This window comes from Pseudopipra pipra, chromosome 2, assembly GCF_036250125.1.
Source record: "Pseudopipra pipra isolate bDixPip1 chromosome 2, bDixPip1.hap1, whole genome shotgun sequence".
In the NCBI taxonomy this organism is placed as follows: domain Eukaryota; kingdom Metazoa; phylum Chordata; class Aves; order Passeriformes; family Pipridae; genus Pseudopipra; species Pseudopipra pipra.
The window spans coordinates 118,147,008-118,218,585 of record NC_087550.1 but is presented as its reverse complement, the minus strand read 5'-3'; the positions used below and the strand labels follow the sequence as shown (position 1 = coordinate 118,218,585).

General features: G+C 45.4%; 2 protein-coding genes across 5 annotated transcripts; both read right to left on the bottom strand.

Moving 5' to 3' along the window:
- Positions 1-4,708: 4,708 nt before the first annotated feature.
- Positions 4,709-12,550, bottom strand: KCNE1 (potassium voltage-gated channel subfamily E regulatory subunit 1). Its single transcript, XM_064647134.1, has 2 exons — positions 12,369-12,550; positions 4,709-7,594 (listed from the first exon to the last, which is right to left on the bottom strand). Exon 2 carries the CDS (start codon positions 7,545-7,547, stop codon positions 7,167-7,169), a length of 381 nt encoding a protein of 126 aa, XP_064503204.1. The 5' UTR covers positions 7,548-7,594; positions 12,369-12,550; the 3' UTR covers positions 4,709-7,166.
- Positions 12,551-26,894: 14,344 nt separating this feature from the next.
- On the bottom strand, positions 26,895-68,252 carry RCAN1 (regulator of calcineurin 1). Of its 4 annotated transcripts, none has more exons than XM_064647129.1 (4): positions 67,995-68,252; positions 35,323-35,961; positions 32,309-32,468; positions 26,895-29,230 (listed from the first exon to the last, which is right to left on the bottom strand). In XM_064647129.1, the coding sequence occupies exons 1-4, from the start codon at positions 68,196-68,198 to the stop codon at positions 29,064-29,066; spliced, it is 1,170 nt and encodes a 389-aa protein (XP_064503199.1). In that variant the 5' UTR covers positions 68,199-68,252; the 3' UTR covers positions 26,895-29,063. The 4 variants fall into 4 exon arrangements, with proteins under 4 accessions (XP_064503199.1, XP_064503202.1, XP_064503201.1 ...); XM_064647132.1 differs by lacking the exon at positions 67,995-68,252 and adding an exon at positions 42,844-43,054; XM_064647131.1 differs by lacking the exon at positions 67,995-68,252 and adding an exon at positions 42,114-42,265.
- Positions 68,253-71,578: the final 3,326 nt, after the last annotated feature.

Sequence of the window (71,578 nt, the reverse complement as noted above, 5' to 3'; positions counted from 1 at the left end):
CAGGCTGGTGAAGGTGCTGCTTTGTCCATTCTTGCATCACAACCCTTGCAAATCAAGGCGAAAAAATCAGACTTTGGTGTTTAATCCCTCCAGCTCCGATCCAGCCCTGGGATCCTCAGATCCAGAGGCCCCTGTGGAGTGAGCTGTGATTCCAGAGGTCCCTGTGGAGTGAGCTCTGGTTCCAGAGGCCCCTGTGGAGCGAGCTCTGCTCCAGCAGCCCAGGGCAGGACCCTCCCTGCAGGGGCAGGGCTGGGGGCAGGTGGTTGTTTGCACTCTTGTCCCAGCTGTGTTTTGCTTTGGGAAGTGGGAAGCTGATGATAAATCCTTGAGGAAACGCCACCAGGACAAAAGTTCCCATGGGATTGGGGGTTCCTAAAGCTGCTGCTGCCTCGGGGCTGAGGAAAGAGCACAAGTTTGAGGTTGGTGTGCAGGGAACTGAAGCAGAACAGCTGCTGGATCGAGGGATCCTCTGGCAGGTTGTGCTGCCACTCCAGGCTGGAGGCTGCAAGGAAAGAGGAAATGGGAGCTCAGGCTTTGGGAAGAAGGGGTGGGATCCAGGCTGATCTCACCTGGAGGGGGGACTGAGGGCCAGAGGGAGTGGTTTGGGGGGAAAAACTGGTGAAGGATGAGCACTGAAGTGAGGGAGCAGTGCTGGTGGGGCTGGGCCAGCATTGCCTTCCACATCCCAGCTCTGGATCAATCCCTGGTCCTCAGGGTTAAATCATGGATTCATGGAACGGTTTGGGGTGGGAGGGACCTTAAAGATCATCCCATTCCACCCCCTGCCATGGGCAGGGACACCTTCCCCTAGCCCAGGTTGCTCCAAGCCCCGTCCAACCTGGCCTTGGACACTTCAAATCAGGATGGATGCTCAGAGCTGAGATAAGGAGCTTTTCTTGTGTAACAGTATAAAAAGTGCACCTAGAGACAAAATCAGGAGTGTTCCTTACTGAGAATCCATTTACTGGATGTCAGGAAAAGCTGGGAGAGCTGGGATTGTTCAGCCTGGAGAGGAGAAGCTTTGGGGTGACCTGACTGTGGCCTTGCAGGGCCTGAAGGAGCTCCAAGAAAGATGGAGAGAGACTATTTCCAAGGGCTGGAGGGACAGGACAAGGAGGAATGGCTTCAAACTGGCAGAGGGCAGGGTTAGATGGGATATTGAGAAGGAATTCTTGGCTGTGAGGGTGGCACCAGCACCCCCAAGTCCTTCTCCATCTCTTCATCCCCAGCCTGGATTGATCCCAGGGGCTGCCCCCACCCTGGTGCAGCACCAGCACTTGTTAAACCTCATGAGATTCCCACTGAGATTCCCTCTGGATGGCTCCCTCCCACATCCCCTGACCTCCCCCAGCCTCCTCTGCCCTGCCTGGAGCAGGTTCCTGGGAAAGGCTCCCTGGAGGTGGATTGGGAGATTAGGGAGGGAGTTCTGGGGTGGTGATAACGACGTGTAAAAATGAAACAGGATGCCAGAGCAGTATTATGTGAGATAACCCCAGTTATCAGCTGTAAAAGAATGTTCTGCCTGCTCCTGATTGCCCCTATCTTCTATTTTTATCTGTTTCCTCCTGCTTGTCTCTGGCCATGTTTCCAGGTTTGGCAGGTCTGACCCAGCCAGCTGCAAATCAAGATAACGCTGATAATTATAAAGTGAGATGGGGGAACTCACTTTAAACTCACCCACTCCAGCTGGGCTCTTGAATCCCAGGGGTTTGACCTCCTGTCCCTGCAGCTCTGAGGGGTTTTGGGGGGTACAATGAAGAGCCACCTGCTGCAGGTTCTCCATGAGATGGGAAATAAGAGCTTGGAGCTCTCCAGGGTGGTGAGAAGAGAGGGGAGGTTCTGCACTGAAGGCAAAGGATGAGCCCTCAGTTTGGGCACATCCTGGTTTCCTGGGTATAAACCACTTGGAGTCACTGCTTGGGCATGTTGGTCTCCATTCCAGGACATGAAGGAGCTCCAAGAAGGATGGAGAGAGACTATTTCCAAGGATGGAGGGGCAGGACAAGGGGGAATGGCTTCAAACTGCCAGAGGGCAGGGTTAGATGGGATATTGGGAAGGAATTCCTGGCTGGGAGGATGGGGAAACCCTGGCTCAGGTTGCCCAGAGAAGCTGTGGCTGCCCCTGGATCCCTGGAGCTTCTTCCCCCCAAGGCACGAGGACTAAATTTCCCCTCCAAGAAGTGCAGCACAGAACCTTTCTGTCCTCCTTTCTGCTGCTATTCATAAATGTTTTAGTGGTGGGGTTTTGTCCCACACAACTTCCAGGTTAATCTGCAGCTGGACAAAGCAGAACCTCCCAAACACCCCCAGGGGAGAAGCTGCTCCCCTGGGCTTTGGTTTTGCTCAAAGTCTGGGTGTGTTCCCATCACGTCGCTGTAACAATGCAGGGTGGAAATTCAAAATGTTATTTCTGTGTAATCCCAGGATCCCTGGGGCTGGAAAAGCCCTCCCAGCCCATGGATCCCCCCTGTGCCCCATCCCCACCTTGTCCCCCAGCCCAGAGCACTGAGTGCCACGGCCAGGCCTTCCTGGGACACCTCCAGGGCTGGGCACTCCAAACCTCCCTGGGCAGCCCCTGCCAAGGCCTGACCACCCTTTCCAGCAGGAAATTCCTCCTCCTGTCCCACCTGAGCCTCCCCTGGCACAGCTGGAGGTCATTCCCTCTCCTCTTGTCCCTTGTCCCCTGGGAGAAAAGGCCAGCTGGAGAAAAATAACTCTCTGAGTCTCCTTGGTCATTTTATGTCTCCTGAGTAAAAGACTTTTAAAATTTGGGCCAAAGAAAATGCAAGACTTGCTTAAGGGGTTTAAAATTCTTCAACCTCCCCAACAAGCAGGAGATCAGGAAACATGAGCTCTGCTTGATGGGCAGTTTGTTGGTGGCCTTTGGTCTGTGGCAAAGATGAGGAGCAAGTGAAGGAATCCCACATTTCTGGGCACTCCTTGGGCACTGGATCCTGTTTCTGACGTTACCTGAAGTCAGAGATGGGTCCTGTGTCAGCCCAGTGTGGACACTTCCAGGGATCCAGGGGCAGCCACAGCTTCTCTGGGAAACCTGGGCCAGGGCCTCCCCACCCTCCCAGCCAGGAATTCCTTCCCAATATCCCATCTAACCCTTCCCTCTGGCAGTGGGAAGCCATTCCCTGTGTCCTGTCCCTCCAGCCCTTGGAAATAGTCTCTCTCCATCTTTCCTGGAGCCCCTTTAGGCCCTGGAAGGGGCTCTCAGGTCTCCCTGGAGCTTCTCTTCTCCAGGGGAACCCCCCCAGCTCTCTCGTAGCAGAGCCCTGGGATCAACTCCGTGTCCTCAGGACTCATTCCAGCAGTTCCTTGTCATTTTGGGGGGTCACAAAGCCAGGGGTCCCCTCAGGCAGGTGCTGCTGGGGCTGCAGGGGGGAAAACTGTGCAATTCCTGCTCGATGGCTGCCCCGGGATCGGGATCGCTGCCCCGGACACGGAGCCAAACTGACCCCAGGGGGGGTTGAAACCCTGGGAGTTCCTGGAGGTGAGGAATTTGTTCCTGACCTTCTGATATTTGGCCAGATCTGGGTGCCCTGGGAGATCTCCCAGCACCTGGCCCTGGTTAATAGGGTGTAGAGGGGACGGGTGAGTGGGTGCCCGTGGGTGGGAGCTGCACCTTCCCCCGAGCTCGTGGAACAGGTTGGGAGGAAAAACCAGCAGCTGAGGCCACAAAGTGTGTTTGGAATTCGTATTTTATTGCTTTGTACGAGTGAAAAAAGCAGGGGGTGGAGAGAAGAACTACAAGGTAATGTGAAAACCACAGTGGGAGTCCAGATCTGCCCCCGAAGGGTGACCCAGGAAAAGCCACGTTGAGTCCTGGTGGTTCCTCTCTCGTTTAAATCAATCAAAAGGCAGGACTGGTAAAATTAAAATATGGGAATCAAGAAAGGCTGACATGATATTGTCACAAATAACCACCCTGGAGGTCCTGAAATAAAGTGAGAAGCCAGGGCTTAGACCCAAAACACCTGAAAACACCCGAGGTGGAGGGAGAGCTGCAGGAGGGAGCCCTCGGAGGAACTTCTTGTTCAAAGTGTTTGATGTAACTACAGGTTTTAATTAATGAAAAGCCACTTTTGAGGCGAGTTCAAACAAAGTTTTTGCAGGGAGAAACCCACCCAGGGGGGAGGGATGAGGGAGCCATGAACAGAGTGCACGGGGAGATCCCAAAAGAGCTGAGAAACCAACATTTCCCCCAAGCTGGGCTTGGCTTTACGTCCCTCCAGGGGAAAAAGTGCCCTGGGTAATGAAGCTGATGGAGATTTTCCAAGCTGAAAACATGGATCTTGCCCTCAGCTTGATGGTAGGAGCTGGATAAATAGCTTTAAAAGAAACCAAGCTTGCATTCTGAAGGGTTTGAAGAGTTCTGGGAGGACAAACTGGGCTGGAATGTTTCTGAAATGGAAGTGCAGGGCTACAGAAGTGCCTGGAAAAGGGATGTGCTGGCACTGGCACTGCTGCCCATCCAGACTGCTGCCTTTGGAGCAGCTGATCTGCACAACAGTCAGGCCTTTCCCACTCCTCCTTCCTCTCCAGGAGCTCAAAATGGGATGTGTGTCTGCAGAGCAGGAATGATAAAAATTATTATTTTTAATAATTTTAAAATTATTAAATTTAAATTTAAATTAATTAATTTAAATTACAGGCTGTGGTTTCTTTCATCACAAACAAACAAACAAAAAAACAAACAGGCTTCAAGCTGGTAAAGTTGTTATTCTGAGTATTGCAGTGTCCAGGGGGGATGTTCCTCCTCTTTATGGAGAGAGGTGGAAGCTGAGTTTGGCTGCCTGTGCCCCCCTCAGCTCAGCAGCCACAGCCCAGGAAGGAGGGAGAAGAAAGCCAAGGGCTTGAAAACCTTCCTGGCCTGGATTTTGGGTTGGATGCTGCCAGAGGTGACAGGGGGCTGCTCCTGGGAGCTCGGAGTGAAGCACAGACATCACTCATGTCACTGATTAAACACCAGGAACTTGGGGGAATTGCTCTTCCCAGGGTGGAAGTTCCCTTCCCCACCACGGGGCAATAATTGGGATTGAAACCCTGGAAATGTCACACCCTTGGGCTGCTCAACCTCTGGGCACGGATCCTGCCCCCAGGATCAACTCCCATCCATGAGGAGAACCAAAAATAACCAGCAAGCCCAGGCTGGGGAACCTGCAGTGAATTAGGATCATTTAGGTTGGAAAAGCCCTCTAAGATCTCCAAGTCCAACCCTGAGCCCAGCAGTGCCAAGCCCATCCCTAACCTGTGTCCCCAAGGGCCACATCTACAACAGTTATTTCAAAATTCCCTCAAAGTCTTTATTTTCCCACAGAAATAGTTGCCAGAAACAAAAAATGCATTTTTTTCCTGAAATTTTATCCCAGAGAAGTGGATGATTCCGAAAGAAAAAGGCAATCCACAGCATTGTGCAGGTCATGGAATTATTCCGGATAAAAAGCACAAATGGAAGATTTCAGCTGCTTTTCCTTGGAAGAAATTGGTCTCACTTGGAAATGGTTGTCTAAGACATGCTTGGAAACTAAAAAAAAACCCCTAAACTAATTAAAACCCTAAGCCATGCTTGGGTCCAATTTGGTTCTAATTAAGTTCTAATTTCCCACTGGCAACACCAGCTTTTGCCTTTTTATGGAATCATAAAACCACGGGACGGGTTTGGGTTGGGAGGGATTTGAAGGATCATCTCCTTCCACCCCCTGCCACGGGCAGGGACACCTTCCACTATCCCAGGTGGCTCCAACCCGGCCTTGGACGCTTCCAGGGATGGAATTTCTTCCTAATATCCCACCTAACCCTGCCTTCCTTCAGCTCAGGGCTGTTTTCCAGTAGGTGAAGCTGCTGAGTCCGTGATATTCCCTCCGTGTGTCCCCTCCTTGACCTCACAGCGATTCCAAGGAGCTTCTGCCTCCCCAGGCACCACAGACCTCTCAGCTTCACCAGCACTCCTGATTATTCAGAGAATCACAGAATCAGCTGGGTTGGAAGGGACCTCCAAGATCAAGTCCAACCCTTGATCCAACCCCGCCGTGGTTCCCAGCCCATGGCACTGATGCCACATCCAGTCTGTCCTTAAACACCTCCAGGGATGGAGAATCCACCCCCTCCCTGGGCAGCCCATTCCAATGGCTGAGCACCCTCTCTGCAAAGAAATTCTTTCTGATATCCAACCTAACCCTCTCCTGGCACAGCTGAAGACCCAGCCCTCTTGTCTTGCTGATGGTTCCCTGGGAAAAGAGACCAACCCCCCCTGGCTCCCCCCTCCTGTCAGGGAGTTGCAGAGAGTGAGGAGGTCTCCCCTGAGCCTCCTCTTCTCCAGGCTGAACAGCCCCAGCTCCCTCAGCCTCTCCTCACAGCACTTGTGCTCCAGTCCCTTCCCCAGCCTCGTTGCCCATCTCTGCACCTGCTCCAGCCCCTCCATGTCCTTCCTGAGCTGAGGGCCCAGAACTGGACACAGCACTCCAGGGGTGGCCTCACCAGCGCTGAGTCCAGGCCAAGAATCACTTCCCTGGCCCTGTTGGCCACCCTGTTCCTGAGCCAGGCCAGGATCCATTGGCCCTCTTGTCCTCCTGGGCACACTCTGGCTCCTGTTCAGCTCCCTGTCCATCCCCACTCCCAGCTCCCTTCCTTCCTGGCTGCTCTCCAGCCCCTCTGGCCCAGCCTGGAGCTGCCGGGGGTTGTTGTGGCCAAAGGTCCGGACCCGGCCCTTGGCCTGGTGGAACCTCATCCCCTTGGAATCAGCCCAACCCTCCAACCCATCCAGGTCCCTCTGCAGAGCCCTCCTGCCTTCCAGCTGATCAACACTCCCCCCCAGCTTGGTGTCATCTGCAAATTTGCTGACGATGGACTCAATCCCCTCATCCAGATCATCAATAAAGATATTAAACAGAATCATCAATAAAGATATTAAACAGAATATGAGGACAGGAGCACCCTCCTATCTCACAGGCCTCTTAACACCCAGTTTATAGCCTGAGGAGTCAGGGGTGCTCTGGGCAGAGGGTGTAAATGTTCCATTGACAACAGTTCCTGGGCAATGGCATGGAAGGCTATGGAATACCCAGTTTTGGGTTACACCCATCCAGTGATGAACTGGTCCCAGCTGTTCTAACCAGGACAACCTCCCGAGTCCCCGCTCCCGTCGTCCCTCCCGATCCTCAGGAACGCTTCTCCTCGGGGATCTGCGCCGCCGGCCGCTCCGGGGCCAGCCGGTTCTCCAGGACGCAGCACAGCTTGTAGCTCTCCAGCACCTTGGCCTGGAGGAGCTCCCTGTCCTTCCTGCCCCACAGGTCCGAGGCGATGTAGGTGTCGAAGGGGTCGGGGGCGCCGGCGGGGCCGCGCGAGCGCAGGTTGGTCACCAGCACCCCCACGGTGAAGAAGCCGAAGAGCCCCAGCATGAGCAGCACGTAGAGGATCTCCAGGCTGCTGCCCACAGCCCTCACCGGGGCGGGGGAAGAGCTGTTGCCCCGCTCCAGGTAGCCCTGGAGCAGCTTGGAGAGGAGCAGCTCCAGGGCCGTGGCGTTGGACGGCGCCAGCATCTCGTCCTCCTGCTGCCCTTCCCTCTTCTTCGTCACCGGGGGTTTGTCTGGAAAAGGGTGAAAATCAGGGAGATGGCAGGGAGAAACCCACCCAGGGGGAGGGAGGAGCAAGCCAGGAACAGAGTGCACGGGGAGATCCCAAAAGAGCAGAGCCCGAGCTGAGAAACCAACATTTCCCCCAAGCTGGGCTTTGCTTTACGTTCCAGAGGGTGTTATTACATTACATACATTCTATACATCATGTATTACATATAATACACTATACAGAGTGTATTATATACATCCCAGAGGGTGTTATTACATTACATATGTTATATACATTATGTATTACATATAATACATTATACAGAGTGTATTATATACATCCCAGAGGGTGTTATTACATTACATACGTTATATACATCATGTATTACATATAATACATTATACAGAGTGTATTATATACATCCCAGAGGGTGATATACATTACATACGTTATATACATCATGTATTACATATAATACATTATACAGAGTGTATTATATACATCCCAGAGGGTGTTATTATATTACACACGTTATATACATTATGTATTACATGTAATACATTCTGTGTAACTCAGTTAGTCAGAGGAATCCTGTCAGCACTGCATTCCCAGGTCCTCAGCAGCCAGGGAACAGAAAATCATGGAATCGTGGAATGGTTTGGGTTGGAAGGGACCTCAAAGATCATCCCATTCCCACCCCCTGCCATGGGCAGGGACACCTTCCACCAGCCCAGGGTGCTCCAAGCCCTGTCCAACCTGGCCTTGGGCACTTCCAGGGATCCAGGGGCAGCCACAGCTTCTCTGGGAATTCTATCCCATCCCCTCCCCACCCTCCCAGGGAAGAACTGTTTTCCAGTATCCCATCTATCCCTGCCCTCTGGCAGTGGGAAGCCATTCCCTTTGTCCTGTCCCTCCATCCCTTGTCCCCAGTCCCTCTCCAGCTCTCCTGGAGCCACTTTAGGCCCTGGAAGGGTTCTCAGATCTCTCTGGATCCTTCTCTTCTCCAGGTGAGCACCTCCAGCTCTCCCAGCCTGGCTCCAGAGCAGAGGAATTCCATGGATAAAGCCCCATTCTCCTCCCCACAGAGCCCTAGGGGACACGAGTGGCACCAGCCCAGGTGACATCAACCTGCTCCCCTTGGCCCCTGGGTGACTGAGGAGTTAAAATCTATCCCCATTTCCCAGCTGTTTGCAGATCCCTTGGAAGGGAAATGAAGGGAAGGAGGAGTTTCAACCTTTCTCTGAGGTTCCTCCTCCCGAGATGCTGCAAAATATAGACCTGCTGACAAATCACTGCAGGAACTTCAAAATGAGGGAGAATTTCCCTGGATTCTCAATATTTTCTCACCATAAAGACAGGCAATGTTTTCTCATAGCAATTGTCAACAGCAGGGGATAATTACCAAATAATTATACAATTATTTGATATCAATTATCAATAATTATCAGAGGCACTTGAGGTGCTGATGAATTGGCATTTTGAGGCTGGATGTCCTCACCCAGCTCACTGTATAATCTGGGAGGTTTCTGGGTTGTGAGGTATCCCCTAATCCAGGGTTCTCCTGGAAGCTGGTGGGAGCTGAGGGGTCTCCACCTCCATGTCCACATCAGGTGGCAAAACCAGGAGAGGGACGCCCAGGAAACCTCCTCCCAAAATCTCAAGGAGCCCAAAGCCTTCAGCTGTGCAGCTCCAGTGTGGAATCCACACTGGGACTGGTTTGGAGTGGGACTGCCCAGGGCTGGGAAGAGCCAGAGGTGTCAGGGAGCTGCTCCATGATGGGTTCCCATCTCACTGTCCCAAAAGCTCAGGTTTGGGGCCAGAACCAGAGGGGCTTTGTGCTCCTCACTCCTCTCCCCAGGCAGCTGCTGAGGGATTGTGCCCAGCTCAAATCAGCATCCTGGTTTAGCCAGGTTGCATCCTGCTGAGCCAGGACCTCACCTGGGGTGGTGACTCCCATCCCACCCCATCCCACCTCATCCCACCTCATCCCACTCCATCCCACCCCATCCCAACGTATCCCACCCCATCCCAACGTATCCCACCCCATCCTACCCCATCCACCTCATCCCACTCCATCCCACCCCATCCCACCCCATCCCACCACATTCACCTCATCCCACCCCATCCCATCCCACCCCATCCCACCTCATGCCACTCCATCCCACCTCATCCCACCCCATCCCATCCCACCCCATCCCACCTCATCCCACTCCATCCCACCTCATCCCACCCCATCCACCTGATCCCACCTGATGCCACCTGATCCCACTCCATCCCACCCCATCCACCTCATCCCACCTCATCCCACCCCATCCCACTCCATCCCACCTCATCCCACCCCATCCACCTCATCCCACCTCATCCCACCTCATCCCACCCCATCCCACTCCATCCCACCTCATCCCACCCCATCCACCTCATCCCACCCCATCCACCTCATCCCACCCCATCCCACCTCATCCCACCTGATCCCACCCCATCCCACAGGAGGTTTTGGGGGGGTCACCCCTCCTCCCTCTCTTGGGAGGGGCGATCCCTGAGCAGTGACTGTCCCTGTCCAGAATGACCTGGGGCAAAACTGAACAGTCCAGCAGCTCTTCCCGAGGGATTCAGTGGGAATTCCCTGCAGTTGGCAGCAACCTGGGCCACAGGAATTGCTGTTTATCCACCTGTTACAGTCAAGGCAGGTGCCAGATCTACACCATAAATCATGGAATGGCAGGAGGTTTGGGTTGGAAGGGATTTTAAGGATCATCCAGTGCCACTCCCTGCCATGGACAGAGACAACTTCCACCAGCCCAGGTGGCTCCAAGTTTATCCAACCTGGCCTTGGACACTTCCAGGGATCCAGGGGCAGCCACAGCTTCTCTGGGAATTCTATCCCAGCCCCTCCCCACCCTCCCAGGGAAGGATTTTTCCCCAATATCCCAATATCAAGGCCCTTTTTCAGTAGGTGAAGGTGAATCCACGATATCCCTTCATGGCCAGGTTGGAAGGGGCTTGGAGCAACCTGGGACAGTGGAAGGTGTCCCTGCCCATGGCAGGGGGTTGGAATGGGGTGATCTTTAAGGTCCCTTCTCCCAAACCAGGCTGGGATTCTCTAATTCCATGGCCTGCTCTGAATCTCTTCAACATCCAGATCCTCACAGCTCCGGAGTGTCAGAGCTGCCAAAGGCAAGTCCAGGAGACACTTCCCGTGTGCTGTGGGATCTGAGCCCGGCTGGGGCAGGAGAGAGACCAGTCTGGACCTCTGGAAAGCCCCTGGTGCCTGTCCAGGTGCTGAGGCCGTGGGGAATATCCCAAGAGAGCCATAAATTGCCATTTTGAGTCCAAATGCAGCTGCAGAGCTTTGGCACCAAATGTAACCTCTGTGTGCAGTTCACATGTCAGAAATGCCTCAGTCCTGGCTGGTTCCCAACCCAGGCAGAGCAGGATGGGCCTGGCTGCCCAAAAAGCTGCTCCCTGAGCCTGGAGGCTGCTCCCACTGGAGCTGGAACGGGACGGGGCTTGGAGCAACCTGGGCTAGTGGAAGGTGTCCCTGCCCGTGGCAGGGGCTGGAGCTGGATGGGCTTTAAAGTCCTTCCAAGCCAACCCTTCCAGCTATAATTCCATGATCCTGATTCTTTGGCTGTATTTCTCTTCCCTTTGGAGGTGGAACTGCTCTATTTCTCCTGTAACAGGGGTGGGTGTTAAATGACAGATCCTCGTCCTCTGGACACAATCCTCTCACCTCTCCCAAATCAAAGGACACTTATTCTAATTGCTGCTAATGAGCAAACATTTCCAACACTTTCTCTCTCCCTCCAATTGCTGCCAGAAACATCAGGAACCCAGCACCAGAAAGTGAGGGGGACAAGAGGAACACTCACCTTTGGAAAACACAGCTCCCTAGAAACTTCTCATGCTCCCATGACCCACAAAAAGCCTGAGCCACGCTCGGAGCAAAAGCCAGCCCAGCACATCCCCTATTCCCGACATTTTCTGCCAGCAACAAGCTTCTCCACCACCCTAAAGGATCCACTGACCTCCCTGGCTCGTTTCCCTGCAGGGATGAGGAGGTCAGACAACGTTCTGGAGGATTGCACAAGACAGACCCATTTCCTCCGGGAAATTTTGCAACAGTGCAGCATCCAGGACGCTACTCCTGTCTGGGATGGGCCAGCAGCACATCCCAGGGGGAAGCAGTGCCATATGGACACAGAGCTGGAGTTCTACACCGAGTGGAAGCACCTCCTGCAGCCCCACCTGTCTCTGGAAAATCCGTAATCTCTCCCTGCCTGTCCCAGGGTCATCCAGGGCCTGGGCAACACTTCAGATCCTTGTGTGGCCTCAAAAAGAAGCATTTAAGCAGAGGGGACACTTAATTCTCCTCCAAAATATCAGCTTTGTCTGATCACAAAACGTTAAAGCAGTTCTCTGACACGCTGGGTAGGGATCACATTATTTTGAAGAAGAATCCCAGAATCCCAGGATGTGCTGAGCTGGGAGGGATCCACGAGGATCATCAAGTCCAGCTCTTAACTCTGCCCAGCACCATCTCCAAGAAAGCCCAGAAACTCTCCCAAAAAACCACCCACCCGAGTTTATCCCCGTGGATGCAGCTGCCTCGGGTTCACATCCAGCCCGAAGGAGCAGGAAAACCCTGGCACTGCTGGAACAGCAAACAAACCCTGGCGGGCAGAGCCCCGGCTCCCTCTTTTCCATCAGTTCGGCTCCGCTGCCCGGCAGCTCCCGGGCTCCTGGAGCTTCCCGGTTCTCCACCACCCCCTGCTCCCGTTCCCGGGGTCGGCACAGACCTGGCGGGCGCGGGGCTCCGGCGATTCCCGGCGAGGAGGAGCAGGGAGATGCCAGCCTGGAACCCCCCCCGGGGCTGGCTCGGGGCTCCTGCAGGGCCAGCAGCCCGGCTGTCACTGTGCCCGGCTGTCACTGTGCCCGGGGTGTCACTGTGCCCTGTCTGTCACTGTGCCCGGCTGTCACTGTGCCCGGCTGTCACCGTGCCCCGGCTCCCGGCTCGGTGCAAAAGGTAAGAGGCAAACAGGGAAACACCTGGAAATCCCTGGGATGGGGCAGGGCAGGAGCGGCAGCTCCCGTGTCCGGCTGCAGGGGGAGGTGCTGGGGGGGCACAGGGTGGCACAGGGGGGTGCCACGGGCTCTGCCAGGCAGGAGAGTTACCACAGAATCACAGAATATCCTGAGCTGGAAGGACCCCCAAGGATCACCCAGTCCAAGCCCTGCCCTGCCCAGGACACCCCAACACTCCCCCCTGTCCCTCAGAGCGTTGTCCAAACCCTCCTGGAGCTCTGGCAGCCTTGGGGCCGTGCCCACTGCCCTGGGGAGCCTGGGCAGTGCCCACCACCCTCTGGGGGAAGAACCTTGTCCTGAGATCCCCCCTGAGCCTGCCCTGTCCCAGCTCCAGCCCTGCCCTGGGTCCTGTCCCTGCTCCCAGAAGTCGGAGCTGCCCCTCGGGAGGAGCTGCAGCCCCCAGTGAATCTCCCCTCAGTCCCAGGGACATTTTGGGGTGTTGGGATGTCTCCAGTGCTGCTGCCCTTGCTCCCTGACACATCTCCCCTCCCGTCCCTGCTCCCTCACACACACAAACCCCCCGTGCCCTGCGTGGCTTTGGGTCTGCACAGGGGATGAACCTGTGCAGGAGGCCTTTCTAGAAACAGAAATTGTGGGGTTTAGAATCAGAAATAGCATTTTATTAGAAACAGAAATAGTGCCAGCGAAGTCCCCTGGGAACAGGAGGTCCATCTTCCCAGGATATTGCACATTTGGGCACGGCCCCAAGGCTGCCAGAGCTCCAGGAGGGTTTGGACAACGCTCTGAGGGACAGGGGGGAGTGTTGGGGTGTCCTGGGCAGGGCCAGGGCTTGGACTGGGTGATCCCTGGGGGTCCCTCCCAGCTCAGGATGTTCTGTGATTCCCTGATTTTGGGGTGCAAGGAGGAAGGAGGAGCCATTCCCAGGTCTGCTCTCAAACCCAACACAAACCCCTCACTGACTGCCCTTCCTTACAGCAAATTCAGTTTTCTGGAAGCATCTGGGTGACTTCTGTTTGACTTTGGTGGGACCTGAGGGCTCCTGTGACAGGGCCATTGTTGTTTTATATAATATTTATATAACTCTGACTCCAGGCACGGGTTTTCTTTGCCCTCCTGGATCTGTCAGCAGCCAAAGATTTCCTCTCCTTCCATTCCAATACAACCTGGAGAGTGATGGGATCCCTCAGAAAGCCAAGGCAGCTTTTCTCAGGAAGGTGATCAAGGACATTTCCCAGCACAGGAGCTTGAAGATCTCTTGGAACCACATTCCTGGAAGCCTTTTGGTTTTAAATTGGGCCCTGTTGTTGTTTTGAGGAAAGAAACACTGAAATAAGGACGGGGGTTAGAAAACATACTTTGCTTTTTCAGTGAATTGTTGCTCTTCCTTGGAAAAGCTGCTGCTGTGGCCCTTGAAAGGAAACAGAGGAAGTTTGGCAAGTCCAGATCTTTGTCTCTGGCACTTTCCCATGTTAATCCTTCAAAATTAGGGGGAATCATCAAAGCAAACCCTCCCTGGCTGAGTTTTTTGGGCTCCTGAGGGGGTTTTCCAAGTCATCCTACAAAGGATGGGCTCTCAGGAGAACCCCAAAACAGGATTGGGATTATCCAGGTGATTTTACAAAGGATGGGCTTCCAGGAGAACCCCAGCACAGGATTGGGATTATCCAGGTGATTTTACAAAGATAGGCTTGCAGGAGAACCCCAGCACAGGATTGGGATTATCCAGGTGATTTTACAAAGATAGGCTTGCAGGAGAACCCCAGCACAGGACTGGCATTATCCAAGTGATTTTATAAAGGATGGGTTTCCAGGAGAACCTTAATACAGGATTGGGATTATCCAAGTGATTTTACAGAGGATGGGCTCTCAGGAGAACCCCAGCACAGGATTGGGATTATCCAAGTCATCCTACAAAGGATGGGCTCTCAGGAGAACCCCAAAACAGGATGGGGATTATCCAAGTGATTTTAGAGAGGATGGGCTCTCAGGAGAACCCCAGCACAGGACTGGGATTATTCAGGTCATTTTACAGAGGATGGGCTCTCAGGAGAACCCCAGGTCAGCAAATCTGACCAAAAGGGGACATTTATTCACTTCCTGACATCCCAGGTTCTGAAAACAAGGCTTTGGACAACCTGTTCCCCCCTATTTGTGCAATATTTGCTGTTATCCAGCTGCAAAATAAAGGTGCCCTTGGCTGCAGCAGCAGCAGGAATTCCCCAGGGAAGGGAAGCAGTGAAGTCAACTGTGGGGATTTACACTGAAATGCAGCTTAGATTGAAAAAAAATACCCCAAAGTTAAATTAAAAATGTGCAATTTTGGGAGAGGTGGAGGATGGAGGCACTTCCAACCCACAGAACGAGGTTAAATTCAATTCCCTTCATGCAGAGGAGTTCAGGGATGACAGGACAGGGAAGGAGAGAATGGAAGAAAGAAAGGAAGAAGGAAATAGAGAAAGAAGGAAAGAGGGAAGGAAGGAAGGAAGGAAGGAAGGAGGGAGAGAGGGAAGGGAGGAAGAAAGGAAGGAGAGAAAGAAAAAGAAAGAGAGAAAGTAAGAAAGAAAGAAAGGAAGAAAAAAGGAAGAAAAGAAAGAAAAAAGGAAGGAAGGAAAGAAGGAAGGAAGGAAGGAAAGAGAGAAAGAGAGAAAGAAAGGAGGGAAGAAAGGAAAGAAGAAAAGAAAGAAAGGAAAGAAAGAAAAGAAAGAAAAAAGAAGGAAAGGAAGAAAGAAAGAAAAATGAAGGATGGAAGAAAGGAGGGATGGAAGAAGGAAGGAAAGAGAGAAAGAGAGAATGAAAGGAAGAATGAGAGAAAGGAAGAAAGAAGGAAGAAAAGAATGAAAGAAGAAAAGAAGGAAAGAAGAAAAAAAGGAAAGAAGGAAGAAAAGAGAGAAAGAGAGAGAGAAAGAAAGAAAGGAAGAAAGAAAGAAAGAAAAGAAAGAAAGAAAAGAAAGAAAGAAAAGAAAGAAAAAATGAAAGAAAGAATGAAAATTGCTGGGTAAGGATGGGAGAGGAGGAACCTCCATTGACAAGCAGTGACCCCCAAATCACACCCAGCTGGGAGCAGAGCCAGAGCAGGGGGAAGGGAAAGTTTGTACCCTGAGAAGGTAAAATTACAACCACCTTTGTGTGCTGGAACTGAGGCAGTGCCAGCTCTGTGCCCGTGCTCTGCCCACACAGCCACAGCTTCCTGGGCTGCCCAGCACGGAAGCACCAGCCCTGAGTGGGTTTTTTAATCTCTTTTCCTCTCCTTTAGAAGCTGCTGGTTTGTGGGGTGAGCCCAGATAAGGTGGTTGTGTTTTTTTTTCCAGAAGCAGCCACGTGGATCTTCCTACTGGTTTTCCCCCTGGAGCAGAGACCAGAGGGGAGCAGCAGGAGGAGATTCCACCCTGCAGGAACCTCTGGGGGCTTCTGTGCTCATGGTGCAGGGATTCCCTGTGGGGTGAGAGGGTCAGCAGTGCCCTGGATGTGCAGTTGTGCCCCTGCAGCCTTCGCTGGAGAACTTGGATTTGCAGCATCCTGAGCATCTCATCCCTCCTGCCCTCAGTTTGCAGGGGTTTAACCACGTCAGTGGGAGGGAATTCATCCCAAATTTGCTATGAGCAAGGTCAGACCTCAAGCATGGCCTCGAGGCAGGGCCAGAACTTTTGTGGGTGCTCCCAGAGCAGCAGCAGAGGAGCCAGGCCATGGAATCACAGAATCAGGGAATGCTTTGGGTTGGAAGGGACCTCAAAGATCCTCCAGCTCCATCCCCTGCCATAAAGGTCAGGCTGGACGGGGCTTGGAGCAACCTGGGCTGGTGGAAGGTGTCCCTGCCCATGGCAGGGGGTGGCACTGGGTGGGCTTTGAGGTCCCTCCCAACCCATTCCATGACTCCACATTCATTCCTTGGCTGGCACACAGAGTTTCTGTTTCTTCTCTGGTCCCAGCCAAGCAGCTCAGGGTCAGAAGACACAGAGAAGTCAGCCCAGGAGGGGTTTTCCTCCCCCTGGAACCAGTGCTTTCTGTCACCTCCCTCTGCTTTAACACAGGAGAAAAAGCCAAAGGGGTGGGGGGGGATTTGGGATACTCAGATGCCTGGAGCACGTGGGATCCAGTGCTCCCACCATCCCATCCAACTGGGAACAAGCCAGACTGACCCAAGCAGGGAAAAATGTTCCTGAGCTGCCTCCCAGGATGAGAACCAGGAGGCAAAACACCTCGAGGGGGTGATGGAGCCTCAGGCACCCCTGCTGAGGGTGACAGAGCACAGGGATGGGCTGCCCAAAGGGGTTGTGGAGATCCCCAAAACCTGCCAGGACACAGTGCTGGGAACCTGCTTTAGGAGAAGCTTGGCCTGGGTGATCCCAAGATCCAACCCCGACCGTCCTGATCCCGAAGAAAAGGCACGACCTGTGCTGTGTTTCCTCTGGGAAACCTCGACCAGCTCCTACAGCCAGTCACTGCTGGCTGAATCCAGCTCACCCAACATCCTGAGTGAGGGAAAACTGGTCACAAACCAGTGTCAAACTGGGTAGAAACCAGTGTCAAACTGGGTAGAAACCAGTGTCAAACTGGGCAGCCATGGGCACTCCTGGCACAGCCCCACACGTGCTGATGGTTCCTCAAGTCTTGCTGGAATTAGGCCCCCAGGAAGCAGGAACACTCTGAAGCAATCCAGGCATTCTTCTGGGGGTGTTTTTCACAAAGGAAGCCCAAAAGCAGAGGTGGAATTGAGGCAGAATAGTCCAGGTTAGAAATCTTTGCTCCTTTAGGATCGTGGGCTGAAAATGCCTTGGAAAGGAGAAAACTGGGGCCACAGATTTTCCTGGCCTGGAGCTGGGTTTGGATCCACCATGGGCAGCACCTCTGCCCATCCCTGCCCCAGCTGAGCACTGTCCAACACCCCTGACACCCACTTTGTCCTCCAGGCTGGAGGAGAAACACTTGCTGCAGATGCTCCACTGGTGGACCAGAAACCCCAGTTTCACCCAAAAAATCACCAATTCTCCTCCATTTCCAATAAAATCAGCTCTTGTTTCAGACCTACCTGCAGTTGGTGTCCCAAGGTCCCTGCAGGGGGTTCAGAGCTGGTTTTGGTGGGATCAACCTGGGAGTGCAGACCAGGTTTAACCAGCCTTGCCTTGAGCTGAGGTGGGGCAGGTTCAGTTAGTCAGAGCTTAAATCCTGCCCTCTGACAGCACCAGGGAGAGGAGGAGAGGAGAGAAACAAAGCTCAGCACAGGTCCAGGGCCGGGCTGGGGGGTTTGAGGAAGTCCTTCCCCTCTGTATCTCCACCAGCATCACGTGTTCAGCAGAACCTCACGGAGCCCCAGAGCCACTGGGGTGGGAAAAGACCTCCAGGATCATCACCCAGCCCAACCTGTGAGGGAGAGTTGGCTTCCTTGTCTCCTGCTGACCTAAAAATCCTCTCACAGACCTAAAAATCCTCTCACAGAGCGTGGGGTGACACAATCAGCGGTGACAGTGATGACAGTGAGTTGATTTTGAGGTTCTCATCTGCCTTCAGTGCCTGCTGGGTGGCAGATAAAGAGCCTCCCAGAAGGGCCAGGGGCTGGAAGGGAACCTCCAGGAGATGATTGGGGGGGACTCACACCCCAAGGGTTGGTTTGGGATGGAGGTGGGAGGCCAAGGAATTCCTTGGGAAAGGGATGAATTCGTCAGCTGGGAGCTCCCCTGGGGAGGAGGCAAAGCTGGGGAGGGGCAGAAGGAGCCCAAGTGGAGCCCAAGGGGTTTGTAGCAGTCCACTGAAAAGAAATGCCTGGATCATGGAATCATGGAATGGGGTGGGTTGGAAGGGATCTGAAAGATCATCCAGTGCCACCCCCTGGGACACCTCCCACCAGCCCAGGTTGCTCCAAGCCCCGTCCAACCTGGCCTGGGACACTTCCAGGGATCCAGGGGCAGCCACAGCTTCTCTGGGAATTCCATCCCAGTCTCTCCCCACCCTCCCAGGGAAGAATTCCTCCCCAATATCCCATCTAACCCCTCCCTTAAACAATTCCCTGTGTCCTGTCCCTCCAGCCCTTGTCCCCAGTCCCTCTCCAGCTCTCCTGGAGCCCCTTCAGGCCCTGGAAGGGGCTCTGAGGTGCCCCCAGAGCCTTGGTGATTCCCAGTATCCATAACACCAGTCTCAAAACCCAGTCCCTCCCTCCCCTACTGTCCTATTTTTTGGGTGCAGGCAGGAAGGAAAGGAAGGGAGATGGTTTTCCCAGGATCTCCAGGCTGTGCCAGCTCTGCAGGAAGCTCAGGAGAAGGAGAAGGAGCTCTCTGAGAGCTGAGGTGGTGACAGGCCCACCTGCACCATCCCATGGCTTCCTGAGAGCCAGGAAACCTTTTCCTTCCACTCCGTGGTCCAGGGAGGGAGAACCTTCCTGGGCAACCACCCCTGGGGAGGGAACTGCTGCCCAGCCAAAGCTCTGCCCTGCTCCCCCCACCTGGGACAGTCCCAGCTGGGAGACATCCTGGAAAATGGACTGGGGAGTGCACTGGGGAGGGATTTTGTAGGGATAGGACGAGGGGGAATGGCCTCGGGCTGAAGGAGGGCAGGGTGAGGGGATGTTGGGAAGGAATCCTTGGCTGTGAGGGGGGTGGGGAGGGGCTGGCACGGGGTGATTGATCCCTGTGGGTCCCTCCCAGCTCGGGGTATTCCCTGATCCTGCGGTTCTGGCTGTGCCAGGGGGGTGTTTTCTCCCCACACCACATATTTGCATTTCTTCAGGCCTTTCTTTCCCTCCTCAGCAAACGAGTCCTCCCAGTTCTTTTGAATTCCCTCCCACTCCAAACAACGGGCTGGCTGAGGAGTGGAACTGTCCCTCCTTCTGTCGGGCTGCCTCACATTCCCCTTGCTTTCCATCGGGGACTCTTGGCTAAACTCATCCTTCCCCTTCTCCCCCAGTCACCAGGAAAGGCTGGGAAAGGAAAGGCTGGGAAAGGAAAGGCTGGGAAAGGAAAGGCTGGGAAAGGAAAGGCTGGGAAAGGAAAGGCTGGGAAAGGAAAGGCTGGAAAAGGAAAGGCTGGGAAAGGAAAGGCTGGTTCTCTGTAGGGCTGGAAAAGCACCTGGATCAGGAGTTCTGCAACTCAGTCACAACACAATGTTTGTGAAAGGGTTGGGATTCATTACTGAGGTGTTTCAATTTTCCTGTTTTTCCCTACTTTGAAAAATTCCCGGAGTTCTGCTGAATGACAAACGGCCTCAGCAAACAGGCTGCAGGGAAATGGAAGCTGAAAATGAGGTTTCAGATGCACACAAAGACACTCTGGGAGAGCCAGACTTAACTGGGGGAGAGCAGCCCTTCCATGGAAATCCCAGATTGCTACAAAACCCGTGGGATTTCACAGAATCACGGAATCATGGAGGCTTTAATTTTAATTTTAATTTTAATTTTAAGCCTCCTTTGTTGAATGTGAATTCAGCCCTCGCACCAGATATAGAATATTATTCCTCTTGTTTGGAAAGTTCAGTTTCCAAGCACCACCCATTAATCCAAGTGCATTAATGCCATGGATTCACCCTCCAAACAGTTTCCAGGAGATCCCACCAGGAGGATGTTTTTTACCCAACCAGCCACGCTCACATCACAAAGCCCTTTTAAATTAACCTAAATTTCAAAGAAATAAGTGGGATTCTTGCCCATTTAGGGTTTGAACCACCTGAGACCCTCCCAGGAGTGCTGGTGTGTTTGGAATTCTCCTCCCCTCAGCCCTGTCCCAGCCAAGCTGAGCTTTGCCACCTTTAGTGCTTATCAACCTTCACAAAATGTAATAATGCTGCTGATGGCAAACTAATTAAACACGTTGACAGCCACGATTTAATTGCTGGGGATGAAGGAACCTCTTGGAAAGAGTCAAAGGGAGGAGTGGACCCTGAAGTGAAGCTTTCCAGGGCAAAGCACCAGCCTGAAAACTGGTTTTGTTTGCTCTGTTTGCATCTTGTTGCTACATCTCAAGGTCGAGTTTAACCCCTGATGGTCCCACAGAGCAGAAAAATGGGATTTTTTTCCTTTGAAGCTCAGCCAAAATGTCATGAATATGATTTTATCAATAGAATCATGGAATGGTTTGGGTGGGAAGGGACCTTAAAGCCCATCCAGTGCCACCCCTGCCATGGGCAGGGACACCTTCCACCAGCCCAGGGTGCTCCAAGTTTATCCAGCCTGGCCTTGCAGAGGTGTCCATGACTTGGGTGCTGCTCCTCACACCAGTGAATAAACCAGGGCAGCAAAGTTGCTTAAAATCATCAAGAGACAAAACTGGAACAACCAAGAATTCCACCCTTCCCTTGTTTTAATTAAAGCTGCAACATCCAAACCCTCGGGTGGGATCGGGGTCTCCTTTGGCCTCGGGAATCACAATCACAGAACGGGGTTTGGGGTTGGGTTTGGGGTTGGGTTTGGGGTTGGGTTTGGGGGTTTGTTTTCTCTTTAAACTGAGATCAGTGTTAAATCACCTTGCAAATGTGGATTTTATAGAATCCCAGAGTCATCAAGGCTGGGAGAGACCTCCAGGATCATCCAGTCATAGAAGCACCACCAGGATCACCCCTAATCCACGTCCCCAAGGGCCACATCCAGACACCTCTGGGACACTCCCAGACACGGGGATTCCACCACCTCCCTGGGACACTGATTCCAGGGCTCAGGAGGGCCCAGCAGCCCCCAGCACCGAGGTGGAACCAAAGCAAACTGCACTCAGGGCACGGGCAGGGCAAATAACGGGGGTGGGTTTTTTCCCCAGTCAAAAAGGAGGAAGAGGGACGAGGCTCCCTCCCTGACTCCACCCAGAGCAAACCCCACACAAAAGGCCTCTGTTGTGTCTTCACAGGCAAAAAAAATCCCCTGGGTTCCACTTGGATTGATAACCTGCCAGAAACTGGGGGGGAAAGAATGTAAATGAAAGGTTGGTTTGGAGAATGAGGGCTCCAAGGGTGTGTGTCTGTCACTGTTTGGGGGGTTGCACATTCCCAGGGACTCTGGGGAACAGCACAGGGAGGACATGGAGCTGCTGGAGAGAGGCCAGAGCAGGAACCAAGAGGATCCCAGGGCTGGAGCAGCTCTGCTGGGAGGAAAGGCTGGGAGAGCTGGGATTGTTCAGCCTGGAGAGGAGAAGCTTTGGGGTGACCTGTGGCCTTCCAGGACCTGAAGGAGCTCCAGGAAAGATGGAGAGAGACTATTTCCAAGGGTGACAGGACAAGGGGAATGGCTTCAAAGTGACAAAAAGCAGGGTTAGATGGGATATTGGGAAGGAATTCCTGGCTGGGAGGGTGGGGAGGCCCTGGCCCAGGTTGCCCAGAGAAGCTGTGGCTGCCCCTGGATCCCTGGAAGTGTCCAAGGCCAGGTTGGACGGGGCTTGGAGCACCCTGGGCTGGTGGAAGGTGTCCCTGCCCATGGCAGGAGGTGGCACTGGATGAGCTTTAAGTTCCCTTCCAACCCAAACCATTCCATGATTCCATGAAATATCCAACCTTTCCTCCCCACAGACCAGGGCAAGGAATGAACCCATCCCTCCCTTCTCCCAGGTAACAAGTGACAGGACAAGAGGAAATGGCCTCAAGTTGCTCCAGGGAGGTTTAGATTGGATATTAAAGGAAATTCTCCACAGAAAGGGTTGTAAAGCCTTGGAATGGGCTGTCCAGGGAAGTGGTGGAGTCATCATCCCTGGAATTGTCCAAAAAACGTGGATATGGCAGTTATGGACACACTGACCATGGTGGGGCTGGGTTGACAGTTGGCCTTGATGACCTTCAGGCCTTTTCCAACCTTAATGATTCTGTGATTCCCGTAACTTCCCTCCGTTCCCAGAGGTTCCCAAAATGCATCTGGCACTTGATCTCCCTGCCCTTGGCTCCCTCACAGACCTGACCCACTGTCAGAGCCATTCTGGGGCTCCTTCCATCCACAGCCCAGTTCCCATGTCCGAGGGGGTTGACAGGGAAACAAGGTCTGGGGGCTCCTGGGCAGATCCCAGGTGAGGGCTGGGAGGAGGGAAGGACTAATCAAACACTGGGATTAATCAAACACTGGGATTAATCAAACACTGGGATTAATCCTCCAAAGCCCACACTGGGGCTTGTCCTCGGCAAACATCAGGCTCCAGGAAGCCTCTGCCTCCAGCCACAGGCTGAGCAGAGACACTCAGAGGTGAGAGAAGGCTCTGGAAAGGCCAGGAAGAAATCCCTGAGCGCGAGCGGGGCATCCTAAAACAGCCCCGAGCCAGGGCTGAGCTCCCGGCTCGGGAAGTCCCAGGGAGCTCTCAGAGCTCTTTCCCGGAACACTTCATGAATTAAATCCTCCTGGAAATCGATATTTTATACCCCAGGGCAGCCAGGGATCGATCTGGGTTCTGGGAATTGTCCTTCCTGCAGGCTGGACTCAGGGGGTGGTGAGCGGGAAGGGGGCTGGCGCGGGCGGGCGGCGCTGGCACCGCTCCTCTCCTTGGCACCAAACGCCATCCTCTGTCCTGCTGAGTCACCCAGAGCTGCTCCAGCGCTGGAGATGCTCCTTTATGCAAGGATAACTCCCTGGACCCCAAGAGCTGTCCCCTCCTGCCCAGGGGGAGGGGGAAGCAGAAGGGGCCGTTTCGCTCCCGTGACTCAACTCGCCACCGAGACGAGTTTCAGCTGCTTCGGCTGATGCTGCAAAATCCCAGCTGGGATAGGACAGGGATAGATGGGATATTGGGAAGGAATTCCTGGCTGGGAGAGTGGGGAGGCCCTGGCCCAGGTTGCCCAGAGAAGCTGTGGCTGCCCCTGGATCCCTGGAAGTGTCCAAGGCCAGGTTGGACGGGGCTTGGAGCAACCTGGGCTGGTGGAAGGTGTCCCTGCCCATGGCAGGGGTGGCACTGGATGAGCTTTAAGGTCCCTTCCAGCCCAAACCATTCCAAGATTCCATAATTCATTCTATCATTCTATGATCAAGAGTTTCCAGTGTTCCCAAATTATTCCTAATTCCAAGTGAAGGTTGGATGACGGATCTGAGTGGGATGTTACACGGGGGTGGAATTTCTCAGGTGTCACAAAATCCCAGGATGGTTTGGGTTGGAAGGGACCTTAAATCCCATCCAGTGCCACCCCTGCCATGGGCAGGGACACCTTCCACCAGCCCAGGTTGCTCCAAGTTCCATTCAACCTGGCCTTGGACACTTCCAGGGATACAGGGGCAACCTCTGCCAGGGTCTCCCCACCCTCCCAGCCAGGAATTCCTTCCCAATATCCCATCTATCCCTGCCCTCTGGCAGTGGGAGCCATTCCCCTTGTCCTGTCCCTCCAGCCCTTGTCCAACATCCCTCTCCAGTGATGCTCAACTGAAATGAAAGGTATGGAAGTGTTTTGCTTTCCTGCTCTCTGATCCATCTATCCAACCTAAATTTCCCCTCTGGCAGTTTGAAGCCATTCCCCCTTGTCCTGTCCCTCCAGCCCTTGGAAATAGTCTCTCTCCATCTTTCCTGGAGCCCCTTCAGGTCCTGGAGGGCCACAATCAGTTCCCCCCAAAGCTTCTCCTCTCCAGGCTGAAGAATCCCAGCTCTCCCAGCCTGTCTCCCCGGGGAAGCTGCTCCAGCCCCTGCTGATTTTCCCCTGCCCAGCACGACCCTGGAAGGCTCTGGAACCCCCTGGATGCTGCCAAGGATGGGAAGTTCCTGCTGCAGCCTCTCCCACCCGGCCCAGTTTGCCAGAGGGATTTCCAGAGCCGAGGGAAATTCCACCTGCTTTTTAATCCCACCCATTCCAGCTGCTAAACCACCCTCCTGGTTTAAACCACCCTCCTCAGCCAGGACCTGCTGGAACCCCCAGGAATCCTGCCCTGCCTTCTTCAGGAGCTGCTTTACAGCTGGAATTAAAGCTGGAATCAAAGTTTCCATTCCCTAATGGCAAGGAGGCAGCTCCCAGAGCTGAAGGGACCTGGAGAAGTTCTTGGTTACTCAGCAAATTGCTTCGGGGCTTTTGTTGAGCGATTTAGGAATCTCATTTTAGTGGTTTAGCACTGTCAGAGTGAATAAACCCAACAATCCCAGGCTTTGCTGGGATTTGTTGGGATTTACAACCTGAAAGATTCCCTCAGAGTGCTCACAAATCCTGACAGTGGAAAACAAGAGGAGGAAAAACCTGCTTTTTGCTGAGTTGTGTGTTTTCCCAACTCGAAGAACACCAGTAAGTGGATCATTAATTTAATCACCACGAGGCTCAATCCTGCCCAGTTCAGCTCCAATCCTGGAAAAAGTCCCTCTCCTTCCTTTTTACAACCCCTTTTAGGCTCTGGAAGGGGCTCTAAGGTCTCCCTGGAGCTTTCCCTTCTCCAGGGTGAACACTGTAGCCGGTTCTCTTCACAATAAATCAAATTAAGGCATCATTTGGGATGATTTTATCCATAAATTAATACACCCTGGGAATTAGCATCACTTTATCCAGAGGCTACAGGGAGCTGAGCACCTGAACTTCCCCTTTTCCAGCTGGAACCAGCCAGTTTTCCCTCGGTGTGGCCCAGGGGGCTCCTTTAAAATCAGAAGAATTAAGAAGAAAACAGAGTTTGCAAAGGTACGATCAGAAAATCATGGAATGGTTTGGGTTGGAAGGGACCCGAGGGATCTTTTCCACCCCTGGGTGGGAGCCTGAGGTTTGAGTTGTGAGGCTCCAGGTTGTTGTTGGTGGATATTTAGCTCCACCTATGGGCACCTCCACGGAGCTCCGGGAATCCTCGGAATTAAAGCATTTAGTAAAAGTTCGGAGGCTCTGATTCCAGAATGGAGGTTGGAGGAGACCTTCAGGATCAGCCATGGAAGCACCACCAGGGTCACCCCCAATCCATGTCCCCAGGGGCCACATCCAGACACAGCCCGGGGTGCTCGGGGAGTTTTGGGACTTCCAAAATATGGACAAAAAGATGATTCCATGAAGTGTCTGCCCAGAGGGGTTGAGGACTCACCATCCCTGGAAGTGTCCAAGGCCAGGTTGGAGCAATCTGGGATAGTGGGAGGTGTCCCTGCCCATGGCAGGGGGTGGCACTGGATGGGCTTTGAGGTCCCTCCCAACCCAAACCAGTCTGGGATTCTGAGGATGAGGAGATCGTACAGAAAAAAATAAATCAGATGCAACCTCATATTTCTGATCCCTTCTTTCTCTCTGTTGGTTTGTGTCTGTCTGGAACAGGACTTGGACTGTCAGTTCTCTGAATCCCAGAATCCCCAGGGTTGGGAGAGACCTCCAGGATCATCCAGTGCCACCCCAGCACCACCAGGATCACCCCCAATCCACGTCCCCAAGGGCCACATCCAGACACCTCTGGGACACTCCCAGACACAGGGACTCCACCACCTCCCTGGGACACTCATTCCAAGGCCTGACCCCTCCTGCAGGGAAAAAGTGTTCCTAATTTCTCATCTGAACCTGTTCTGGGGCAATTCAAGGCCATTCCCTCTCATCCCTTAAATATCTTATATCTATTAAATACATTCTACTATATCCATCAAATACATTCTATTATATCCATTAAATACATTCTATTATATCCATTAAATACATTCTATTATAGCCATTAAATATATTATATCTCTTTAATATCTCATATTACATTGCTTAAATATATTCCATTATATCCATTAAATATCTTATGTCCCTTAAATATCCCAGTCACCTCTGGGGCCTTGCTTTGACTGGAAATATTGAAAATTTGATGTGATTTGAAAGCTCAGTGTCAAAATGTTAAGAGTATCTCGGGGAAGGTCTTTAACAGTGGTTGGTTTGTTGTTTTTTTTTTAGCCAGTTCGTGAATTAAAAATTAAAAAAAATTTTTAAAAAAGCATTTAAAAGGTGTAATTTTTGGCAAAAAGCACGTTGGGCAAGGGAGGATAAAAGCAAAGAGGATGGGTTTGTCTTCCCCAAGATGTTATTTGGGGAATAATAATACACATTATTAATTTTTATTAATTAATAATTAATTATTAATTTTTTTATTAATTAATTATTAATTAATTTTATTATTAATATAATATTTGGGGTATAATACACCTTATGGCTGCACAGGGATTATTATAAAACACTATGAGGTCGATCCCTTTGTTCAGAAGCAGCATCAGGCACAGGAGGAGCAGTTTTTAAACCGGAATATTCTGCATTTTATTCATCAGCAGATTCTCACCCTTCCACTGAGAAGCAAAAGGTTGGAAAGCTTTTCCAGGAATAGATTTATTTGGTTATTAAGGATGTGACCTGGCAATAGATCCTTCCCCCCCCTCCCCTTTGCAAAAATCCCAATTTTTGGTGTGATTTTTGTGCAGAAACACCACGACACCTTACAAGAAAGACAACCAAAATATTTTAATTTAAATATGCCCCGTGCTATACAACTGTAGAAAATACCAACCAAGCATTCAGTTGAACATTAAAAAGAAAAAAGGACCAGGAAAAGCCAAGGAGACACAACCAGGAACACGCTGTCACCATTCCAAGATTCCCAGGCTTTCCCAGTGGCCACTTTCTGGGTGTGGGAAATGGTTAAAAATCACGGATTTTGGTGGGTTTCAGTTGAAAAGCAGCACTGTTGGTTTTTTTAGGGAACAGAAGAGCAGCTCCCTGTGATGGAGAAGTCGTGTTGGGATTTGCCACGGGTGGAAAAGGACGGGAATTCTTCCATTTTCAACTGGATGAGACATTGAGTCCAGCAGGAACTGGAGAAACGTGGGAAAAATAATCTTGGAAAGGCTTAAAGGCAGTTGTGGCAAACCTGCTTGACTCCTTTCTTTTGGGGGCTGGTAGCCAAGGCCATAGCCCCAGCTGGATGTTGTACCCCCAAAATAACCTGATTTTCCCTCTGTGTCCATCCAAGAGCTCCAGCAGGACACGGAATCAGCTCTTTTTAACACCAAGGATCAGGGTTTCTTCCAGTTTCCAGGGATCAGTGATCAAAACCAGAGCAGAAAATTCCACATATCCCTGTTCTCCAGTCACTGGTTTCCCTTTCACTTGGCACCACCAGTCCTTGTTTCCCAGCTTGGGATGGCTCCATTCCACATCTTCGGTTTTCAAACAGGTATTATTGAAAGAAAGCAAGGGTGTTTGAGTCAATATTTGCTTCAAACTCCTTCTCAGACCAACTGTGGCAAAAGCAGAGCAGGAGGGAACCACGTCTGGATTCCTAAAAACTTCCCAACAAACTTCCTAAGACCCATAAATGACATTTTCCACAAAAATCAGTTCCTATCTCTTCCCCCAAAAATACCTGTTTCAAGGTGAGGATCTCCAGTTTTAAAAAAAACAAGTAATAAAATACATTTCTCTCTCATCTTTTTGGTTGTTTCTTTTTTGCCTTGGAATTGGGATTAATTATCAGGACTGTCTGGAACAATATAAAACCCCTAAAGCTTCTCCCCCACATTGCCATGATTTCAATGTGCATTACTTGGCATTAAAGCATCTCACACCAGCTCAGTCTGGAGGCAAAGCTAAGAAAGTTTGGGAGTTCTGGAGGTACAAAGCCAGTAGAAAAAGATCCAAGTGTGCAGCCTGTAGTAGGAATGGACAAGGCAAAGGCACCATCTCTCCTCCCTGTAATTTTCCAATCACCATTCAACCTTTTCTCACCAAAAAAACGCAGATTCAAGTCCCTCCAGCACTGAAAAAATTCTGAATATGCACCATTAGCCTTATTTATACCCTTAAAAGTCCTTTTTCCCCCCCCCCCCCCAAGTCAAAGCTACCAAACAAGTGTCATTGAAGATATAAATTATCAGAACTTAAATAATTTAAAATCCATTCATTTCAGCAAGTCTCCCGTTGCACCTTTTTTTTTTTCCCCATTGTTTTTTGCCAGATAAAACCCCACTGGAGGCATTTCAAAGGTGAACATTTTTAAAAGCACAGGTCTCCACAGCACCTAAATCAGGGGGGCTGAAGGGATTTTGTGCCTGCTGGTAAAGCAGTGCCAATAAAAACAAATATAAATATATGTATTTACACACCTAGAGGGAAATCTGGGATAATAAATACCTTAAACCTCCCCGATTTCCTGCTCGTGAGAAACTCTAGAAAATAACTCAGAAGTTACTTTAGAAGACCAAGGATGCACATGCACAAAATGCAGGAGGAGAAAAAGTACTTTTTTTTTTGAGTTTTAAGGACTTTAATCCTTAAAACCTTCTCTGTCATCCCGAGGTTTTTCCATCCAACCGGAGGATTTAAGAGTCAGGCAAGGAAAAGCTCCTTCACCCCCCAAAAATAAACCCTATTTTTGTCTTAGTTTGTCTCCAAATATCATCTTCTCCCAGTGATTTGGGAATACCCCCAGGGATCAACCTGCAGCCTCAAAAAAATCGGGATGAAACTTCCTTTATTTTTTCTCTCAGCCGGGGAATTTCTCCAGCGCCGCCGTCAAACCCAACGGGGTGGTTTGTTTTTTTTTCCCTGGGAAGTTTCCTACTGGGAAAAAAACCCCAAAAACCAAACCCAGCAGCAGCAGCAGCAGCTCAGCTGAGATGGGCGGGGGTGTAGTCGGGTCTCCGGGTCTGGATGATTTTGGGTTTGGGTTTTTTGGGCTCCTCGTCGCCGCCGTCGCTCTCCCGGTCGCTCTCGCACACGTGCACGACCACGCTGGGGGTGGTGGCGGTGGCCGCGTGCAGCTCGTACTTGTCACCTGCAGGACAACAACAACAAAACACCCCAAAAATGGGATTAAAAAGCCTCCATTCTGCATAGAAAAAAATTTAGTCTGGGAGGTTTTTTTTAAGGCGTAAAGATAAAATTGCACGAGGTTGATGAACGATGAGACGTCGAGCGTCCCGAAGGGTTTTAGTGAGCGCTGAGTTCAACGCTGGGTTTGTCTGAATGTAAAGAATTGCTTGAAAGCAGATTTACAAGGCCAAGGGCTGGGTCCTGCCTTTTGGTCACAACAACCTCATGCAGCGCTACAGGCTGGGCCAGAGGGGCTGGAGAGCAGCCAGGCAGGAAGGGAGCTGGGAGTGGGGATGGACAGGGAGCTGAACAGGAGCCAGGGTGTGCCCAGGGGGACAAGAGGGCCAATGGATCCTGGCCTGGCTCAGGAACAGTGTGGCCAACAGGTCCAGGGAAGTGATTCTTGCCCTGGGCTCAGCGCTGGTGAGGCCACCCCTGGAGTGCTGGGTCCAGTTCTGGGCCCTCAGCTCAGGAAGGACATGGAGGGGCTGGAGCAGGTGCAGAGGAGAGCAACGAGGCTGGGGAAGGGACTGGAGCACAAGTGCTGTGAGGAGAGGCTGAGGGAGCTGGGGCTGTTCAGCCTGGAGAAGAGGAGGCTCAGGGGAGACCTCCTCACTCTCTGCAACTCCCTGACAGGAGGGGGGAGCCAGGGGGGGGTTGGTCTCTTTTCCCAGGCAACCATCAGCAAGACAAGAGGGCTGGGTCTGCAGCTGTGCCAGGGGAGGGTTAGGTTGGATATTAGGAAGAATTTCTTTGCAGAGAGGGTGCTCAGCCATTGCAATGGGCTGCCCAGGGAGGGGGTGGATTCTCCATCCCTGGAGGTGTTTAAGGACAGACTGGATGTGGCATCAGTGCCATGGGCTGGGAACCACAGCGGGGTTGGATCAAGGGTTGGACTGGATGATCTGGGAGGTCCCTTCCAACCCAGCTGGTTCTGTGATAAAAATTTAGTTTGGGAGGTTTTTAAGGTGTAAAAATAAAACTGCACGAGGCTGATGAGACGTCGACCGTCCCGAAGGGTTTTAGTGAGCACTGACTTCAAAGAATACATTATTATATATATGTTTTTAATCATCTTAAACTGTTGCTGTTCATACAATTTAGTTGATGAAGGAAAAATGCCAACTTTTACAGATTTCTTGGAGGAACACTGCCATGGCAATTGAAAAATCCATGGGATTTTGTGCCTGCTGGAAAAGCAGTGCCAATAAAAACAAATATAAATATATGTATTTACACATCTAGAGGGAAATCTGGGATAATAAATACCTTAAACCTCCCCAGTTTCCAGAAGCTCGTGAGAAACTCTAGGAAATAACTCCAAGTTGCTTTAGAAGAACAAGGATACACAGGCACAAAATGCAGGAGGAGAAAAAGTACAATTTTTTTAAGGAATTTAATCCTTCAAACCTTCTCTGTTATCCTGAGGTTTTCCAGGCAACTGGAGGATTTAAGAGTCAGGCAAGGAAATTTTATAATGAATTTTTCTCTCTGTTTAGGGTTATAAAAGCTCACCAAAACACTGGTGTTATCAGAGAGACAAAAAGATTTTCCCTGGACAAAACTGAAGGTGCTGGTAGAAAAATGCTTCAGGTTACATGAAGTAAAAGTGGTTTTGCTGCTGTGAAAAAAGGGAGTGAAAAAAGAAATAAACCCACAAAAAGGGCCAACTTTTAGTGCCTTAACTATTTATTTTAAGAGCTACAGGTTTCTTTTTGGCATTCCTAAAAATTCCAAGGAAAGCCTGGAGTAAAGAAACAGCAGCTCTGAACTTTCACACCAACAGCAGCTGTTGGTATGAAATAATATTCTTTATAATATTGGTATGAAATGTTATTATTTATAATTATTTATAATTAAATAATAATATTTATCATATTATAAATAATATATAATGAACATATATAATGAATATAATAATATTTATCATATTATAAATAATATATAATGAACATATATAATGAATATAATAATATTTATAACATTATAAATAATATATATAAGGAATATATAATTAATATAATAATATTTATAATATTATAAATAATATATATAAGGAATATATATATATAAGAAATATATATATATATATATATATATATATATAATGAATATATATTATATATTCATTCAACATGTTCCATCCAAATCAGCTTTGTTTCCAAAAGCAGCTTCAGGAAAATTAAAATCTTTGATTAAAAAAAAAAATATGTCATTTAATTTAAAACTATTTATTTCAGCAGCAGGATCCTGGATGGAAAGATTTAAAGTCCTACAGGAGGGACCCAAAATTCTTCCCTGCCCTTTTCTCCCTAAACTGAGGAATAAAAATCCTCCAGGAAAATCAAATCAGGCTCAAGTTTTATTCCCTTTAATCCTGTCACTAAATGTGGCCATTTTTCTCTCCCCTCTAATTAATAATAAATCAGAGTTAGACTGGGGGGGAAATATTAATTTGCAGCAATTTTCAGGGAGAAGTTTGAGGGAGAAAATGAAATGGGGTCGTTAATCACTGAAAAAAAAGGGATGGCAGGAAATTTTTCCTCTTAATTTCAAAGGAATATTAGGTTTTCTCCCACACTTAGCAGTGGTTTCCTCCTCCTTAAATTCCTTGAATTCCTTAAATTCCATAGAGGAATTTAAGCCCAGCTCTGAGCTGGGTCAGTCTTAGTCCTGAGCCAGGACTAAAAGGTGTGGAAATCCCCAATTTCCCCTTCATTTTGGGGAAGCTGCTGCTTTAAAAATATTAATTAACGAGGTGATAATTGAAGGAGCGTTTGTGCTCTCAACAAATCCCATTGTGGAGCTCTGGGTCCTCCAAGGAATCCTGTGGAATTACTCCAGGGGTAAGAAATCCAGGTCCTCCAAGGAATCCTGTGGAATTACTCCAGGGGTAAGAAATCCTCATTTTTCTAAGTGTTCCTTCTGCCATTACAAGTTTAACTGGGAGATAATGATTTCCTGGGAAAGTTTGGGAAGCTCAGGAAGCTCAAAGGGTGTTTTGCTCACTCCCAATCCCGTTTTTTTTCCCAATTCTCACCTGGTCCTAGCTTGGAAATTGCATATAAAAGGTCGTAGTTGATGACTGGAGTTGCATCTTCCACTTGTTTCCAATCCACGGGGGGAGAGGCAGGAGGGGAAATCAGGAACTGCTTGTCTGGATTTGGAGGGGCCAAGTGGGAGCTTCCAATGTGCAAAGTCTGGGAATAAAAAGAAAAGGCAGGAAAGCCCAAAGCTGGGTCATTGTCATCCAGGAATTCGTCACTCAGGAGGGATTTTAAGGTGTTGTTCTCTGCCAGGGACTGGGGGTGGCAGCACGAGCCAGGATTCCACAGCCAAGCCCCCCCATCCAATTCCCAGGAAACTTCCAAGGAAGTTCCCTTTAAATCCCCTGCTTTCCCTTAAAATAAATTGGTTTTGATTTGAATATATTTTATTTCTAGATCTGCCCATAAAATCCCGGAGTGGGAGGAAGCTGGACCTGGCCTTTAATGACAAATGGGGTGGGAAGGCAACACCACAGGGAGAGTGCTGGGAATTCCCAGAGGGATAGAAATGAACTGGGACATCCCAAATGGACACACAGGGATTCCTTTTCCCACACAGAAATTCATCTTCCCATACAAGGACTCATTTTCCCACCCAGGGATTCCTTTTTCCATACAGGGATTTGTTTTCCCACACAGGGATTCATCTTCCCACACAAGGATTCCTTTTCCTCATCCAGGGACTCATTTTCCCATACAGGGATTCCTTTTCCCACACAAGGATTCATCTTCCCATACAAGGAATTCCCTTTTCCACATAGGGATTCCTTTTCCCACACAGGAATTCATTTTTCCCCACAGGAATTCCTTTTCCCACACAGGAATTCATTTTTCCCACACAGGAATTCCTTTTTCCATACAAGGATTCATTTTCCCTCACAGTTATTTCTTTTCCCACATAGGGATTCATTTTTCCACACAGGAATTCCTTTTCCCCACACAAGGACTCATTTTTCCCAGACAGGAATTCCTTTTCCTTTATAGGAATTCCTTTTCCCACACAGGGATTCATTTTCCCTCACAGAGATTCATTTTCCCACACAAGGATTCATTTTTCCCACACAGGAATTCCTTTTCCCATTCCAGGATTCCTTTTCCCATACAGGAATTCCTTTTCCCACAAAAGGACTCATTTTCCCATTCCAGGATTCATTTTCCCATTCCAGGATTCCTTTTCCCACACAGGGATTCATTTCCCATCCAACTTTCAGAGGGAAACCCGGAGCAGCTCCCAAACCTCACCCAGATTCCCAGAGTTCCTTTGGCAGCTCCCATGGAGATCTCCAAGAACAGGCTGCACAGGAAAAGCCTGGAATGTGCAGCTCTCCCCTTGGATCCCCTCAGGACACTCCCTGAAATCCCAATTCCCAGCACCTCCAAGGTTATCCCCAGGGATCCAACCCCAAATCCCCAGGGAGCTCTAGGCCCCCCTGGACCCTCCAAGCCATGGAAGTGCCAGAATTCCCAGGGAATTCCTACCCAGGAGCAGCTTTACCTGAGCAAAGCAGAGTTTGAGCTCTTTTCCCAGGAAGTGTGTCCTGTGCAGCTGGATCCTGGCATTGGCCCCAGCCAGGGGGTTGCTCAAGTGCTGAAGATTCCTTTTCCCTCACAGGAATTCCTTTTCCCACACAGGAATTCCTTTTCCCACACAGGAATTCCTTTTCCCACACAGGGATTTCTTTTCCCATACAGGGATTCCTTTTCCCATACAAGGATTCATTTTCCCATGCAGGAATTCCTTTTCCCACACAGGAATTCCTTTTCCCACACAAGGATTCCTTTTCCCATTCCAGGATTCCTTTTCCCACACAGGGATTCCTTTTCCCACACAAGGATTCCTTTTCCCATTCCAGGATTCCTTTTCCCATTCCAGGATTCATTTCCATGGAAGCTTTGGTGCTTCCATGACTCCCCAGGAGCAGTTTTACCTGAGCAAAGCAGAGTTTGAGCTCTTTTCCCAGGAATTGTGTCCTGTGCAGCTGGATCCTGGCATCAGCTGCAGCCAGGGGGTTGCTGAAGATTCCTATTCCCACACAGGAATTCCTTTTCCCACACAGGGATTCCTTTTCCCCACACAAGGATTCATTTTTCCCACACAGGAATTCCTTTTCCCACACAAGGACTCATTTTCCCATTCCAGGATTCATTTCCCATTCCAGGATTCCTTTTCCCACACAGGGATTCATTTCCCATCCAACTTTCCGAGGGAAACCCGGAGCAGCTCCCAAACCTCACCCAGATTCCCAGAGTTCCTTTGGCAGCTCCCATGGAGATCTCCAAGAACAGGCTGCACAGGAAAAGCCTGGAATGTGCAGCTCTCCCCTTGGATCCCCTCAGGACACTCCCTGAAATCCCAATTCCCAGCACCTCCAAGGTTATCCAAGCGATCCCCAGGGATCCAAGCCCAAATCCCCAGAGAGCTCTGGGCCCCCTGGACCCTCCAAGCCATGGAAGTGCCGGAATTCCCAGGAAGCTTTACCTGAGCAAAGTAGAGTTTGAGCTCCTTGCCCAAGAAGTGTGTCCTGTGCAGCTGGATCCTGGCATCGGCCGCAGCCAGGGGGTTGCTGAAGATTCCTTTTCCCACACAGGAATTCCTTTTCCCCACACAAGGATTCATTTTTCCCACACAGGAATTCCTTTTCCCACAAAAGGACTCATTTTCCCATTCCAGGATTCATTTCCCATTCCAGGATTCCTTTTCCCACACAGGGATTCATTTCCCATCCAACTTTCAGAGGGAAACCCGGAGCAGCTCCCAAACCCCACCCAGATTCCCAGAGTTCCTTTGGCAGCTCCAGAGCTGCTCCCATGGAGATCTCCAAGAAGAAGCTGGAAAAGCCTGGAATGTGCAGCTCCCCTTGGATCCCCTCAGGACACTCCCTGAAATCCCAATTCCCAGCACCTCCAAGGTTATCCCCAGGGATCCAAGCCCCAAATCCCCAGGGAGCTCTGGGCCCCCCTGGACCCTCCAAGCCATGGAAGTGCCGGAATTCCCAGGAAGTTTTACCTGAGCAAAGTAGAGTTTGAGCTCTTTCCCCAGGAATTGTGTCCTGTGCAGCTGGATCCTGGCATCGGCCGCAGCCAGGGGGTTGCTGAAGATTCCTTTTCCCACACAGGAATTCCTGTTCCCACACAGGGATTCCTTTTCCCACACAAGGATTCCTTTTCCTACACAGGGATTCCTTTTCCCACACAGGAATTCCTTTTCCCACACAGGAATTCCTTTTCCCACACAGGGATTCCTTTTCCCATACAAGGATTCATTTTCCCACAAAGGAATTCCTTTTCCCACACAAGGATTCCTTTTCCCACACAAGGATTCCTTTTCCCATACCAGGATTCCTTTTCCCATGCAGGAATTCCTTTTCCCACACAAGGATTCCTTTTCCCATTCCAGGACTCCTTTTCCCATTCCAGGATTCATTTCCATGGAAGCTTTGGTGCTTCCATGACTCCCCAGGAGCAGCTTTACCTGAGCAAAGCAGAGTTTGAGCTCTTTCCCCAGGAACTGTGTCCTGTGCAGCTGGATCCTGGCATCAGCTGCAGCCAGGGGGTTGCTGAAGCTGACCCGGACCCTGCGGAAGCTGCGGAAGTACTGGAATTTGGGCTCCCGGTCGAAGGGCAGGAACAGCGACTCGAACTTGGCCTGGCAGGGAAAGGAAGGGAGAAGGGAATGGGAAATGTTGGGGTTGCAACGAGAAATGAGGGCAAATGGAAAGAGGAATAAAGAAAATAAATAATAATTACAAAATAAATGATAATAAAATTAAAAAGAATAAAAGAAATAATAATAAAATCAATAACAATAAAATAAATAATAATAAATTAATAATAAAAGAAATAATAATAAAATAAAGATAATAAAATAAAAATAGTAAATCAATAATAAAAGAAATAATAATAAAATAAAGATAATAAAATAAAAATAATAAAATAAAAATAATAAAATAAAAATAATAAAATAAAAATAATAAAATCAATAATAATAAAACAAATAATAATAAAATAAGTAATAATAAAAGAAATAACAATAAAAGATAATAAAAATAATAATAAAATAAAGATAATAAAATAAAAATAATAAATCAATAATAAAAGAAATAATAATAAAATAAAGATAATAAAATAAAAATAATAAATCAATAATAAAAGAAATAATAATAAAATAAAGATAATAAAATAAAAATAATAAAATAAAAATAATAAAATAAAAATAATAAAATCAATAATAATAAAACAAATAATAATAAAATAAGTAATAATAAAAGAAATAATAATAAAATCAATAATAATAAAAGAAATAACAATAAAAGAAATAATAAAAAATAAAAATAATAAAATGAATAATAATAATAAAAGAAATAACAATAAAAGAAATAATAATAAAATAAAAATAATAAAATAAATAATAATAAAAGAAATAACAATAAAAGAAATAACAATAAAAGAAATAACAATAAAAGAAATAATAATAAAATAAAAATAATAAAATAAATAATAATAAAAGAAATAATAATAAAATAAAAATAATAAAATAAATAATAATAAAAGAAATAAAATATAAATAATAATAAAATAGAAATGAATATGTAAGGAAATATAAAGGAATAAAATATTAAAAGTCGTTTATTTGTAAAAATAAATTAAAATATAAAAAGCTGAATTTTGGTGAATTTTTTCCTACCATATTTTGACTTTTTTTCCTACCATATTTTGACTTTTTTTCCTACTGTATCACTACTGTATTTTGCACTTTTTTCCTACTATATTTTGAATTTATAAGGAGTGAAAAAAAAGCAGCAAAGCTCACATAAGAAGGTAGGAATCTGAAACAGGCCCAGGACCCTCCTGTGCCCCAGAGCTGAGATACAACCACGAAAAATAACCCAAATTGACCCCAAATCACATTTCCAAGTTCATGTTCAACCTTTAACCCCAGAGATTTGTGCAAAATATATGTATTCTATATCTGTCTATATATATTTAATGTGTGTGATCATACAGGTGAGAAATGTCCCACTGGCAACTCAATAAAATGTTATTTTTGCCCTTAAGGTCACTGCATTAGGATTTATATCTATTAAATATATTAAGTATATTATATTGTGCCTCTTAAACACATTATATTATATCCATCAATACATTATACCCATTAAATACATTCCATTATATCCATTAAATATCCTACATGATATCCATTTAATATCTTGTATTATATCCCTTAAATATCTTATATTATATTCCTTAAATATCTTGTATTATATCCATTAAATACATTCTATTATATCCATTAAATACATTCTATTATATCCATTAAATACATTCTATTATATCCATCAAATACATTCTATTATATCCATCAAATACATTCCATCTATTAAATATCTTACATTATATCCATCAAATACATTCCATTCTATCCATTAAATATCTTGTATTATATCCATTAAATACATTCTATTATATCCATTAAATATACTATATCCCTTAAATATCTCATATTATATTCCTTATAAATATTTCATTATATCCCTTAAATCTTACATTATATCCCTGAAATATCCTATATTGTATTGCTTAAATATCTTGTATTATATCCCTTAAATATCTTGTATTATATCCCTTAAATATCTTATATCCATTAAATACATTCTATTATATTCATTAAATATCTTATATCCCTTAAATATCCCATATTATATTGCTTAAGTATATTCCATTCTATCCATTAAATATCTTATCTTATATCCATTAAATATCTTGCATTATATCCCTCAAATATCTTATATTGTATCCATTAAATACATTCTATTATAGCCATTAAATATATTATTAATAATATATAATATATTATTATATCTATTAAATATCCCATATTATATCCCTTAAATATCTCATATCCCCTAAATATCCCATATTATATTGCTTAAATATATTCCATTATATCCATTAAATATCCCATATTATATCCCTTTAATATCTTATATTATATCCCTTAAACATCCCATAGGATATTGCTTAAATATATTCCATTATATCCATTAAATATTCCATATTATATCCCTTAAATATCTTATATCCCTTAAATATCCCATATTATATTGCTTAAATATATTGCATTATATCCATTAAATATCCCATATTATGTCCCTTTAATATCTTATATTATATCCCTTAAATATCCCATATTATATTGCTTAAATATATTCCATTATTTACTACGAAAATAACAATAATACAAATATTCCCTAAAAACTCAAGGGTGCAAGTCCAGCCAGCCAAGGAATTCCAGAGGGAAAATTGGGATAATAATAGAAATATTCCCTAAAAACTCAGGAGTGCAAGTACAGGAAAATCAGGATAATAATAGAAATATTCCTTAAAAACTCAGGAGTGCAAGTCCAGCCAGCCAAGGAATTCCAGAGGGAAAATCAGGATAATAATATTCCCTAAAAAATCAAGAGTGCAAGTCCAGCCAGTCAATTAATTCCGGAGGGAAAATCAGGATAATAATAGAAATATTCCCTAAAAACAAGTCCAGCCAGTCAAGGAATTCTGGAGGGAAAATCAGGATAATAATAGAAATATTTCCTAAAAACTCAAGCCAGCCAAGGAATTCTGGAGGGGAAAATCGGGATAATAATATAAATATTCCCTAAAAACTCAAGAGTGGAAGTCCAGGAAAATCAGGATAATAATAGAAATATTCCCTAAAAATCAGGATAATAATAGAAATATTCCCTAAAAATCAGGATAATAATATTCCCTAAAAACTCAAGCGTGCAAATATAAATATTCCCTAAAAACTCAAGCCAGCCAAGGAATTCTGGAGGGAAAATCAGGATTATTTCCCAAACAACTCAGTTTAAAATCACCTCATTCCCAGCCCTGGAATCACTCCCGTTGGGTGGGGAGTGGGGAGATCCAAACCCTTTATTCCCAATGAATTTTGGGGGATTTTGGGGGATTTAGGGAGCGGGTCCTGGGGGGGATTTCCCTGCGAGGGGTGGGGGCAGAAATCCCCCTCAGGACCCGCTCCATCAATCCCGAAAAATCCCTAAAAAATCCAAAAAAATCCCAAAAAATTCCTAAAAATCCCCCAAATCCCTAAAAATCTCTAAAATGCCAAAAAATCCCCCAAATCCCTAAAAATCTCCCAAATCCCTAAAAATCCCAAAAAATCCCCCAAATCCCTAAAAATCCAAAAAAAATCCCCAAAAATCCCTAAAAAATCTCCCAAATCCCTAAAAATCCCTAAAATCCCTAAAAATCTCGAAAATGCCAAAAAAATCCCCCAAATCCCTAAAAATCCCAAAAAATCCCAAAAAATCCCCAAAAATCCCTAAAAATCTCGAAAATGCCAAAAAATCCCAAAAATCCCTAAAAATCCCAAAAAATCCCCCAAATCCCTAAAAATCCAAAAAAAATCCCCAAGAATCCCCAAAAATCCCTAAAAAATCCCCAAAAATCCACAAAAATTCCTAAAAATCCCTAAAATCCCTAAAAATCTCGAAAATGCCAAAAAATCCCCCAAATCCCTAAAAATCCCTAAAAAATCTCAAAAAATCCCCAAAAATCCCTAAAAATCCCCCAAATCCCTAAAAATCTCTAAAATGCCACAAAATCCCCCAAATCCCTAAAAATACCAAAAAATCCCCAAAAATCCCCCAAATCCCTAAAAATCCAAAAAAATCCCTAAAAAATCTCAAAAAATCCCAAAAAATTCCTAAAAATCCGTAAAATCCCTAAAAATCTCTAAAATGCCAAAAAATCCCCCAAATCCCTAAAAATCCCAAAAATCGCTAAAATCCCAAAAAATCCCTAAAAATCAAAAAAAAAATCCCAAAAACCCCTAAAAATCTCTAAAATCCAAAACAACCCCCAAATCCCTAAAAATTCCAAAAAAATCCTCCAAATCCCTAAAAATCCCTAAAAAATCCCCAAAAATCCCTAAAAAATCCCCAAAAATCCCTAAAATCCCTAAAAGTCTCGAAAATGCCAAAAAATCCCCCAAATCCCTAAAAATCCCAAAAAATCCCCCAAATCCCTAAAAATCCAAAAAGAAATCCCCAAAAATCCCTAAAAAATCCCCAAAATCCCTAAAAAATCCAAAAAAATCCCCAAAAATTCCTAAAAATCCCTAAAAATCTCTAAAATGCCAAAAAAATCCCCCAAATCCCTAAAAATCCCATAAAAACCCCCAAATCCCTAAAAATCAAAAAAAATCCCCAAAAATCCCTAAAAAATCCCCAAAAATCCCCCAAAATTCCTAAAAATCCCTAAAATCCCTAAAAATCTCGAAAATGCCAAAAAAATCCCCCAAATCCCTAAAAATCCCAAAAAATCCCAAAAAATCCCCAAAAATCCCTAAAAATCTCGAAAATGCCAAAAAATCCCCCAAATCCCTAAAAATCCCAAAAAATCCCCCAAATCCCTAAAAATCCAAAAAAAATCCCCAAGAATCCCCAAAAATCCCTAAAAAATCCCCAAAAATCCACAAAAATTCCTAAAAATCCCTAAAATCCCTAAAAATCTCGAAAATGCCAAAAAAATCCCCCAAATCCCTAAAAATCCCAAAAATCCCTAAAATCCCAAAAAATCCCTAAAAATCCAAAAAAAAAATCCCAAAAATCCCTAAAAATCTCTAAAATCCAAAAAAACCCCCAAATCCCTAAAAATCCCAAAAAAATCCTCCAAATCCCTAAAAAATCCCTAAAAAATCCCCAAAAATCCCTAAAAATCCCTAAAATCCCTAAAAGTCTCGAAAATGCCAAAAAAATCCCCCAAATCCCTAAAAATCCCTAAAAATCCCAAAAAATCCCCAAAAATCCCTAAAAATCTCAAAAATGCCAAAAAATCCCCCAAATCCCTAAAAATCCCAAAAAATCCCCCAAATCCCTAAAAATCCAAAAAAAATCCCCAAGAATCCCCAAAAATCCCTAAAAATCCCCAAAAATCCCCAAAAATCTCGAAAATGCCAAAAAATGCCCCAAGTCCCTAAAAATCCCAAAAATCCCTAAAATCCCAAAAAATCCCTAAAAATCCAAAAAAAAATCCCAAAAATCCCTAAAAATCTCTAAAATCCAAAAAAAACCCCAAATCCCTAAAAATCCCAAAAAAATCCTCCAAATCCCTAAAAATCCCTAAAAAATCCCCAAAAATCCCTAAAAAATCCCCAAAAATCCCTAAAATCCCTAAAAGTCTCGAAAATGCCAAAAAATCCCCCAAATCCCTAAAAATCCCTAAAAATCCCCAAAAATCCCCAAAAACCCTAAAAATCCCAAAAAATCCCTAAAAAATCCCCAAAAATCCACAAAAATCCACAAAAATCCCCCAAATCCCTAAAAATCTCTAAAATGCCAAAAAATCCCCCAAATCCCTAAAAATCCCCAAAAATCCCCCAAATCCCTAAAAATCCCTAAAAAATCTCAAAAAATCCCCAAAAATCCCCAAAATCCCTAAAAATCTCTAAAATGCCAAAAAATCCCCCAAATCCCTAAAAATCCCAAAAATCGCTAAAATCCCAAAAAATCCCTAAAAATCCCTAAAAAATCCCAAAAATCCCCAAAAATCCCTAAAAAATCCCCAAAAAATCCCTAAAAATCCCTAAAATCCCTAAAAATCTCTAAAACGCCAAAAAATCCCCCAAATCCCTAAAAAACCAAAAAAAATCCCCAAAAATCCCTAAAAAATCCCCAAAAATTCCTAAAAATCCCTAAAATCCCTAAAAAGCCAAAAAATCCCCCAAATCCCTAAAAATCCCACAAATTCCCCCCCAAATCCCTAAAAAGCCCGTACCCGCAGGTCCTGGCGCTCGAAGAGCTCCCTGGCGGCGGCGCAGGCGACGAGCGAGCTGAGGCTGGACTGAAAATTCCCCAAATGCATCTTTTTTTCCCCTCAGGGGCTCGCGATTCCCGCCGGGAACGGGGCTGGCGTGCGGTTCTCCGGGAATTTATACGGGAAGCGAGGCCGGCCCCTCCCAAACCCTTTATTCCCAATAAATTTTGGGGGGGTTTTGGGGGATTTAGGGAGCGGGTCCTGAGGGGGATTTCCCTGTGAGCGGCGGGGGCAGAAATCCCCCTCAGGACCCGCTCCATCAATCCCGAAAAATCCCTAAAAAATCCAAAAAAATCCCAAAAAATTCCTAAAAATCCCTAAAATCCCTAAAAATCTCTAAAATGCCAAAAAATCCCCCAAATCCCTAAAAATCCCCAAAAATCCCCAAAAATCCCAAAAAACCCTAAATATCCCAAAAAATCCCTAAAAAATCCCAAAAAATTCCTAAAAATCCCTAAAAATCCCTAAAAATCTCTAAAATGCCAAAAATTCCCCCAAATCCCTAAAAATCCCAAAAAATCAAAAAAAAAAATCCCCAAAAATCCAAAAAAAAATCCCCAAAAATCCCTAAAAAATCCCAAAAAATTCCTAAAAATCCCCCAAATCTTTAAAAATCTCTAAAATGCCAAAAAAATCCCCCAAATCCCTAAAAATCCCCAAAATTCCCCCCCAATCCCTAAAAAGCCCATACCCGCAGGTCCTGGCGCTCGAAGAGCTCCCGGGCGGCGGCGCAGGCGACGAGCGAGCTGAGGCTGGACTGAAAATTCCCCAAATGCATCTTTTTTTTTTCCCCTCCGGGAAAATGGCCCCTCAGGCCGGCGCGATTCCCGCCGGGAATGGCGATGCCGCGCGGTTCGCCGGGAATTTATACGGGAAGAGAGTCCGGCCCCTCCCGGAAAAAAAGCTCGCGGAGCATCGTCCCTGTGGGGGCGTGAGGGAGAATTCCAGCCCCCAGCGGCGCGGGAATCAAAGGGAAGCGGAATTGGAAAAGGGGGACGTGAGGGCTGAGGCAGCTTCCCGAGGCTCATTCCCGGCTCGGGAACATGGAAAAAGCGGCAGCTGCTTCCTGAGGAATAGTTTCCGTGGGAGGGGATTCCAGGAGGAATTCCCGCCGGGAAGGGGCCGGGCCCGGCGGGAAGGGGGAAAAGGGGAGCGGGGAGGGGGGGAAGGAGCGCAGGGAAGGGGTTTTTATGGAGACAGGAGGGGAATTTCTAAGGAGTTGGGAAAGCAGGGGAAATCCAGCAGGGCGATGGGATTTGGGGGGAAAAACATCCCTACAGGTTGGAATTTAGGGATGAGGAGGGGGAATAATTTTCCTCACGTTCCAGGGGGAATTAATTTAGAAGCTTTTCTAAAGTAACAATTTTATACATATAAATATATATATATATATATACGTAATATATATATATTATATATGTGTAAAAATATATATAAATATATATACATATATATAATATAAATATACATATATAAATATACATATAAATATACATATAATACACATATAAATATACATATAAATATACATATAAATATATATACATATATATATATAATATATATAAAATATAAACTTTGGGAATGGAAAAGAAATACCCCACAGGGCAACAGCTTTTTTGGGAAAAAAATCCACAGGTTGGAATTTAGGGATGAGGAGGGGGAATGGTTTTGCTCGTGTTGCAGGAGGATTCATTTGGAAGCTTTTTCAAAGTAATAATTTTTTATATATTATATATATTGTATATATTGTATATACTGTATATATTATATAGTATATATTATATACATTATATAATATATATTTATATTTATTTTATATATATGTGTGTATATATGTGTGTATATATATACACACATATATATGTATATATATACACATATATATATGTATATATATACATATATATATATATAAGGCTTTGGGAATGGAAAAAAAAATCCCTCAGGGCAGCAGCTTTTTTTTTGGAAAAAAACCCCACAATTTGGAATTTAGGGATTAGAAGAGAGGAATAATTTTCCTCACATTCCAGAGGGAATTCATATATATATATATATATAATATATGTATATATAAGGCTTTGGGAATGGAAAAGAAATCCCCCTCAGGGCAACAGCTTTTTTTGGAAGTAAAATCTACAGGTTAGAATTTAGGGATGAGGAGTGGGAATCGTTTTCCTCACATTCCAGGGGGAATTCATTTGGGAGCTTCTTCAAAGCAAAAATATGGATTAATTCCCAGTCTCACCTTATTAAAAACTCCTCCCAAGCCTCAGGGATTGGAGAAGGATTTTTTTGGAGGAGTTTTTTGTGGATTTTTTTTTATTTTGGGGGGTGGTTTTGTGGGTTTTGTTTCGAATCAAGAAAGATTTAAAAAATTCATCACCACTTAAAGTAATTAATTAAATTTAAACTGACGTTTTAGAAACTTTTTGGGACTTTCCTTTGCACCTTCAGCTCAAAATTTATACTGAACTCAACCCCTGTGTGCAATTTAGTTCTTTATAATGTAACTCAGGGCTTGGAAAAGCAGCAGGTTTTATGGAATACCTGCAAAAATCAGCCAGTCCTTAAGTTTAAAACCTTATTTCCCAAATATTTCACCATGGATAGCTCTCCAGAGGGAGGGTATTCCCTATTTTCAGGGGTTAAAATCCCCTTTAGGAGGCAAACTCTGTAAGGTTACTTTGGGGTAGGAGTGAAAGAACACTCAGACCAATTTCTTGGCACCTTTTCCTGGATGTCCTCCCTTCAGAATCCCAGAATCCCGGGATCACTGAGGCTGGAAAAGCCCTCCAAGGTCACAGAGTCCAGGCTGTGCCCGATGCCCACCTTGGCCCCGAGCTCTGGGTGCCACAGCCAGGCCTTCCCTGGGCACCTCCGGGGCTTGGACACCTCCAAACCTCCCTGGGCAGCCCCTGCCAAGGTTTCTGAGCCTTCCCATGAAGGAAGGGATGGATCCATCCCATCAGATCCGGACTGGGAACACACTGAGGGCCCTGAGCTCCCACCCAAACCAGGGCCTGGATCCTGCCCCGGAATTCCGGGGTCGAGCCCTAAAGCCTTCGGGTGTGGGAGCGCCAGCGGTGACTCCGGAGAGCAGAGGTGGGGATGTCACCTGGAAAATATGGGTGGGACTCACCCCAGCAGGGAAGGCAAACAGGCTCTGGCTTTGCAAGCCTGATCAGGAAGCCAAGCAGGGTCCAGGTTTAAGCCAGGCCTGAGTCCCTGGCACAGTCTGGAATTGCATCTCCTCATCACAAAGCCAAGGAGGTTCCAGCTTTAAGCTGAGCCTGAGTCCCTGGCACAGCCTGGAGTTGCATCTCCTGATCACAAAGCCAAGCAGGGTCCAGCTCTAAGCCAGACCTGAGTCCTTGGCACAGCCTGGGGCTGCAGCTCCTGATCACAAAGCCAGGCAGGGTCCAGCTTTAAGCTGAGCCTGAGTCCCTGGCACAGCCTGGAATTGCATCTCCTCATCACAAAGCCAGGCAGGGTCCAGCTTTAAGCTGAGCCTGAGTCCTTGGCACATCCTGGGGCTGCAGCTCCTCATCAGAAAACCAAGGAGGTTCCAGCTTTAAGCTGGGCCTGAGTCCTTGGCACAGTCTGGAGCTGCAGCTCCTGATCACAAAGCCAGGCAGGGTCCAGCTTTAAGCCAGGCCTGAGTCCCTGGCACAGCCTGGGGCTGCAGCTCCTCATCACAAAGCCAAGGAGGTTCCAGCTTTAGGCCAGGCCTGAGTCCCTGGCACAGCCTGGAGTTGCATTTCCTCATCACAAAGCCAAGGAGGTTCCAGCTTTAAGCCAGGCCTGAGTCCCTGGCACAGCCTGGAGTTGCATCTCCTCATCACAAAGCCAAGCAGGGTCCAGCTTTAAGCTGAGCCTGAGTCCTTGGCACAGCCTGGGGCTGCAGCTCCTCATCAGAAAACCAAGGAGGTTCTAGCTTTAAGCCAGGCCTGAGTCCTTGGCACAGCCTGGAGCTGCAGCTCCTCATCACAAAGCCAAGCAGGGTCCAGCTTTAAGCTGGGCCTGAGTCCTTGGCACAGCCTGGGGGGGGACACTTTAATGCCCAGATCTCACAGAGAGCAAGACATTTAAAATGCTGTCCCCAGGGCCACCTGCACATCACTGAGAGCCAGGGAGAAGGACTTTCCAGGCCACCTTTCAGCTGTCACTTTGTCACTGGTGCAGGGCAGGAGCCTGCTGTGCTGTCTGCAAACAAACCCACTGTTCTGAGAACATTTCTCACCTCACAAACTCATTTTTCCCCCCTGTGTTCTCCAGATGTAAAATAAACATCGAGTCTTCCACTGCTACACACCTGCTTAAAACACCAAGAAATCAGTCCCAGTGTGCTCCATTTTATCACTGTCATCATCATTTTTTGGGGGAGGTTTGTCCCAAGTCACAGAATCCTGGGTTGGGTTGGAAGGGACCTTCAAGAACAGCTCATTCCAACCCCCTGCCATGGGCAGGGACACCTTCCACCAGCCCAGGTTGCTCCAAACCCTGTCCAAGCTGGCCTTGGACACTTCAGGGATCCAGGGGCAGCTTCTCTGGGAATCCTATCCCAGCCCCTCCCCACTCTCCCAGGGAAGAATCCCTTCCAATATCCCACCTAACCCTGCCCTCTTCAGCTCAAGCCCAGAGCGTATTAAATAAACCCCCCTGAATTATTACAAATCAAGCAGAAACACTTATTATCTCCCAAAAAAACCCCCAATTCTCAGTGTCCCTGCCCAGCTCCCCAAGGGCTCTTTGAGGAGCAGGGGGAGAAACCAGGAGCCAGAGTTCCCCAACCCCCTGTTGCCAAAGCCTGGCGGTGTCGAAATGTTCCTTCAGCCCCTGGAATGTTCCCTCTGCCCCTGGAATGCTTGGGAAGGACCTGCAAGTGGAACAAGAACACCAAGAACAGGACCAGACACTATCAGAGGCTGTGGATCTGATGTTCTGATGTTATCAGAGGGCAGGTTTTGTTCTCCCTTTTATCTCCCTTGGGCAGTTTGGCGCTTTCTGCCTTCGCTTTGAGCCTCCCCAGTGACCCAGGGAGAGAGGACAAGGGCAAGGACAGCACCTGCTCGAGGTGTGGGCTGTCATTAGGGACTAATTAAGGCCACAATTCATCAGGGCAACAGCGGGTTTTGGTGCCCCCAACATAAGGAGGACGTGGAATTGTTGGAACAGGTGCAAAGGAGGCCACGAAGTTCCTGAGGGGACTGGAGCAGCTTCCCTATGGAGACAGGATGGGAGAGTTGGGGTGTCCAGCCTGGAGAGGAGAAGGGGGTGTGGAGACCTCAGAGCACCTTCCAGGGGCTGGAGGGGCTCCAGGGAAGCTGGAGAGGGATGTTCATCAGGAACTGCCCTGACAGGACGAGGGGGAGTGGGTACAAATTGGAAGAGGGGAAACTTAGGTGGGATATTGGGAAGGAATTCCTGGCTGGGAGGGTGGGGAGGGGCTGGGATAGAATTCCCAGAGAAGCTGTGGCTGCCCCTGGATCCCTGGAAGTGTCCAAGGCCAGGTTGGACCTGGAACAACCTGGGATAGGGAAAGGTGTCCCTGCCCATGGCAGGGGGTGAAATGAGATGATCCCTAAGGTCCCTTCCAAGCCAAACCATTCCAGGATTCTCTGATGCTGCTGCACTTTGGGAAACAAGACCCAAGGAAAGGAGAGGGCTCAGAACAGTGGGACACAACAGCACAGCCAGCCCTGATCCCTCAGCTTTCCCTTTTCCCTTGGGAGGTGCAGGTTCCAGGGCTCAAGTTCTGAAAGCTGAGTTCTAAACACCACAGACAAGATGCTCAAGGAAGTGCTAAAGTCCAAACAGCCCCTCCACTGGAAGCACTGCCCAAGGAGAGAAGTTTACAGAGACTATTTTTGGATACTTTTGGGATGAAAGGAGAAACAAGGAGTCAAATGAGTGCCTGGAATAGTGGGAACACAAAATGGTTAAATGCCATAGTAAGTCCATAACTTAACCCCCACATGCAGTAGGAGAGGGAAGGGAGAGGAGATGAGGCCACAGAGTTCATAAAAAAGGCAAGTCCCCAACATTGCCCAGAACTACAGCAGCAAAGTGAACATTCCAAGAGGGAAAATGAATGTAAATGTGTTGGAAATTCCATAAAATGATCCCCCCCAAGCCATAAACCAGAACAATCCAGGCCATTCTTGTCTCTCCTCCCTGGCAGGTTTTACAGGTGCCCTTGGAGCTGCTCCTTCCCTCTCAACATCCAGCTCCTATTCCTGTCTCCATGTTCCTTGTCCTGCCTTAGCCCTTCCTTAGGCCAGGGATAAACCCCCTCAAGTTCTCTGGAGTGAAAACCACCCCGGGTTTGTTTTCCTGGGGGTTGGGAGAGCAGAGGGAGGGGCAGACAGGGAAGCACAACCAGCTTCCAGAGCTGTCCATGCGTGGCTGGGGTCGGGAAGCTCCGTGGGCACTGGAGCACACCTGGATTCAGGTGACCTTCAAACCAATCAGGGAAACATCCCCAAAATCCCCACAGCTCAGGGGCACTGGAAAAGTCAGGAAGTTTAACACAGGAAGGGTTAATGAGCACAAATCCCTGATTTTTCTCTCCTGCTTTGAAAAACATCCTCCAGCACCTTCTTTTCCCTGCCCTTGGGATTTGAGAAGTGGGATTCCAGAAAGGGGATGTTTTCCAAGTGGAGGTTTGTGTTGGGGGCTGGTGAGCAAGAGGAGTCACATGGAAGTCACATTTAGATGGGATATTGGGAGGGAATTCCTGGCTGGGAGGGTGGGGAGGGGCTGGGATAGAATTCCCAGAGAAGCTGTGGCTGCCCCTGGATCCCTGGAAGTGTCCCAGGCCAGGTTGGACGGGGCTTGGAGCAACCTGGGCTGGTGGAAGGTGTCCCTGCCCATGGCAGGGGTGGCACTGGGTGGGCTTTGAGGTCCCTTCCATCCCAAATCACTCTGGGATTTTATGATCCCATGGGCAGGGACACCTTCCACCAGCCCAGGTTGCTCCAAGTTTATCCAGCCTGGCCTTGGACGCTTCCAGGGATCCAGGGGCAGCCACAGCTTCTCTGGGAAAGACAACTGAGAGGAGACCTGGACACCATTTCTCCCTGCAAGTCTGACAGGGTTTGTTAGGAGGTAAAATCCCCTGGCAGATCAATCCTGCTGGAATATACTTTTCTCCTCAAAATCCTTCCAAGAGCCTGAGCACTGGGAAAGCAGCAGTGGCAGCCTCAGCTGAGCCAGGAGACTGGAATAGCAACACACCTACTCAGGGCTCCAAATTATCCCCAGAAATTTCTGCCAGGCCAAGCACAGCCAGAGCACAAACACAGGGAGCAGGAGGGACTCGGAATCCTCATCACTGAGAGTGTTAAAGGACAGTTTAGGAGGAAATTTTAGGAGGGAATTCTTCCCCTTGAGGGTTGGGATAGAATTCCCAGAGAAGCTGTGGCTGCCTTATCCTGGGAAGTTTCCAAGGCCAGGCTGGAGCAGCCTTGGGATAGTGGAAGGTGTCGCTGTGGGGTTGGAACTGGGTGATCTTTAAGGTCCCTTCCATCCCAAACCATTCCATGATTCTGGAATTCTATAATTCCTTCTGTTTTGTGGTTATGGAGAAGTTTCAGGTGTTTCAGAGCTGCACATTCCATGTTCTATTCCAGAAAAAGTGGAACCAGTCAGTTAAGAAGGAAGGTCTGAGTCCAAACATCAGCAGAGAAACAACCTGCCCCCAAACCACCTCCTTCCCATGGAAAAACCCTTTGGCATCCCAGCCTGAACTGCACAAAGGGATTTATTTACAGCCAAGGAGTCAGAGCCCAGCCATCCAAGCCCACAAACTGGTTTTTCCAAGTTGCTGAGGGTTGAGGTGACACCCACACGATGACAACACGGAAAAAGGGGTCAGAGCCAGAGCTGGGCCCATCCCACAGGAGCACTCCCTGTTCCACAGCCCTGCAAATATCCCAAACCCTGCCATTCCCAACCCTAAAACACAGGGATGAAAACTGGGGGCAGTTTTAACAGAGCTGAAGCATCTGATTGCAGGGAATGAGGGGCTCCAAGCCTGGCTGTGCTCCCTCAAATCACGTCCAGTTCTGGACGTGAGCAGCTGAAAAAAACTCCAATATTTGGAGGTCTTTCCAGGAAAAAGGCTGGAATGCTGCCAGCAATATTTATCAGAGCACTGGCTCAGCACAACTAGCACTGGGAATGCTATGAAATATTTATTGCAGAGACAGGACCAGACCCAGCTGACAATAAAACCCGACCCCCACGTGTCTGGGGTGTGTTGTCACCTCTGGTTTAGACTTTTAGCTCTTCCCAAACAGCTTTTCCAAACAGAAAAACAAGGGGAATGGCTGCTCGTTTTTCAAGAGGCAAAACCACAGGAAAACAGGAAAAAAAAGCTGTGAAGGTTTTGACACAGGACTCAAATATCTTTATACACCTAAAATTATAAATGGATAAATGCCAGTGCCAAGGAGTTCTTAAATAACTCTATTTCTCCTGTCTTTCTCTCTGTTTAAACTCATTAACTGCTTCACTTTAATTCCATCATTCTCTACAGGTAACATATTTATAGGAGAGCACCTATTTCTGGAAATAATATTAGCATGAAACCCCTTTTTGCAGGAATTGGGTTGGGAGGCTGAAAAAAAGGGAAGGAGAAAGTTCTTGCAAGGTCAGTCCTTCAAAAAAAAAAATAACCCCTCATCCCCCAGCACAGAGAGAATTTGGTTCCAGATGGTCCAAACATCCTTCAAGAAGATGCTTTTAGTTTAAAATTCCAGGAAAATACCTGAAAAATGGATGTTATGAATCAATTCAGGATGTGCTGGGGGGAGGTGGAGGGAAAATAAAAACCCCAAAATCAGGAGGATGATCTTGAGCCAGGCCAGATGGAAACAGGATCACTCCCAGGCACAGTGTTGATTATTTAATTCTATATGGCAGAAAGGAGGAAAAAAAAAAAAAAAAAGAGTCCAGTCTCCAGTTCCTGATGGAATTTGTGGCCATGCCATGCTGGGAAAGGCTAACTATGGAATGGGAAGGGCAGGAAATCCTGACCCAACCACAACTCCAACTTGTTGGAGGCTTCTATAAATACAGAGCTCGATATAAATCCTTCCCTCAGAGTGGAGACTAAAAAGGGGGAAAGAGAGGAAAATTCTCCACAGATCTTCTATATTTATGAAGAATTAAAAAAGAACTTTTGAAGGCAAAATGGGTTCACAGGCCATTGTTCACATTGTACAAAAAGGTATTTACAGAAGTGGAGGAAGTTATTTGTTCAAAAATGCTCCTAAATAGGCAGGAATTTCTCCTGGGTAACCATGAAATAAAGGAAGCACCAGGTATTCCCACCACTGTAACCAGGAAAAAGCAGCTGCAATCCCACCTTTCCAAGGTTATTTATCTGAATAACAGCACGAGGTGGGAGGGGGAAATAAATCTGGGGGGGGAATTAAGAGATGTGTGGAATTGGGAAATGGAATAATCTATGAAAAAACATAATAAAAGGCCATTTTTATAACCATCAGCTCCTAAAGCAAAACTGGGCTTTGGGTAATTATTTCTTGAGGGAGGGGGCACCTTGTGGCTGAAGACCATGTTGTTTTGGGACCAGGGAACAGCTGCCAAGTTATTTATAAGTGGGATGGAGAGGAGGGAGAGGTGCAGGGAATGGGGCACGTGCTCCCAGTGGGATTCAGGGATTCTTCAGGCATGTCCTGCATTCTCTGAGAGCACAGCTGGAGCCCTGCACATCCCTGGGGCAGGGGGAGCCAGGGGGGACAAGGAAATGGGCTGGGACAGTGGGGGGAGAGTGAACAGGGAGCAAATTCCAGAGAAATGGGCCCTCGGGGTTGATGGAAAGAGATTGAAGTGGTGACAGGGACACGGGAGAAGGAGCAGCAGCTGAACAGGGGCTGGGGCTGGAAGGTCTCTGACAACCACAACCACAACCAGGTTGGGACAGCTCCTGAGGAAGGATGGGGAGGGAAAGGCACAGAAACCAAGGGCACAGAATCCTGGAATCCCTGAGGTTGGAAAAGAGCTCCAAGGTGAAGGAGCCCACCCTGTGCCCCATCCCCACCTTGTCCCCAGCCCAGAGCACTGAGTGCCACGGCCAGGCCTTCCTGGGACACCTCCAGGGCTGGGCACTCCAAACCTCCCTGGGCAGCCCCTGCCAAGGCCTCACCACCCTTTCCAGCAGGAAATTCCTCCTCCTGTCCCACCTGAGCCTCCCCTGGCACAGCTGGAGGCCGTTCCCTCTCCTCCTGTCCCTTGTTCCCTGGCAGCAGAGCCCGACCCCCCCCCCCGGCTCCCCCCTCCTGTCAGGGGGTTGCAGAGCCAGAAGGTCCCCCCTGAGCCTCTTTAAATTAAACCTTTCCACACCTGGTCACCCTCCTGCTCCTCCTGGAATTCTGTGCCACAGCCTCAGGCCTCAGAGGGCTGAGAATCTTCCATGATTTCCAACCTAAATCCACCTGTGGCCAATATAATCCGATTTCTCCCAATATCAACATCATCCTTTGATAAAGTCCTGCTCTTTTCCTGTGTGTTGTTCCCTCTCCAGGTGCTCCAGGAGAGCTCTAATATCCCTTTTCACAGGCAAATCCTTTCAGGGGTGAAGATGAAGCTGTCCAACCTGAGCCTCCCCTGGCACAGCCTGAGGCCGTTCCCTCTCCTCCTGTCCCTTGTTCCCTGGCAGCAGAGCCCGACCCCCCCGACTCCAACCTCCTCCCAGGGAATTTTAGGGATCCAGAAGGTCCCCCCTGAGCCTCCTTTTCTCCAGGCTGAGCCCCCCCCAGCTCCCTCAGCCCCTCCTGCTGCTCCAGCTCCTCTGACTGTTCCAGAACAGCTTTGGAAACAAAGCCCTGGTTGCTCAAAGACTCCTTTAATTGGTTTCTGGGAACCTTTAATAAGCTCTGATTCACTCCTGATTTAGATGCTGAGTGGGGAATAAAGACAAGCTGACACAGATTCCTTCCTCCTGCGTTTTCTCCTCTGCACTGACCTTTTATCACTCCCTCCTTCTTTATCTGGAATGTACAAAGGGGGATAAAAATATCTGGGCTTTATTTTCTTTTTGTTGGTCTTTTGAGAAAAGTTTCAGTGCAGATGGAAGGAAACCAAACCCAAAATGCCACCTGCCTTTTCATCCTGCTGGGATGGTGAGCAGGGGGTGGGGCAGAAAACCAGAGAGCCAAAGGAATAGGCTTTTTCCCCCCCCCTCAAGGAATATTTAAAAGATTGGGATGCTAACATCAGGCCTGTACTGTTAAGATGGTATAAAATAGATATATTAGAAGATTAGGCTTTAATATTCCATGGAATCCCAGACTGGTTTGGGTGGGAAGGGACCTCAAAGCCCATCCAGTGCCACCCCTGCCATGGGCAGGGACACCTTCCACCAGCCCAGGGTGCTCCAACCTGGCCTTGGACACTTGCAGGGATCCAGGGGCAGCCACAGCTTCCCTGGGAATTCTCTCCCAGCCCCTCCCCACCCTCCCAGGGAAGGATTTTTCCCTAATTCCTAATCTAACCCTCCTCTGTGCCTGTTTGAAGCCATTCCCCCTCCTCCACTCACTCCAGGCCCTCCTAAAGAATTCTTGGGAGTTCCAACCTTATTTCTTCTTCCTTTAAATCCTCCCCTATCCCAGGGATGGGAATTGCAGCTCAGGTTTGCTCCAGTTTCATTTACTCATTTCCTGGCTCTTAATTCAACAGCTTCTGACGTGACAGAAGGAAAAATCCCTCCCCAAGGTCACCTGCAGTTATTGGTGTTGTTTCAAAAGGAGAATAAAGAAGAATCAGGGAATATCCTGAGTGGGAAAAGACCCCCAAGGATCATCCCAGTCCCTGCCCAGGACACCCCAAAAATCCCCCTCTGTCCCTGAGAGCTTTGTCCACATTTTTTGAAGGTAAATTCCAAGAGCAGAGCCGAGGCAAGGAGCTGTTTTCCCTCAACAGCCTCTCCCAAGGTATTTTCCTTTCAGAGCCTGAAATTTTGGAGCTGTCCCATGATTTCTATGGACCCCACACAGATCCAAAATGAATATAACAGAGCTGTGCTCTGTCCCAGAAAATCCATTTACAGGTTCCCTGTGGGACAGTTTTCCAGCCCCACCACCTGAAAAATAAATCCCTATGATGTGTTTATTCCTCCCTTGGAAAAATCCATGACTTGACCCTTCCACTTCCAGGCATTAAACACCAAATTCCTGTTCACTGACTGGCAAACTTTAAAGGGAAATTCCACTTCAGAATATCTGAGTAACCAACCAGACTCCTTATAGAAAAGTTTGGAAGGAGCACATTCCAAAATGTAAAGGGCTTTTTCCAACCTTGTTTCCACTCCTGCAGGGAATATAATCAAATGATCCAGAGTAAATTGATGACAGTTTTTCCCCTCATTTGATTATTCTGGGAGGGAATAAACATTTTTCAGACATAATTTAGTGGCAACTATTTCTCTGGTCGTGTTAAGTTCTGTTTTCCACCTGGAAAACGTTCCAACACTTTGGGATCTTAATCCCAAAGAAACCTGCTGAGGGAAGGACAAAGCCCTCCAGGGAAAAATCTCCAGGAAATCTCTTGTCCCTTGTTCAAGAAGTGATATTTTGATATTTTTTGGAACAAAACCAAACCTAAACTGAGGAATCCTGATGTTCATTTATCCCTAATTCAGGTAATTCCACCTGGAATTCCTTCCTCAAAGCCATCCTGGGTCTTGGGAGCTGGGTTGGGAAAACACAAGGAATATTTCTGATTGAGGAGTGTTTAGGAATCCCACACAAGGTTTGTTCTCCTCTGGAAAGGGGGGAACATAGGAAAAAAAAAATAGGAGTGTTAAAAGGTTGGGAATTTTTAAGGAGCACTCTCTGTTCACTCCCAGTAATCCTGGGAGTCTCTAAACCCAGATCCAGACACCAGTAAGGGATTATTTCCTCAGGACATTCCTTGATCCTTGAAAAAAGGATCTGGAAAAGGTGGTTTCCTTTGACAGAGCTCCTTCCTGGAAGGAAAAATCCAGGGAAGAAAAGTGGCCCTTGGAGGGAGAGGGGGGAGTTTTCTCCAAGACATCACAGAGCAAAAAACATGGAATGTCTGGAGGCTCCTGGGGAGTTTCCATGGGATGTTAGAGCAGGAAAAAGGGTTAAAGGAGAAGGGGGGATGAAAAGGGTATTTGGCAGAGGATGATTTTAAGAATTAAAGGGCAGAAGTGACAGAGAGAATTCCCATGGGATGGGGATAAAAGCTGTGGGAATTAAAGAATCCCAGGGGATGGAGAGGGGCAGGGGGAAGTTCAATCTGGATTCCATATCCAGGGAGGGGGCTCAGCTCAGTGGGATCTGGGATGGCTCAGAATTAACGTTTAAAGGCCCTTTCTGGTCATTAAATCTCTTCAGATTGAGCTGAAAACGAGGCCCCACCCACTTCCCAAAGAAATTCCAGTGGTTTAAAGCATTTTCCCTTTCCTTTGGCCTCTTCCAAAAGAGCCCAGGAATTGAGCAGGACACAGGAATTGGGAGAACACCCCCCAGGAGTTCCCACTCTTTCTCACACCAATTCCCTCTCCAAGTTCTCGTTGGCCCCAGAAAATCTGGGCCTATTTAACATCCCAACCTGCCAGAAATGTGCATTTTAATTCCTGTCTTCTTTGGCCTGGTATTTCCTGTCATCCTCCTCCCTGAACTGGAATATTACAGCAAATATTCCCAGGACTAAAAACTAACCCAAGCTTTCCATGGTAATGGAAATATTCCTGCTGCCACCAGCTCTGAGGAATTATTTATATTTTATATATTTATATATTCTAATATATTTTTATAGTTTTATATATTTATATATTCTAATATATTTATATATTCTATATATATTTTTATATTTATATTTTTATATATATTTATATTTTTTATATATATAAATAAATATAAAGACTGTTCCCATGTGACCAGTTAAGGCTTATCATTTTTTTTCCAGCTGAATTGGGTTTTCATGGAACTCCTCTAAGGGAGGGTTTTGTTGCACAAGGAGGAAAACCCAGGAATGTGCTCAAGTGTTCTTCAGAAAAACACCATTAATGCTGCTTTAGGACCCTTAAACACCACATTTTGGGGAAGGGACACTTCAAATAATGATTATTAAACAATAATTTGCAAACATATGAAATGAATTCAATCAGATCTCTCTGCTCATCAATCAACTCTGCTGTCCCACATCCAATCTAATTGAAAAAAATTCAGATTATTCACTTCCAAGACTGAAGTTGGGCCGGTTGGGTTCAAGACCTTTCAGCATTTCTTTGTTTAGGGTCGTTCCTCGGGGTTGGATTTGCTGATCCCAGTGTTTTTTCCCAAGATTTGGACTCCTGGTCTGTCATGTTGCAGCTGCATTTTGTTCAGAGATTTATTATTATTATTATTACTATTATTATTATTATTTTGATCTTTAGCTGCCATTTCTGAGAAGCAAAAAAGCAGGATTTGTCCCCAAAGCGGTTTTTTGTACATTTTTACAGTGTTTTTTCCCCCTCTGGCAGGTACAAGAACTGTCACCCAGCGAAGGTATGGCCATAACCCCGACGAAGGAGAATGAAAAATCCTTCTAAAATTAACAATTTACTACCTTGATTATGGTAAAACTGCTCCTTGAGGGAGTGCAAAGGTAAAGAGATGGAAAAATCCCGTGTTTGGGGTTTTTTCTAATGCCAACACTTATTTAATTCAAATATTAGAGATATTTGTTATGTGCCCATCCTCTGACACACCCCCTGTAACTCAGGGAAAAATAAAACTCCAGGAAATTCAAAATGAGACTCCCAACACAGGAGTTCAGGAAACCACAGGAGCTGCTCGGAATCAGGCTGGGATTTTGGGAATTTTAAGGAAAGAAATTCTCCCACTGAAGTCACAGAAGAGCAAAATATCTTCTAAGAATGTTCCAAGAGGGGAGCAAAAAAAAAAAAAAGGCAATTTAATATAATATTAAGTTATTGGACCTCTAAGAACATATTAAAAGCACCCAGAAATTTCAGAAGTGTTTAAAAATATACTAATAAAGAGCATAAAATGTGGTGGAAGGGACCTTCAAGATCATCTCATTCCAACCCCCTGCCATGGGACCTTCCTCTAGAACAAGTTGCTCCAACCTGGCCTTGATAAGATAATAAAATGTAATAAAAGGAGCCACAAAAAAGTCTGGATTTTATCCTGAACCCCCTGAATTTTTGGTAAGGTTAATACCTGATATATTGGAATTTTCTCAGACATTTAGTGACACATCAGCATCACACTGAAAGCTTTTAAAGTCTTTAACAATAAAGCTTCGAGGTTGCATTTAATGTCTTTGATTTTATGGTTCTGATTGAAGGGAAGAAAACAAACCAAAAAAAGGACCAGCATTAGAAAATAACTCCTGAAAACATTTTAACTTCCTGAACCTTCAAGGCAGTGATTTTTGGTTTAGGAACTTCCACTTGCTGAAGTGGAAGTTTTGCACCTTGTTTTAAGTTCTGCTACAGGAATTTTTGGGTTTCCCTATTTTTTTTTTTTTCAGCAGGGGAGATGAAAACATTCACTGCAGCCCAGCAGATGAAAATGGAATTTTACTTTGGAAGGAAAGAAAACATGACTAAGGAACAATCTCTCCTGAACCATCTCCTGAAGAATTCCTGCACTTCCACTGCTCTGGGTGAGGTTCCTAAAAGCGGATTTCTATTGGGATATAGCAAAAAAAAAAGCTTTTTAAATGAGCTCAAAGTCAATATACACCTTATATATATTATATACCTCCTCCTCCCTTCCCTTCCCCATGGAAAAATCCCCAAATCCTGATGGGAAAAGCTTTATTCCTGCCTTATTGATGGGCTCTCTTTAGTGTGTTTGATGTGCTGTGATGAGGAGTGAACACACACTCATTGTTTTTAATAGAAGCCTGATGATTTAACCTGCTCTGATCCGATTATTCCTTGGATTACACAACCCCAGGCTGGAGTTATTCAGACTTTCCACTGCCTGCACCAGCAGCTGTTTCCCTGGCACCTGGAGCTGAGGAAAATCCGAGCCCTTAATCAGAGTTTCCATGAGCCAAGAGATGCCTGCAATGGGCCGGACGGGATGTGGCCCAAGGGCCAAGTGGGCAGAGACAGGAACTCCAGGAAAAATAAACCCCATCCTGCAAAGGGGTGAACACCCCTCAGGAGCTGGGAGAACATCCCGCCAGGAGGCAGGAGAACACTCTCAGGAGCTGGGAGAACACCCCTTAGGAACTGGGAGAACAACCCTCAGGAGGTGGGAGAAAACATTCCCTCAGGAGGTGGGAGAAAACATTCCCTCAGGAGGTGGGAGAAAACATTCCCTCAGGAGGTGGGAGAAAACATTCCCTCAGGAGGTGGGAGAACATCCCTCAGGAATTGGGAGAACATCCCCTCAGGAATTGGGAAAACACCCCTCAGGAATTGGGAGAACAACCTTCAGGAGGTGGGAGAAAACAACCCCTCAGGAATTGGGAAAACAGCCCTCAGGAATTGGGAAAACAGCCCTCAGGAATTGGGAGAATGTCCCCTCAGGAACTGGGAGAACACCCCTCAGGAACTGGGAGAAAACATTCTTTCAGGAATTGGGATAACATCCCTCAGAAAACAGGAGAACACTCCACAGGAATTGGGAGAACACCCTTCAGGAACTGGAAGAACATCCCCTCAGGAATTGGGAGAACATCCCCTCAGGAACTGGAAGAACACCTGTCAGGAATTGGGAGAACATCCCCTCAGGAATTGGGAAAAAAAATCCCCTCAGGAACTGGGAGAAAACATCCCCTCAGGAACTGGGAGAAAACATCCCCTCAGGAATGGGGAGAAAACATCCCCTCAGGAATGGGGGGAAAACATCCCCTCAGGAATTGGGAGAACATCCCCTCAGGAGGTTGGAAAACATCCCTCAGGAGGTAGGAAAACACCCCTCAGGAATCAGGAGAAAACATCCCCTCAGGAATTGGGAAAACATCCCCTCAGGAATTGGGAGAACATCCCCTCAGGAATTGGGAGAACATCCCCTCAGGAATTGGGAGAACACCCCTCAGGAATTGGGAGAACATCCCCTCAGGAATTGGGAGAACATCCCCTCAGGAATTGGGAAAACATCCCCTCAGGAATTGGGAGAACACCCCTCAGGAATTGGGAGAAAACATCCCCTCAGGAATTGGGAGAACATCCCCTCAGGAACTGGAAGAACACCTGTCAGGAATTGGGAGAACATCCCCTCAGGAATTGGGAGAACATCCCCTCAGGAATTGGGAGAACATCCCCTCAGGAATTGGGAAAACATCCCCTCAGGAATGGGGAGAAAACATCCCCTCAGGAATGGGGAGAAAACATCCCCTCAGGAATGGGGAGAAAACATCCCCTCAGGAATGGGGAGAAAACATCCCCTCAGGAATGGGGAGAAAACATCCCCTCAGGAACTGGGAGAAAACATCCCCTCAGGAATTGGGAGAACACCTGTCAGGAATTGGGAGAACATCCCCTCAGGAGGTTGGAAAACATCCCTCAGGAGGTAGGAAAACACCCCTCAGGAATCAGGAGAAAACATCCCCTCAGGAATTGGGAAAACATCCCCTCAGGAACTGGGAGAACACCCCTCAGGAATTGGGAGAACATCCCCTCAGGAATTGGGAGAACATCCCCTCAGGAATTGGGAAAACATCCCCTCAGGAATTGGGAAAACATCCCCTCAGGAATTGGGAAAACATCCCCTCAGGAATTGGGAAAACATCCCCTCAGGAATTGGGAGAAAATCCCCTCAGGAATGGGTAGAAAACATCCCCTCAGGAATTGGGAGAAAACATCCCCTCAGGAATTGGGAGAAAACATCCCCTCAGGAATTGGGAGAAAACATCCCCTCAGGAACTGGGAGAAAACATCCCCTCAGGAATTGGGAGAACATCCCCTCAGGAACTGGAAGAACACCTGTCAGGAATTGGGAGAACATCCCCTCAGGAATTGGGAGAAAACATCCCCTCAGGAACTGGGAGAAAACATCCCCTCAGGAACTGGGAGAAAACATCCCCTCAGGAATGGGGGGAAAACATCCCCTCAGGAATTGGGAGAACATCCCCTCAGGAGGTTGGAAAACATCCCTCAGGAGGTAGGAAAACACCCCTCAGGAATCAGGAGAAAACATCCCCTCAGGAATTGGGAAAACATCCCCTCAGGAACTGGGAGAACACCCCTCAGGAATTGGGAGAACATCCCCTCAGGAATGGGGAGAACATCCCCTCAGGAATGGGGAGAACATCCCCTCAGGAATGGGGAGAAAACATCCCCTCAGGAATGGGGAGAAAACATCCCCTCAGGAATGGGGAGAAAACATCCCCTCAGGAATGGGGAGAAAACATCCCCTCAGGAATGGGGAGAAAACATCCCCTCAGGAATGGGGAGAAAACATCCCCTCAGGAATGGGGAGAAAACATCCCCTCAGGAACTGGAAGAACACCTGTCAGGAATTGGGAGAACATCCCCTCAGGAATTGGGAGAACACCTGTCAGGAATTGGGAGAACATCCCCTCAGGAATTGGGAAAACACCCCCCAGGAGTTCCCACCGATTCCCTCTTTCTCACACCAATTCCCTCTCCAAGTTCTCGTTGGCCCCAGAAAATCTGGGCCTATTTAACATCCCAACCTGCCAGAAATGTGCATTTTAATTCCTGTCTTCTCTGGCCTGGTATTTCCTGTCATCCTCCTCCCTGAACTGGAATATTCCAACAAATATTCCCAGGACTAAAAACTAACCCAAGCTTTCCATGGTAATGGAAATATTCCTGCTGCCACCAGCTCGGAGGAATTATCACAGGCCAGACAAAACCAATAATAATAATTATCAAACTCCATAAAAAATATCAGAGATGGCCTTAATGTATTTAATAATATTATCTATATTTTTGGGGTTACCAGAAGGGAGGGGTTATTTTAACTACAAACCCACACAGGTGTTTTATTTAACTACAGGGATTCTTCACCTAAAAAAAAATGGAAATAGGGAAAAAAACCCGATTTATTTTAACAATCCAGCTTTTATCTCCTGGCACTTCACCAGCTTTCTATTTCTACAGAGAAAGGAAGCAGCAACTCTAGGAAAAAAAAACTAAAATAAAAAGAAACAGTTCTTGCCTTTCAGCCAGTTTTTACTTGGAAAACATCCTGATTTTTAAGAGGTCTTTATACAGAGATTTATTTCGAAACCAGACCTTCACAGAAGTTTCCAGAATGGCCAATAAAATAAAATAAAGTGATTTTTTTTGCTTTACCTGCCTGTATCTAAAAGTCAAAGCCTGATTATTTTTTTAATTAAGCATCCTGAGGTGATTTTTTTCCAATATCAAACAACCTCAAAAAGCAAACCCACCTCAAACCCAACTCGTGAACCACCTGAAAATCTGCAAAGGGAAGAAGAAGATTCATCCCTGATGAATTTTAATAAATCAAATTAACTGAGTATTGACAGGCCTGGTTTAGAGGGACCTGATTTACAGCTTTTATTTCTTCCTCCCAGCACTTTTTACTGCCCAAGATAAGCCAGAATGACTTGTTTTTAATTAATTAGTGAGTCATTATTTATTACTGGCCCCACTCATAAAGCAGAGCTGTCAATACTCAGTTAATTTTAAAATGTATTCCAAGTTATTATATAATTTATATTTTTTATATACCTTGTGCACATATATATTACATGTATTATATACCAGACACCACTCACAAATCAGTTCCACTTCCATTCTTAATATTAATATTCCCAACTTTTTCATATCTGAAAATATATTTTAATATATTATTAATATATTTATATATTATACTACATATATAGTATATTTTAAATATATTATATATAAATATATAATATGTATTATATATATTATATATTATATATTATATATAATATATTTATATATTAAATATATTATATATAATATATAAATATATTATATATAATATATAAATATATATTTTATATATTTTATATATTATATATTATATATAAATATATAATATATTTTATATATAAAATATATAAAATATAAATATATATTATATATATTATATATTATATATTATATATTATATATTATATATTATATATTATATATTATATATTATATATTATATATTATATATAAATATATTGTATTATTAAATATATTAAATATATTATTAAATATATATTTATATATAAATAAGTATATTATATATTGATATATTAATTTATTTTGATATATGTGAAAATATTAATATTACTCAATATTAATATACTTCAATATTAATATAATACATGATATGAAATATTATATCTATTAAAATATATATTGCTTTAATTTTTTAATGGTTTGACTGTTCAAAATAAACCCAGATTGTTGGGATGTGACTGAACCAACAATCTTAACCCTGAGCTTTTTTTTAGAAAGCAGCAGCGTTGAAAGAACTCAAAACACTGTCAAAATATATTGATTTTTTTTGGCAGAGGAAGAATGAAACCCTTCAAAATATCAGGAGAAAGGAGTTTGACACCCCCTCAGGGAAGGTTTTGGCCCAGGCAGAGCTGTAAAAATATTCCTCTTTTTCTGAAATCTTCCTTTGAATGGGATCTAAGAGGGTGTCTCGTGATGATTTCAGTGGGTTGTAAAGCCATTCAAAAGGTCTAAAAACGGGGCTCATTTAACAGCTTGAGTTTTAGGGCAGTTCCCAACAAGGTTTTGCTGCATAAAGCTGAAGGAAAAGCAGGATTTTGAAGGTGGAATTAGGATATTATAAATATAATTAATATAATTATAAATATAATTAAAAATATATAAATATATCTTATAATATAAAATATATAATATACATAATATATTATATAGAATATATTATAAAGAATAAATATAGTAGATATTATACAATAAATATATATCATATAATAAATATAGTATATATAATATATAATAAATATAATATATAATATATAATATATAATATATAATATATAATATATAATATATAATATATAATATATAATATATAATATATAATATATAATATATAATATATAATATATAGTATATAGTATATAGTATATAGTATATAGTATATAGTATATAGTATATAATATATAATATATAATATATAATATATAATATATTTATCTTGAGCTTATCATATTGATAAAAATATTCTATTACATTTATTACAGTTCTAAAATATAGATTATACATTATATTTCTACTGAAATTATATTTATATCAGATGAAATTGTTATAGTGATATAGTTCTATATAGTTATACAATAAATTTATTAGATAATGAATTATATTTGCATTGAAATCATTATATTTATGAAAATATTATATTGTTACATTTTAGTTATAAAATTACATTATTAGGTAATGAATTCTATTTATATTGAGATCATATTTATTACAATATTATATTAAATTGTTACATTATAGTTGTAAAATTATATTATTAGATAATGAATTCTATTTACATTGAGATCATTACATTAAACTATTATATGAAATGGTTCTATTGTAGTTATACAATTATATTATTATATAACAATATTAATAGTGAAATAATTATTAAAACATTACATTAAAATATCACATTAAATAGTTGTGTTATGCTATAAAATTGTATTATTGTGTAATAAATGATCTTATAACGCAGGATGATCAGGATTCAACCTCCTGAGCCCTGCTTTGCCTGGTCCTACAACTCCAGGGCTTTCTGCCCTTCTTTAGCCTTTAGCTTCAAGCACAAAAAGAACATTTCTCTTATTTTTTTCACTAAATAATCCCAGTTTCCCTGTTCCCCTGGGGTTATGTGAGGACACCCTGCAGGAAACTGCCTCACTCCAGCTTCCAACAGGCCACATTTATTTCATTATCCACCTTTCCAGCAAAGTTTTCCCAGAGAAAAAACTGTCACTGTGACAGAAAAGCCCCTTTTCAAGTTATCCAGAAATCTGAATATTTGCTAATTATGGCAAACCTGCTGCTGCTTTCACTGATTTGCAGGAACTCGGGGAAAAAAGAGCAGAATTCAGGGAATTATTAAGGTTGGAAAAGACTTTCAAACCCCCCAGAACCAGCCCTAAACCACATCCCTGGCGTGGTTTGAGAGCCCCAAAAATCCAATTTCCAAGTCCAATTCCCCTCCCACCTCCAGACAATTCCTGAGTAATTCCAGAGGCTGGGACTCCCCCACCTCCAGCCAATTCCTGAGCAATTCCAGAGGCTGGGACTCCCCCACCTCCAGCCAATTCCTGAGCAATTCCAGAGGCTGGGACTCGACCACATCCAGCCAATTCCTGAGCAATTCCAGAGGCTGGGACTCCCCCACCTCCAGACAATTCCCAAGCAATTCCAGAGGCTGGGACTCCCCCACCTCCAGCCAATTCCTGAGCAATTCCAGAGGCTGGGACTCCCCCACCTCCAACGCTCATCCCAGGGATATTTGAAAGGAATTTAAGGAGCAGCAGCAAAAAAATCCTTCCATTCTTTTCTCAGCAGCCCGGGGGAAATTTCTTTTCCAAGGAACTCTGTGTGTGTCCCTCTGGCACTTCCCAAATTCCCCAAGGAGCCTGGAATTAGGCCGGGATCAGCTGGCACAGCAGGGCTGGGGCACCTACTTAGGCAGGGACTAAGAGGGCACAGAGGAAGGTTTTTAGCCCAGAACTTCTCCAGCCAGCAGGAATTCACATCCCTTTGGAATTCCAGAATCCAAGGAAGTTTATTTATTGTCACTTGACAGCACAAGTTCTAGAAAAAAAAAAACCACCCTGAGTGTCTCCACTGAGAGAGAAAAGCTCTGGAAAAAATGGAATTACCAGCTGAGGAGGATGGGAAGATATAAAAGCAGAATTGCTGGCTTTAATAATTAGCTGATTATTATAATTTATTTTTTTTTTAAATAAATGAGCACACAGGAATAGTTCTAAGAGATAAAACTCATCTGGGGTTACAATCCCTCAAGTGTAAAAAATCAACAGCAAAACTACCAAAAAGCTGCAGGTCAGAAAACAGAAACAGAAATTGGTTCAGAAAGTCAAAAATGGCATTTTTGCATTTTTCCAAGGTCGTTTGCCAACCTAGAGATAAAAAAATCTTCATTTCTTGTGCTTAAGAATAAAAGAAAAGACAGAGAATTGAAAGGTATTCCTAAATTGTGCTTTAGAAAAACTTGGGAGTATTTAAGGGTTCTCTGGAAGATTTAGGGGCTGATATTAAAAAACTCAATTAGGAGGTATTTTTATTTCTCATGAGAATAAAGCAAAGAACAAACTGTCATTTATTAGAATTCCCCTCGATAAGAGGGTCTGTTTTTTAAAAGATTGGTCACAAATCAAATAAAAATTCAGATTTCTCAACGGGGACCTCGACAGGCTGCTAAAATAAATTTAAAACAAAATCAAAAAAGGAGAGAAATAACAAATTCAAGCAGCATTTCAAGCACAGAGCAGCGTTTGGGGAGGGTTAAAATAGAAATAGCTGTCCTGTCTCACCTTTGATGGGATCAACCCTCCCCAAATAGGGCAATCCAGGATTATTAAGGGGCCTTCTGAAGGGAAAAAGAACCATTAATTACACAGAGAAGGTATTTTAGGAGGGTTACACACGCTGGGAAAAGTAGGAAGCTCCCAGAAAAGCAGCAAACCACACCCAAATTCACAGGATATTTAAAAAACAGTGTCTGGGGTGTGTTTTACAACCCCCTTCCTCCTCCCTTCAACACCACAAAGCTCCACACAACTGTCTGCTGGGGTAAATTGAATTTTCTGTTCACACCCTACAGCAAACCAAGGGAGTTTTCTTTAAATTAAGCCCCTAACCAGGTGTTAAATTTAAATTATTTAAAATTATTATCTGGGACTCATTTTAGTGTGGTCAGCAGCACTTTACACCCCTGAGTGACAAAATATCTTCATTTTCTGAGACACCAGAGCCAGGAAATGCTGCAGGAAAACTGAAAGAACACGGGGTTTTCCTCACTTTTAATATAACCTTGTTATATTAAAATATGTAAATAAATAAAATATATAGATATATAAAAATAAAAGCACCACCTAAAATGCTGAAGGCACCTTTCCCACCCCCAAAATTAGAGATACAGCCTCGGTTCCACCTCCTCTCTCTCTTTGCAACCCCCTGACATTTGGCCCAAAGAACCAATTCCAACCAAATCCAGTCCATGAATGGGTTTCCCTACGCAGCATTCACATATTTCCAGCTTTATTTCCCACTAACTGCAGTTAAATTCTGTATTTCAGTGGTTAAAAGTTCAGTTCCCTGACACTTGAGCTCGTTTTTCCACCTATCAAATGTCTGTGCACAACCAGCATGTTTTAAATCACCAGGTCCCAAGTCCCTCAACTCTTCTCTTCCTTTATTTTGCATTATTTATAAAACTCTGAGGCTTTTTTCCCCTCTTGGACACACCCATTTATCCAAGTTCAAGAGAATTCTTCCATCCTTTGCCTCAGAAATGTGATTTATGCAGTAACTGTACAAGTTGTCACCCATAGGGAAGAGAACACAGTTTATGCTGAGATGATGAACAGCTAACTAATGATGAACATCTAATTAATGTGTTATTATTTTAAGGAATCTGCACCCCTTCCTGCTGCAGCTCTTAGGAAAGGAGGGAAAAAAGACTTTAAAACAATTTTTTATTGTAGTTTTAAGGACACCCAAGACTTTGCCCTCGTCTAAATTAAATTACTGGAGACAGAGATGAATTGGAATAATAAAAAGAAAGACTGAAAAATGGTTTAAGTGTTCAGAGACCCATCCCTGGGAGTGCCCAAGGCTGGGCTGGATGGAACCTGGAGCAACCTGGCATACTAAAGATGTCCCTGCCCATGGATCTTTAAGGTCCCTTCCGCCCCAAACCAGTCTGGAATTCTATGATAACACCAAAAGATAAAATATATTGGCATTAAAAATTCCATAACCTTAGAAACTGCAATATAATGTAGCCACATCTCCTATTTTTAATACATTTACACTGACAGCGGGTCGAGTATTTCACGAAGACAGGGGCAATTATTTTAAGGGATTTAAAACCAGCACCATTACTGCCTGATTTTTCAAGTCCATTCCCTTGAATTCCCACCCGTTTAAAAAAACCTTAAGCATCTCCCTCAGCATGAAAGACACCTGGAAAGAAGAGCCTGATAGGAAAACCAACCATAAAAACGTATTAAAAAAAAAAAGCCAAAAAAAAGTGCATTTGGGTGCCCCAACCAAAACCTCGACCCCAACCAAAACCTCGACCACAACGGCACAGGGTGGCCCAGGGCCAATCTTTTTCCCCATTCCGGTCTCTGCAGAGCTTCTCCCTGAGCTAAGGGTTGGGGAATTAAAGGAATTAAGTGGGGACGGTTGTTGGTGTTGAATCACGGAGGCTGGAGAGGAGCTCCGGGATGTGCCCATGTGCCCCAGCCCAGCCCAGGGCACCGAGCGCCGCGTCCCGGCGTTCCCCGGACACCCCCCGGGATGGGCACTGCAAACCTCCCAGGGCAGTTCTAATGTTTAACAACCTTTTCCACGAAGGAATTCCCCCTCCTGTCCAACCTGAGCCTCCCCTGGCACAGCTGGAGGCCGTTCCCTCTCCTCCTGTCCCTTGTTCCCTGGCAGCAGAGCCCGACCCCCCCCCGGCTCCCCGCTCCCGTCAGGGAGTTGCGGAGCGGGTTGGGCTCGTTCCCGACACCCGACGGCATTCCAGGCGCGGATCCCGGGCAGGGCAGGGCGCTGTCTCGCCGCCCTTTCCCCTCCGAGCCCCGCCGAGGTCGGCGGCGGCCCCTCACCCGCTGCCCCCCGGCCCCGCTCACCCGGCACGGCCCGTCCTGGAACACGCGCGGGTCCAGGTTGCAGGCGATGATGGCGGTGGGCAGGTCCCGCAGCGCCACCGCCTCCATCTCGCCGTCAACGAAGCTCCACTCCGCGTCCGTCTCCTCCTCCTCCTCTTCCTCTCCCTCCTCCTCCTCCCCTTCCCCGGGCGGCGGCGGCGGCTCCCGGAGCGGCGGCTCCTCCATGGCCGGGGCCGCGCGGAGGCGGCTGAGCGGACGTTGCCGAGGCGGCTTCACCCGCCCCTCCGGCCGCCATTTTGTTTACTGCACCCCCGCGCCGTCTGAGCCAATAGGAAGCCGCCGCCGCCGCCCCCCCGCCCCGTGTCAGCCAATAGAAAGCGGCGGCCGCCGTGGCAACAGGTGTTCGGCTGAGGCGCCTTCCGCCATCTTGAGTGAGGGCAACGGTGAGGGAGAGCAACAGACGGTATATTTAATATACTATATACGTGAAATATGCCATAAATACTATATATACTGTAGAGATGGCATACAAAGTTGTCGTTGCTTCGCCCCAACTGGCAACCGAGCAACATACTATATATAGATATATATACATGTATATATGTGTATATATATGTATATATATATGTATATATGTATACATATCTATGTATCTATAGATGCATATATATGTGTATATGTAGACTGTGTTATATATATGTATACCATATATATATATATACACTATATACACTATATATACACTATATACACTATATATACACTATATACATGTATAGTGTGTATATGGCATATACATAGTGTATATATACAGTGTAAGTATACTATATATAAAATTATGGTATATATGATATACTGTCCGTGCAGTATATATAGTATAAATACTACATATTATAGTGTAAACATACAGTGTGTATATATACATACATTATATATAATATAATACATATTATATATAATATAACACATATTAAATCTATATTAAAACATACAATATATTAAAATATACTATATATAAATATATCGTTATTAAAAACCACTATATATTATTATAATATATTAGTATGTATTATATATTATTATAATATCTTATATATTATTATGGTGTTCTACAAATGGATCACTGAACAGGCCAACAAAAGGAAACTTGGAATTTAAAAAAGGCCATAATGTTGTTTGTACAGTTGTGTCTCCTCCTGCTGGTGATTGATCCAGTTTATTTTATCCTTAGAGAAGGTATTTTCTTACAACATTCCTTCTTTACTTAGGTCAATAAAGCCATAAAGGCCAATTGCAAATATATATATATCTATATATATGTGTGTGTATACATACATACATATATATATATATATACATATATATACGTATATAAATATAAATAAATAAATAAATAAATAAATAAATAAATAAATAAATAAATAAATAAATAAATGTAGCACCTCCTTCCAGGGGAAGGCCCAAAAATGAACTTCAGAGGTCACAGGGTTCTTTTAAATTAAATTTATTTCCCCTAAACCTGCCCTCCTTCAGCTTAAAACCATTGCCCTTGTCCTGTCACTCTCTGCCTGTATAAATAATTAGCTTAATTTAATAGTTACTCTAGATCACAGCTTTTAACTGTAATTTTTTTGTGGAGAAAATGTGTCACTTGGAAAACATTATTGTGCCAAATCTGGGATTGGATTTCGTATCCAGGCTATAAAAATGCTGGGATATGTCACTTCTGCTGGCACAGCAAATATTTTTAATTATATTCAAAGTAAAATACTCCTAAGATCTGGGTTTATTTCCAAAACACAGCATTAAACCGGGGGGGAAAAAAGCTAATTTTCACAGTTCTGGGCAAAGTTAACAGCAGAAACTCCTGGGGATAAACTTCGAAATTATCACTTCTCACCTTTTTTTTCTGAGGGATCAAAGGCTTTAAACCGATAAATTAAAATCTCAGCCAACACACAGAGCAGGAGAAAAAAATTGCCCCCTTCCTCCTCTTCATTTGCAGGTTTTTTTGGCTCTCTAATCTGTTTTAAGTCTTTTTTTGGGGGAGAGAGAAGCTAAATACAGGATATTTTTGTGCTCACTTGTGACACAAATCCGTGTGTTTTCAATCCCATTTTCACAAAAGTTCAAACAGGTGGTACCTTTAAAAGGAAAATCAAAATATATGCAAGTGTTTCATGGTAAATGCAGCCAAAATAATGCCATTTTTAACCCTGTTCTTTGATGTCCAAGGTGCTGCCCGGGTGGATTTTCCAGCCCCCTGTGGGAATTCCACCTGAGGAAATGGAGCTCTGCTGGGACACAGATTTAGAAAAAGCCAAGAAGCAAAACCTCCCACTGATAAATTCCTGGAACTGCAGCCTGGAATCTTCCTGTTGGGAAAACTGGGGCCAAATATTTATTTCCCCTCGGCTGGTTATTGCAATTCAGGTGTCACATTTGTGGGTGCAGTAAGTTCTTAATTATATTTAATGCAATAAAATAGTTTAATATTTAATTTACTATAATTCAATATAATTTAATATTAAATATGTTTAATATTTGATTAAATATTTATATTTATATTTCATATTATAATATATAACATTGTATATTCTATATTATATATAATATATTAAATATAAAAGATATATTATATATAATATAATATTATATATATTCTATGTTATATATAGTATATATAGAATATATATTCTATAGAATATATAATATAATATTCTATATATTCTATATATTCTATATTATATGTTCTATAGGATATATTCTATAGAATATATATAGAATATATAATATAGAATATACATAATATATATAGATAATATATATTATATAATTATAATAGTATATAAATATAATATAATATTATATAAAATAAATATAATATAATATAGTATAATAATATAATATAAATATAATAATGTAATAATATTATATATAATATTACATAAATATAATAATATAATAATATAAATATAACAAATATAATATAATATAATATAAAATAAATATAATATTATATAAATATAATAATATATATAGATGATATATATATAATATATATATTCTATAGAATATATATAGAGTATATAATATAAAATATATATAATATTATATTATATATTATAATATTAGATATAAATATAAATATTTAATTAAATATTAAACATATTTAATATTCTATTACATTAAATATAATTAATAACTTACTGTGCCCACAAATGTGACATCTGAATTACACTAACCTGCCGAGGTTATTGCATATATTATATATATATTGCATATATTATATATACTATTGTATAATATATATTAATATGTAATATAATATTACATAGAATATCATATTTCTATTTAATTAAATATAAATATATTTAATACAATTACTATAATTAATTAAGCCTAAAGCTGAGATCGTGATCACCAAGGACCTCTTTGCCCTGAGAGCTTCAAAGTTCAAACCCCAAATTAATTCAAATTACAACCCCCCAGTAGCAGGCACCAGAAAAAAAAAATAATATATAAATAAACCTGAATCTCCCTAAATTTAGGATTTAAAGATTCATCCTTTCTTGTTCAAAAATCGGATTTTCCCCCTCGATATT

What these genes read in the sequence shown, in the direction of transcription:
- KCNE1 (XM_064647134.1), bottom strand. Translation starts at nt 7,547, where the DNA reads ATGCTGGCGCCGTCCAACGCCACGGCCCTGGAGCTGCTCCTCTCCAAG.
- RCAN1 (XM_064647129.1), bottom strand. Translation starts at nt 68,198, where the DNA reads ATGGAGGAGCCGCCGCTCCGGGAGCCGCCGCCGCCGCCCGGGGAAGGG. An exon ending in TCCAGGACGGGCCGTGCCGG is followed by an intron (nt 35,962 to 67,994) that starts GTGAGCGGGGCC and finishes TTTCCCTGCCAG; the next exon opens with GCCAAGTTCGAGTCGCTGTT. An exon ending in TCAAACTCTACTTTGCTCAG is followed by an intron (nt 32,469 to 35,322) that starts GTAAAACTTCCT and finishes TTTTATTCCCAG; the next exon opens with ACTTTGCACATTGGAAGCTC.